This window comes from Acipenser ruthenus, chromosome 4 (genome assembly GCF_902713425.1).
Source record: "Acipenser ruthenus chromosome 4, fAciRut3.2 maternal haplotype, whole genome shotgun sequence".
NCBI lineage: Eukaryota > Metazoa > Chordata > Actinopteri > Acipenseriformes > Acipenseridae > Acipenser > Acipenser ruthenus.
Genome location: NC_081192.1, coordinates 45,577,850 through 45,649,938, shown reverse-complemented (window position 1 = coordinate 45,649,938; position 72,089 = coordinate 45,577,850). Strand labels below are relative to the sequence as shown.

At 37.5% G+C, this 72,089-nt stretch overlaps 1 protein-coding gene across 1 annotated transcript; it reads left to right on the top strand.

The window, feature by feature from the left end:
- Positions 1 to 18,461: 18,461 nt before the first annotated feature.
- Positions 18,462 to 64,148, top strand: LOC117399351 (syndecan-2-like). The gene is made up of 5 exons (XM_033998448.3): positions 18,462 to 18,907; positions 59,303 to 59,417; positions 59,539 to 59,693; positions 61,869 to 62,019; positions 62,861 to 64,148. Exons 1-5 carry the CDS (start codon positions 18,848 to 18,850, stop codon positions 63,022 to 63,024), a joined length of 645 nt encoding a protein of 214 aa, XP_033854339.1. The 5' UTR covers positions 18,462 to 18,847; the 3' UTR covers positions 63,025 to 64,148.
- The last annotated feature ends 7,941 nt before the right edge of the window (positions 64,149 to 72,089 follow it).

Below are 72,089 nucleotides of genomic sequence, written 5' to 3'. Positions count from 1 at the left end.
GCTGTATTCACTAACCAGTGGCAGGCAACCTAGCACGTGGAAAAAAGCCAGTGGAAAAAGTACCATGTTCAAGTCATTTCAATATAATGATTAATGTTAATGGGTGGAAATGTATGCAAATTACGTCACAAAATACTGTGAGGGAGGTAGTTGATATGCAAACCATATTCACTTAATGGTGCTAACTTTATTAGGTGCCTCTGAGTGTGTTAAAAGTATCACTTATTGAAACAGGCGGTGTCACAGAACAGAACCAGGGGAATAAGCGCACAAGAAGAGTCAGGGAGAGAGTACTTCGGACCAAACAGATGTTACTAGGGGTAATCAAGATCAAGGGGTGATGCAAGTATAGACACAGTGCAAATAATTTTGGATGCAAAATTCAAATTACATTGCGGCCAGGAGTACAGAGAGCAGTAGTCGCGTATGGCATGCGGTGCATGAAAATACAACGCAAAAAGAATGTCGGCGGAAGAGCAGCAAAGTCTTCTGAGGTCACTCAGCATGAAGCTGAGTCGTTTGGAAAAGCCTCAGCCAACATCAGCTATGCTAATAACCTTAAGAATTGATATCGTCCTGACCTTTCAGCATTGGCCTGACCTTTCAGCATTGTTGTGTTGTGAGAACGGAGGAAATGTGATTTAATCAACAGGTTTTATTCAGCAACACAGCAGCAAGCAGCATGAGGTCAGTAACACTTTTCTTTCTGTCTTTTACTTCCTGTGTAGTATCTATATACACAGTGACATCTACTGTCCTTTTGAGATACAACACCACTTACTCCTTTTTTTTTTTTTTTTTAAAACAAATTGCATTACTCATTTACAGTAAAACTATGAAGCAAATGAAAATATATTACATTAGCATTCTAACATTACGCAATTACATAAATAAACAAGTTATTATTAATCAGGTATTATTAACTCACGAGTAAATGTTACACCATGATGGTGTGGTGATAATGAATAAAGACACTAGAGAGGTCAATACTCAAATCCAAATTAACTTTATTCCTGAAACATAGCAATAGACAATAGAACAGATCAGTGTGGATACCGTCAGCAGCAATCGGTCAGTCTCTTGGTGCGCTGAGTATCTAAATCCACATTACTGTTATTCATATCCATACACCATAACATTCACCAGCTTCTAGATTCAGTCATTGCACAAGATTGTCGATTAATCTATTGCCACTAATTCACAAGTTCCCTTCATAACACGACCATTGGATTAATTTTGTATGTTCTAGTCATCTGTATAGCAGTTGTCGTATGCCCAAAATGGCCGCCTCCGCAGGTATGGCAAACTGGCCACCGCCATGTTTCGTCTGTCTGCCAGCCGTGCAGCTTGGCTGTGGCTGCACTGAATGTCGTGCAATGGCAGCTGCCCTGTTTATATTTGCAGAAATGCCATTTCTTGTTTTCTACGCTCTCTCCAACTGTAACTCAGAACTCAAACACATTTATCTTACTCCCGATCTCGATTCCAACCACAATATCCTCTCTGTATTAACTATAAGTTTATTTAAACACAGCACTCGCCACGTGGATCGGGTCACATTCCCTTAGCTTGTTCCCCTGGCTAAGGAATCATTTTACTGTGGCGAACAACTACAACATTATTTACAGCTGCAACTTGTGGGGAAAACTTCTACTACTGTTTTAACAGAGAGCCTTACCTGAAACATAGCAATAGACAATGGAATAGGTCAGTGTGGATACCGTCAGTACGTCAGCAGCAATCAGTCTTTTGGTGCACTGAGTATATATATCGTTACCTACCTGGTTCCCTGAAAGAGAAGACGTCCAACATTACTTATGGAATATGCCTGCCTATTGGGTAGGTATTACTGAGTTCTTTATTTCAGAGCTGCCGATAGACCCCTTCCTTGGGATGACACACTCGGTCCCGCCCACTGAGGGATTAAACCAGGAAGCCATTTCTCTTTTTACATCGAACCTGTGAGGGCGACCGGTGGCCTTTGTGACAGCCTCCAATACAATACTCCCTTTGGGGAAGATGTAATTGCCGCGCGCCTTTAAGAAACTGGGTAGTCAAAAAATGCGCAACAGGAGATACCAAATCTATGGGGGCATGGCATGCAAAAATAGCCACTAAATACACCTTCAATTTGGAAGGTGACCTACCAGCATCAAGCAGTTCTTGTAGAAACTGTAAGATAACTGGTATGGGGCAAGAGACTGGGTCATGACTCTTAGTCAGACACTAATTCTGGAAATACTTCCACTTGTAGGCGTACAACAACCTAGTGGAATCTGCCCTAGCGTTCTGCAATGTACCCACAACCCACAAAGCGCGCCAGTAATGCAGCTGGTGTGCCGAAAAGGGGGTCTGCAGCCGCAAGCCTTCAGGAGCCCTGCTGGGGCTGCTGAGGTTGTGGCGGGTCAGTTTGGGGTGGTTGCCTAGGGCGGTGGCTCTGGAACCGCCTCCTGGGACACTGGAGTGTGGACTGGCCACGTCCTGTGTTCCCTCTGTCCAATCCAACAAGGCCCAATCCAGCTGCCAGACGGCAGCTGGTGGAATCACTCGACAGCGGAGATGCAGCAAGGCCTAGTCCCGTGGAGGAACTGTCCCAAAACTCTCCCAAGAATGTAGTTTTTAGAGAGAAAAAACATGCACACTTCTTATAATACTGCACAGTCAGTCGCTCACATATGACAGACAGTAACAAAAAAGGCATCCTGCAATGTAAGCGAGCAGGCTGCTGGAAATGCGGAGACAGAAAAAGAAACTTCAGTTAGGAGTCACTGATTCCGGGAAAGCGGCAAGCCAGCGTTCAGCACAAATGCAGGGGAACTGCAGTCGACTCAGGAAGCTCTTTTTACAGACGGCGCTTAGTTTAACACAGAGGTCTTACCGTACCATCTTGAGAAGCAAAAATAGAGTGACCCTGGGATTAAATATGCAGGTCTTCTTCGTCTTGCCCTTCTCCTCTGAACGTGTTATTGCCTCTCCTCAACAAGAGACAAGTGTCGCTGCATCAGGAAGTGGACCACAGCAGCCATCCTGAAGCCAATGACAGGTCTCTGCAGGTGTGTGCTTTTATATAGCTCTTAGTTACTCGCTTCTACAATGGTTTGCACCTTGTATAAGAGGTGTAAAGTTTTTGGAGGGTCAGCAATTGCTTAAGTGCAGGGCAAAATCCTTATATCACATTATAACGTTTGCACCCACTTAGTATCCAGATCCCGCCCAATTCCATGCTCTTTTCTTCATTTGAATGCATTTTAATATAATTTTAGTGGATTAATGATGGCAAAGTGCAAATCTGATAGCGGGTGCAGGACGCCAGGTGTACACCGTTCGTTACATACACCACATTTTTAGCAACCGCTAAAATCAGATTTTACGGCTGCCTAACACGATTTACAGCAGCATTATGGGGGTTTTGCAAATGCAAATCACTTTTCACGTATCTTTACATCACCCCCTAAATCTGATCTAGAGCCACTTACAGATAGGAGTCATGCAGTGCCAGGTCTAGTGAAATTGCTGTGCACATTACATTATTTCTCCATCCTTGCTCCTCAGTGGTGGAACAACCTACACATGGATATCAGGACTGCTCAGTCCCTGACCACCTTCCAGCACCTCCTCAAGACACACCTGTACAGACAGCATCTGTAAACCTCACAACTCTCAACCATACTGAACTATATGGCACCCAATTGTACCAGTACTTGTATCAGCTTGTATTGCACAGAACATTCAACTACTGCTCCTAACTATAACTACTTACAGTATCTTGTATTTGATTGTACTCACATTTTTGTAACTGCTCTTATTTCAAATCATTCTCATCCATTTATCATACTTACTATGTGTTCTTACTGGACTTTACTCCATATAAGCAAATATTTACTATAAGTTTTAACTGCTCTTAGTCAGACTTGCTCTTACTTATACCTTACTGTATTCTTTATTTTGCTCTTACTTGAATTTGAACTTATTGTACTTTCATAACTGCTCTTATCTGTATTGTGATATTCTGTAATGTGATAACTTGTAATGTGATATTTTATAATGATATACTTTGTACTGTGATATTTTATAACAATTTTAAGTCACCCTAGATAAGGGTGTCTGCTAATAAATAAATAAATAAATAATAATAATAATAATAATAATAATAATATAGCATCTGGGTCATTTCAGACAACTGTCAGCAATTAGTGGGATATCGCAGCCCATGTTTTAACAGTGTTGACAGTAGGTACTGAATGCTCTGTTGAAATGCACAAGGAAGTATATCTGTTATCCCAGAGAGACAGATGCTCTGCATGATCTAAAAGTGCCTTTTATAAAGTGTCTGACTTTCCAAATGTATTGGGGATATTGATTGCTCCCACGTAGCACTTTCACCCTGGAGATAACAATAGCCTTCCCAAGTCTTCATTTAATTCTCCACTATTAGCTGAGTCTGCAGTACATATTTAAGATGAATCAGTCAAAATAATGAGTGGCAAGGTTGGATAGTAAATATGACTTTATATACTGTAAAGCCATAAATATTTGCCAGCCTTTTATTATGTGTTTTTCACGTATGTAAAAAAAAAAAAAAAAAAAGTAAACATTTTTTGTCATGAATCTTAGTGCTGTACATATAATGAAGTAATATACTACTACCAGTGCAACAGGTCACCAACTTTTCTGGAGCAAAATAGGATTTATGAGTGTGATTCGCCAAGTATTTTGGTTGCAAATATATAAGTCTTCTTGACAGCCCTTCACCAAGATTAATAACTTCCGCTATGTCAAGTACAACACGAAGGCGTAATTTATTTTTAGACGAGTATCGCGGTTTATATGAATAATTAAATTATACACAACGCCACCTACTGTGGAGAAAAAAAGACGGTGGTACAATATTTTGCTTAAATATAGCTGATACAGCATAAGTAAATAACTAAACAACATAAATACATAACAGAAAATGTTTTTGAAGTTCATACTGCAAGTTGTTTTCTTTCTTTTGTAGTATGATTTGTAATTCATTTTCTGCTAAGTCACAGAATCGTGTTTCAGCAGTTTTTTTCATAGAGCCATTTTATCTTGTTTGGTGGAGGGCGTGCCTTTGAAAAGGGGCGTGTGAACAGGATGTGAGGTAGTGTATTGACTTCAGTTTCCAAACAGAATGTTCCCAAAATGTCTGTGTTTATTTATAACAAAAAAGAAACCACCCCTTTACCAACTATGGTATCGGGGGGGGGACATGGCGGTTTTGCAGACCCAAAAATAATAACATATAATGATAATCTCATGTCTCCAGTGCACAAAACTGTGCTCTTCCAAAGTCGGGGATCATGGTGCGTGATAGTGCTGTGTAGTGAAGGGAGTGTTCAGGGGTTTGGGCTGGCTCTGTGGTAGCAGCTCCTGCTTCCTTACTCCCCTTCTGAAACACAAAATAACACACAACACGTAAAAAAACAAACAAAACTCTGGCTGTATCTCACTCTCAGCACAAGGGGCCGTACTTATGTAGCTGCACCGCCTTTATACTACCCAACTCCTCCCTGCAATCAACTCGGTGCCATGGTTTCTCCAATCGCTGCCTGCCCCATAGTTGATCACAAGGGATTTGTTTCGCGTACGTGCAGCTACGCGCTTCCTTCAAGATGGCCGACTTCCGGTTTCTGCCTACCGTTGATTCGTCCAATCTATGGGGAAGCATACCACCAATCTTACACAGTGCCCTTTCTGGTTAAGATGGAGATTTACAGCTTGGATTCTTTCATTCTCTGTCACAGGAAGGGACTGACAGTGATGTGAACATGTGAACCAATCACATGACAGACTGAGACTATTGCCCAGTGGTGTAAGGATGTGAAGGCAATAGTTTAAATAGATTTCCAAGCACTGATATATATATATATATATATATATATATATATATATATATATATATATATATATATATATATATATATATATATACACACACAAAGTATTGTCACCTTTACATTAAAACTCTGTAAAAATTGAACAGAGCGAATAAAAAAAATATTGATTGAAAACCATTACACAATAATTAAACTGCATTATAAAGTCAATAGCCAGAAAATAGGTAATTATTTCTAACATCTGTTGAAGAAGAATGTTTTGGCAACAAAGCAGATGGTGGTCAAGACAAGGGAGTTAGATTAATGTTAAGAAAATCACTTGTCGCAAACTACAACAAAGGACATGGTCACAGAATAGTATCAAAGAAATCTGGAATACCAAAAGCCACAATCAGCCTGCTCAGTTACACTTGCTGACAGTTCTGCATGTTTTAGACCTGTAGGTGGCAGTAATGACCTTTCTCCATTTTTAGTTGTGCCAGGATATATTTTTAAACAAGACCAGTGGATTCATTAAAATAAATTATAAAATGATACATGGTAAAATGAATTTGGATGTGTGTGCATTACATTAGTATACCCATTATTATCTCAGACTACACGTATGTCACACTTTAGAGTTTTGTTTAACTCTACCACGTATTCAATTGCCATGCAACTTGGTATATGCCCTTCTTTAGTACAGGTTATAAAATAAATTATATTCTTGGGGTATATTTATGCTGTTTGTTGGTCCATCCAACTGTGGCGCTGTGGAAATCTAGCTTTGGTGTGCTAGGAAAGTTGGCATACAGTATATATACATTTTAAAAAAATAATAATAACTTAACTGACTGAATAACTTACTTCAACATTCATTAGTACACATTGAATTCAAGTTACAATAGTAGGTAATGTTTTGCAATTACATTCAATTCAATAACAACACATTTATACAACAAGCATTAAAAGTAGGCAGCAAGAAAACATTTCAAAATGTAATCGTTATGTTATATTTGGTGTTGAACACTTTTAATGATGTTTTTTCTTTTAGTTGGGTAGAACAAAGCTTTTTTTAAACAGAAGATTCTTTTACTGAATTGAAATATTTAGTTTTAAGAAGCAGTTGCATTTTCAGTACAGTTAAGCAACAACACTTCTTTCTAATCAGACAGAGACCTCCACATATTCCCAGAATCTGAAATTCTCAATGATTCTCAATAAAACAGCTGAGAATAATAATCAAACACGCCATTCCCTTGTTCTTTCATAACCATGAATTTGAGACGAGCACAGTGAACATTTTGGAAATCAAGGTACAAAATGAACTTGATTTAACTTTATTTCCTTAAACAATTTTATTTAGTAAGCAGTATATATAAAACACTGGGGGGTTGATGGTAATATGCTCAACATCCATAAGTAGAGATAAAAGACTATGCAGAAAGACCTCTTCTTAACCCACTCTCTCAATGGGTTTAATCATGTGAAAACCTTAAAAACAAAAGTTAACCAATGCAATTTCCTTCTTGCAAGGGGGGTAAGCAAAGTGTGCTCCATATATCTGTTACAGAAACTGTGTTTTACCAGTCTGATTTTTTGTGGTTTTAAAATGTTTTTTTTTTTTTTTTAATACAATCTGAAATGATAAATCTTTCTCTTTGAGAAAGCATCCCAACGAAATGGATTGATGGATCTGTAGGTGGTATCTGGTGGTAAAAATATTAAATACACCAGTGGAACAGTGATGCTTTTGGTCTATTACAAATCAGGCCCTTGTTCCAGCCAGGTCTTTAGTTGTTTCATTAAAAACATTGGGCCCTATTTTTTTTTTTTTTTTTTTTTTTTTTAATTTAGTCGTTGCCAATTAGTTTTTTTGTTTTTTTTATTTTCTCCCCAATTTGAAATGCCCAATTATTTTTAGGCTCAGCTCACCACTACCACCCCTGCACTGACTCGTGAGGGGTGAAGATGAACACACGCTGTCCTCCGAAGTGTGTGCTGTCAGCCGCCTGCTTCTTTACACTCTACAGACTCACTGTGCAGCCACCTCAGAGCTATAGCGTCGGAGGACAACGCAGTTCTGGGCAGCTTACAGGCAAGCCCGCAGGCGCCCGGCCAGACTACAGGGGTCGCTGGTGCACGGTGAGCCGAGGACACCCTGGCCGACCTAACCCACCCTCCCCCCGGACGACACTCGGCCAATTGAGCGCCGCCCCCTGGGAGTTCCCGTCCACAGTCGGCTGTCGAATAGCCTGGACTCGAACCGGCGACGTCCAGGCTATAGAGCGCATCCTGCACTCTAGCGAGTGCTCTTACTGGATGCACCACTCGGGAGCCCATTTTGAGGCAAGTTCAAATACAAATTGTTAGCCTGGATTAAATTAAAATTTTAACAGAACAAAACTAGTGTAACAATAACTTAACTGCCCCCTCTTTCAACTAGATATATCTCTTTCTAGTTTTACACCATTACATGGTTTCATAAGACATGGTTGAAATAATACCCCTTTCACATTGCATATAAAATTTGCAATCATCACATTCTGAAAAAGCTGTGAATATGTTTTATGGTGATTATTAACTGTTAATAGAGTATGAGGTTCTTGGCTGGAAGAACCATTATTAAAGTTTAACCATAATTTTGCATGTTATTTTTGCTGTTTTACCATGCTTTTCCCATACTTTAGTTTACCATGTTTATTAATATACTTTTCCATACCTTGCTATTCTTTACTAAACTTTTATAAGGGAAAGTCCTGGACTGGAAGTTAGAACCTTTTTTTTTTTTTTTTTTTGCAGTCCATAGTATGTGACCTACAGTCAATAGTTTGTAAGTAGCCTTCAGGTGTGTTAGCTGGATTTATGGTAATCAACCAGCTGCTTCCTTCTTCCCACCCATCCAGGTAGCAGAGCCTTGGGCAAAAACCTGTCAGAAGCTGTAAAAGCTGTCATATGATAGCATGATAGCATAATTGTGTCTGCAGAGAATAAACTCAGTGCAGTTTCATGCACCCAAGAATTCCAGGAGTGTCTGGTTATTCTGGAATACATATTCAAATATAATTTAAATGCAAAGAAAATGTTGTTTTCAGGAAATTAATATATTGATTTAGTATTCTGAAAAAAAGCCCCTTTCAGATTGCTTAACTCATGCACACTCTTTTTTCAGATTGCTTAACTCTTTGATTGATCGATTGATTGATTGATTGATTTGAAAAGGAAAAAGGTTGAAATGTGGAAACATTTAGTGAAATTTAAATTGGAAAGAAAATCATAATTAATGATATTATTTGATGTTATGGTTGTTAAATATCTGTCTCCCCAGATGCATGCATAAAGTATTGCTTTACGTGTTTCCTATTATTATTATTATTATTATTTATTATTATTATTATTATTATTGTTCATGTAAGCTCAGCAACCCTTATCCATTTAGGCCTTATTTGTTATAGTTTTAATACATTTTATTGAATGTGTCATAACAGTTGAATCACAGATATGCTCAAAACAGAGATTGAACAGCGGGCTCTATTCATAAAACTAATCTGCACATACAGACGTGCTCAAATTTGTCGGTACCCTTACAGCTCATTGAAATAATGCTTCATTCCTCCTGAAAAGTGATGAAATTAAAAGCTATTTTATCATGTATACTTGCATGCCTTTGGTATGTCATAGAATAAAGCAAAGAAGCTGTGAAAAGAGATGAATTATTGCTTATTCTACAAAGATATTCTAAAATGGCCTGGACACATTTGTTGGTACCCCTTAGAAAAGATAATAAATAATTGGATTATAGTGATATTTCAAATTAATTAGTTTCTTTAATTAGTATCACACATGTCTCCAATCTTGTAATCAGTCATTCAGCCTATTTAAATGGAGAAAAGTAGTCACTGTGCTGTTTGGTATCATTGTGTGCACCACACTGAACATGGACCAGAGAAAGCAAAGGAGAGAGTTGTCTGAGGAGATCAGAAAGAAAATAATAGACAAGCATGGTAAAGGTAAAGGCTACAAGACCATCTCCAAGCAGCTTGATGTTCCTGTGACAACAGTTGCAAATATTATTAAGAAGTTTAAGGTCCATGGAACTGTAGGCAACCTCCCTGGGCACGGCCGCAAGAGGAAAATCGACCCCAGATTGAACAGAAGGATAGTGCGAATGGTAGAAAAAGAACCAAGGATAACTGCCAAAGAGATACAAGCTGAACTCCAAGGTGAAGGTACGTCAGTTTCTGATCGCACCATCCGTCGCTTTTTGAGCGAAAGTGGGCTCCATGGAAGAAGACCCAGGAGGACTTTTGACAGAAAAACATAAAAAAAACAGACTGGAATTTGCTAAAATGCATATTGACAAGCCACAATCCTTCTGGGAGAATGTCCTTTGGACAGATGAGTTAAAACTGGAGCTTTTTGGCAAGTCACATCAGCTCTATGTTCACAGACGAAAAAATGAAGCTTTCAAAGAAAAGAACACCATACCTACAGTGAAACATGGAGGAGGCTCGGTTATGTTTTGGGGCTGCTTTGCTGCGCCTGGCACAGGGTGCCTTGAATCTGTGCAGGGCACAATGAAATCTCAAGACTATCAAGGCATTCTGGAGCGAAACGTACTGCCCCAGTGTCAGAAAGCTCTGTCTCAGTCGCAGGTCATGGGTCCTCCAACAGGATAATGACCCAAAACACACAGCTAAAAGCACCCAAGAATGGATAAGAACAAAACATTGGACTATTCTGAAGTGGCCTTCTATGAGTCCTGATCTGAATCCTATTGAACATCTACAGAAAGAGCTGAAACTTGCAGTCTGGAGAAGGCACCCATCAAACCTGAGACAGCTGGAGCAGTTTGCTCAGGAAGAGTGGGCCAAACTACCTGTTAACAGGTGCAGAAGTCTCATTGAGAGCTACAGAAAACGTTTGATTGCAGTGATTGCCTCTAAAGGTTGTGCAACAAAATATTAGGTTAGCGGTCCCATCATTTTTGTCCATGCCATTTTCATTTGTTTTATTATTTACAATATTATGTTGAATAAAAAATCAAAAGCAAAGTTTGCTTTCTATTAAATATGGAATAAACAATGGTGGATGCCAATTACTTTTGTCAGTTTCAAGTTATTTCAGAGAAAATTGTGCATTCTTCGTTTTTTGTGGAGGGGTACCAACAAATTTGAGCACGTCTGTATAAAGACGATGGTAAAAGCATACAAAAATATCCTAAAGGATTATAAAAGCTTAGTGTAATAGCATGGTAAGCCACAGGTAGGCAATCTAAATCACAGAAGTATTGAAAATCACAGGTCACCATGATAAAATCAATTAAATGCACAGTACTTGGGAAGTTTTGAAAAAAAATAATGGGAAAATGCAAATTTAACATGGTAAACTTTTTAAAACTGTTTTGAATATAACAAGGGTGTACAAATTCCTTACATTTTCTGTGCTGTTTTTTTTTTTTAAATGCTTGTGAGTGATGTATGAGAAGTTTATTCATATCTCATATCACTTCTCCTTATTCACTTTTACAGAGCATGCATTTCTTGCTCATATGAGTAAAATCGGAAGCTGTGGATATGAGCAGGAGCTTATGTCGACACCATTACAATATCATTAGAGTAGTGTCTACATGAAACCCTTGCAGAACCATTAGCAGAACACATGCAGCAGCAATGACAACACATTGGAATTAGAATAAACAATGCACAGGGATTCTGATGTGCCAGGAAATGGGTACTGTATTGGATTCCCAATGTGTTATTTAATACCATTATTATGTGTGAAATGATTACTGTCTGTGCTACAGTTGTAGCACAGCAGCATTACATTTGAATTGCAGTGGCACAGCACAAAAATATGAAAGACAGACTGATGCACCAGAGCAAAAAGAGCCTGGCTACCTGTAGAGATGTCGCCTGACTTCTCAGAGAGCTGCCCACCATTGGGACCAAGCCCTCGGCAGGACGAGGTCCGAATCATGGTGAGGTCACCGCTATAGATTATGAGAGGGCTGCATTGTGATGCGGCTAATTCCAAGGGCTGGGTGCTCGGTACCTTCAGGGGCATATAGTTAGTAAAGATTGAAAACATATAAGAGAGGGGCTGCTGTTTGCTGAGGCTTGACATATAGAAGGGGGGTCCTCACCGCTTGGGAGACCAGACACACAGGGGAGAGCCCCTGCACATAAAATGTAAAGAAGGGGTCCCTGCCGTTTTGGGGACCAGACACACAGGGGAGATCCCCTGCACATAAATAGTGGCTTGAGAACCTGAAAGGAAGAAAGAAAGTGGACTCTAGCTCATTGAGAGCTGCCCTCGATGAGGTGAATTATAGACTTCTGAAGCTGAGGTGGAGATGAGCCTGAAATGAGAAGATTGCCTCGAGTTACGAAGGGAGAGCTCCTTCTGCGAGGTTGACTAGAATAATCTTAGCTCCTCAGCTTGTGAGGGGAGCAATAGTGCATGAGATGCTAAAGGTTGGGTTTGGCTGGGGGTCCCCTCTGACTCACGGAGAACCTCCCTCGGTAGGTAAAGGAAGCATAGCTTGCACGAAGATCGGGGAAGTACGACTCACTAACCCCCCAAAGGATGGACCCCCGGCTCCCCGTGAAAGATAAATAAAAGAACCGCTAATGCATATAAAAAAAAATAACACAACTAAGGAGGTTAGTATCTGGCTCCCTACTAACTATGTGAAGACCCTCCGCTCCGTGGATAGGAAAAAAAACACTTTCTTTTTAGGGGGAAAACCTTTGGTGGTCCCGGAGGAAGGGTCGTCCCCACTCCGGACATACTAGTAATAGACTGTTGTGCAGAAGATATGTCAGATGGGGAAGAACTTATGTATGATTCAACTGCTGATGAGGTCCAGCACCCCATATTTTTAATTATATGCTGGTTAATCTTGCTCTTGCTGCTGATGTGGCTGCCCCAATTCTGAATGAATGAGGAATATGGAATTGAGGGGGAACTCCTGCTCTGGAAACCAGTGTGGACAGATGAGATATAACCAATGTCTGGATATAACAGTGTGGCTTGAATTGATGAAGAGGGGTCAGAATTTGAAATAGGTTTGCGTTCTGTGATATATTTCTGCATGGAAGCATATGGGCATAGAGGAGAGTACATTTTTGATCGCTGAATGAATTGACCTTGCCGGAGCTGATCCATTTTGGAAATGCGCAGGAAGAGGATAAAGTGGGAATCTGAGATGAGTGTGAGATCACTGCAGTGAATATCCAGCATGGGAAAGCTGGCAATAGAAGGACCCGCATATTCTAAGCATCTTAAAAAAACAAAATATGTGGTTAGACATATAGTTTCCATTGTTAGGTTATCAAATGTAGAGAAGAAGCCTTGATGGAGGACTGAAATCAAATTGGCAAGAATATCTATAGAGATAGGCAGGCGAGAAGGAGAAGCAGTCGGAGAGCTCTTAGAGATTCCACGCAAGATGAGACGGACAGCTGGTATTGATAGTTGGGGAGGTAATGGACATCAAACTAAATTGGTATTGTATTCCTGACTAATAGGATTTGATTGTAACTGGTGCAAGGTGTAAAGAGTCCTTTGCATGTACTATAAAAGCCATAATCCAGTCCTGGTTGAATGGGGTCGGATTAACCCTTTGCGGTCCATTTATTCAGTGCGTCTCTGGTGCGTCAGGTCCAATTTATTTTCACATGCGCAGTTTATTTTAGACGCGCTGTTTAAAAGTTTTTTTTCACAGTAAAACAGGTTTAAAAGGCACTTCATATCAACAGGACACTCAGTACTGCATCTCCAGCCCCCCCCCCCCACCCCTCGTCCTCTGTATTTTTTCACATACCTCTTGATAGTAGTGCATACCAATAAATCATCTCCTGATCACTCGCTTTATCACCAAACTCCTCAATAATGCGATCCAAGTCATTATTTTATTACTATAACATCTCAAAAAAGCTCTGCAAATGCCTGTGATATTCTTTGAGCACTGGATGCAGAAGCAGCTATCTTGTTTGTTTATGTCTGTGTTATCTCTGTGGTGCCGGGGCTATCTGTATTTCTCAGATATGCCCCCTTTTTTCGGCTTCTTTCAGTCTCACTCGGCCATTGAATAGTTTTCTCGCCTTTTTCCAGAGAAAAAAACGACTAGAGACCTGTTTTTTACGTCTTTTTGATGATGTCGAACAGGGTCCGACATTGGACCGGAAAGGGAAAATAATAATGTCAGACCAGGTCCGACATGGTGGATCTGAGGGAGGAGATATCAAGAGAAAATCATTGAGTAGGTGGAGCAAAAATGGAACATGATATGAATTGAGAAGTATCCAGCATAAAGCATTTGAGAGAGTATCAAATATTTTGGGGTTGCTGCAGCAGCCAAAAGTTAACTGAGTAGAAAAATAAAAATGTTCTTCCAGCATATCTTGAACAGGTGATGAAGAGAAGGATGGATTGGCATTACTTTAAATGCATCTGATATATCTGTTTCCTGATAATTTAATTGAATAAATTGTGCCTGAGATGGTAATGTATTGTAGAGAAAATTGATCGTGAGGAATGAGCGAGTTGAGGCTACTGGTGCTTGATCCCCGTAGTGCTGATAAGTCTATGACGAGACGCTTTTTTCATGACATTTTCCGAGTGGTGATTGCTCAGGTGAGGCTGAAGAATGGATGGGCTGCTGAACAGCTGAGCGTTGCTGGGGAGTTTTCTTGGGTGGAAATATAGGTTCTGCTGAGATGGATTCACAGCAAAAAATGAAAAGGGATTCTTTATTGCTCCCTGCTGGGATTTCACCGCTGTTTTTGAGGAGGATCTTTATGAGCTTGTTGAACGTGCAGTCCTTAAAGTACAGTCGCTCTGGAGGTGTCTCTTGGGCCCGGAGCCGTTTTGATCGATGGGGATTGACTCCTTGGACAGTGGGTAGTGGTATGCTGTCCTGCTCGGGAGGCACCTGTTCGGATGACTGAGACGTCTGATAGAGAGAAGGGTGGTGGGATGACCAGATCCTGGGTTGAAGCTGTCGGAGAATGTTCTGTTACAGACAAGAAGTGATCTTCAGAGTCCTCCAAATCTAAGGAAGAGTTGTGCGGTTTTTAAATTCTTTACACAGAAAGAAATTGCGGAGGGTCTTGCAATCCGCTTAGGTTCACAACCAAAACAAAAAACACAAGACAGAGATATACCGTGTGACTAATGGTTTAAATAGGAAGTAGATTTAATTGATGATAGGAGATCACAGGATAGGGAGGAGCCTAACTCCCACTCCCCAAACCACACTAATAGGTTAACATATAAATGAAGGTAATTATTAATACATTTTTACATGTTATATTAGGGTGCATATAACAAATCTGTCCTCTTGATGTTAAGGCCTAATCTTGATGACTAAACCCTAACCCTAACTCTATATCAATAGTGTTATGGCAAGTGTGTCTATGTTTTGTAGAACCCCTATATTATATTATAACACTGTCAAAAACTCAAAAACTGTAATATGATTTTGTTACAAGGGGGATATCTGGGCCCTAACTATTACTTACGCTTAATTTAAAGTCTAATACATTATGTTTTTGTTTATAAAGACACAAACCCAAACGTAATTTAAAAACAAACCAAAAAACAGATTATGTTTTATGAATTGGGCTATTTGTATTTTTGTCAGTGCCTTTATAAGGATATGATTCCACTTTTTAAAATTTGTGCTCTTCCTGGTATGTTAGGTTGCTATGGATATTCTACTGTAGGAACGTAGTTAGGCACCAAAAACAGAGAGCTTACGGAAAACCAAGGGAAGCCTCTTACTTGTCAGGCTGCCGGGTAGACAGATGGAAGGAGGTAGGTGATATACAGAACAGACTGGAGTGAAAAGAATAACAAGCCAATCTGTGAGGCATTAGAAAAAGGGAAAACATCTAAGCACGTGAAATCTGTGCAGTGTTTGACAGCCAGTTTAACAACACCATGGGGAAGTTAAAGCAGGAAAAAGTAAAATAAGGATGGATCAAAGGTCTCATGTGAATTTGGAAGAAGATTTAGTGAATGGGCTACATAAGTCAGACCACAAACAAAAAAAAAGCATACTACTTAAAAAGAAAATACAAACAAAATACTTCAAAAGAGTGTTTTTTAATATTTTGTCAATGTAATTATGTCATTCTCCTTCCTGTTTATTAACCGCCTATATTGACTTTTCTATGACACAATTTAATGTGTGTCATATAATTTGCATTGCAAACAAAATCTAGTACGAGATGCTTTCTAGATAATGCAGTACCCTCCTAAGTACAGACTCAGAGTGTCACTGTACTGTACTTGTTAGTTTATAGTAACTGATCTAGCAGTTCAGTCCTGTATCTGTAACGTCAAAATACATGTCGGACTCAAGTCAAATCAGACACCCCCAGGCATGGCCATAACTAGCTATAAGGACACTGTGTCTTGTCCTTGGTTGTTTATTTGCATCATCAATACTGATGCTCATGTAAAAATTCTGGTAAAGTACAAAAGACTCCTTAATTTGCCGTGTAACATAGATTTGGAGGTTAAATAGTAAATACCAAGCAGTCATATAAATTCTGCCAGCTGTAGCTTGAAACCTAAATTTGACCTCGGTAGAATGTCAGCCCTGGTTATGATGCTACCTCCAGGGCATGTCTGAAAGTCTCGAATCCTAAACACTGAGGTGATAGTGGTGCATGTAAACTAGCTTTTAAGTAATGAAGTATTTCACTAGGTGGAGACAAACTGACATTGAACTGAACAGACATCTGGCAACATATAACTATGGAAAAATATGATACAAGCCCCTCCAGCTCCACAACGCTAACAACGGATAAGATGATTGGATATAAAAACCTGAATGACCAAAACCATTGTTACAGTAGTGCCTGTGCCTCCTAAGATAAATCTGATGCAACTGTTTACAAAAAAGCTGCAGGACTTTCTATGTGTAAGAAATTAACTATGCAGAAAACTTCCAACTCATGGGTTACATTTATTTTTTTTCAAATATTAATTATTGGCTTATTTAACTAAACTCTAGAGAAGTTTTATTGAAAGGCATGTGATTATTATTATTATTATTATTATTATTATTATTATTATTATTATTATTATTAGTAAGAACATAAGAACATAAGAACATAAGAAAGTTTACAAACGAGAGGAGGCCATTCAGCCTATCTTGCTCGTTTTGTTGTTAGTAGCTTATTGATCCCAGAATCTCATCAAGCAGCTTCTTGAAGGATCCCAGGGTGTCAGCTTCAACAACATTACTGGGGAGTTGGTTCCAGACCCTCACAATTCTCTGTGTAAAAAAGTGCCTCCTATTTTCTGTTCTGAATGCCCCTTTATGTAATCTCCATTTATGACCCCTGGTCCTTTTATCTTTTTTCAAGTCAAAGAAGTCCCCCGGGTTGACATTGTCTATACCTTTTAGGATTTTGAATGTTTGAATCAGATGGCTGTCTCCCAGGATATTGTTACCATATAGGTAATTTTCCATTTTGGATCTTTATTATAGTTTCCATAAGTTTACATATAATAGAAGTCCGGCTTACTGGTCTGTAGTTACCTGGTTCGGTTTTGTCTCCCTTTTTGTGGATCGGTATTATGTTTGCTATTTTCCAGTCTGTCGGTACAACCCGTGTCAAGAGACTGCCTTTTTTCTGCCCCACGTCTGCTATTTTAGCTTTTTGTATACTTTGAAACATTTGTTTTCTTTTGTATATTAATAAACTGATTTACGTTTTCTATTGGGAGGATCTCATCTGGCCCAGGGGATTTGTTTATTTTAAGAGCTCCTAGTCCCTTTAACACTTCTGCCTCTGTTATGCTAAAGTTATTTAAAATTGGATAGGAACAGGTCGACATGTGGGGCATGTTGTCCGTGTCCTCCTTTGTAAAAACCTGTGAAAAGTAATCATTTAATATATTTGCTATTTTTTCTTTTCTTCATCTATGATTTTGCCATTTGTGTCTCTTAGACATTTAACCTTCTCTTTGAATGTTCTCTTGCTGTTATAATATTGGAAAAACATTTTGGAATTGGTTTTAGCCCCCTTAGCAATATTGATTTCAATCTCTCTCTTGGCCTTTCTAACTTCCTTTTTGACTTGTGTTTGCAGTTCCAAGTACTCTTTCTGTGTGTCAGTAGTAGTAGTAGTCGTAGTAGTAGTAGTAGTATTGTTGTTATGTATTGTGGACAAGAAACTGGTGTGTAATTTATGTGTTTTGTTTGTAACTATTCATCATGTCTTACTTCAATAAAACTCGTAAATTAAAGTCTCAATTCAAAAGCATTAGTACAGTTGCGACCAATCCAGTAAAAACTTCTTGTTAATAAATTTTCATCAGGCTTCAAGTTACATTGTACTTCACAGTGCCATGGCTTTATGGAGTTAAAGTAATCTAGCTCCACTGCATGGGATGAAATTTCAAAATAGTTCTGCAGTATCATTTAAGCCAAACAATCTGGTTATTACTTCACAAGAAAAAAAAGTAACAGTACTAGATGTTAGGGTAGGAATGATATATTATTTATATGGATATTGTTTCCATCTGGCAAGGCAGTCTGTCAATCACAAATACCCTCCCTCCCTCTCTCTCTCCCTCTCTCTCTCCCTCTCTCATATCCACTTATAACAAGGCGTGTATTTGGAGTTCTGCAGTACACTGCGTCATGTGGCTTCGAGCATGTTAGCTTAATTGACTTTATTCTTGTTGCAAACACCATCAAAACAAAACGCTCACGCTGAAAGAAAACTTACGGGCCACTTTTTTTAAAGACGAAAGCCTCCTTGCTAAACAGATACTTATGCACTGCTTACCATTTTAACAGAAAAAAGTGCGCGGAGGAATAAAAAAAAAGCAACACGTATCCGGTGGGATTCCATAGAGAGAGTGTGAGTGAGCGAGAGGTATAAACAAGTGTGGAGAGGAGAAACGGGAGTTACAGCGCGTGGAGGAATTGTTAATAAGATTTGATATTTAAAATCAACACGAATTTCTGCACAGGAATAATGAGGAACGTTTGGATAATCTTTACGCTCGGTGTGGTGACATTTCTATCGGGTGAAATGGTAAGTTTTCGTTGGGGGGCAAAACCTGGATATCATCATTATTAATACGAAGGCAAGTTTTTAACAGTTGTTAGATGGATGTGTAGCGTTGCAATGCAATGCTTATGTTGCAGTAGTTAGCGCTGGAGTGGTTTTCGTGGTGCTGCAAGCAGTTTTGCCATAAATAAATCATTTGAAGTTTTCTTTCTGTGAACCTGAACTTGTTGAAATCATTCGTAGCTTCAATTACAAATATACTTGTGGATATAATAAGGGAAAAGTATGAAAAGCCGTGGAAGATCTTTGTCAAAAGGAGTATTTTGTGTGTGTGTGTGTGTGATTTGGTTGAATAGTTGTCCTGTAATTTATTTGGAAAAATAGTTATAATTAGAGGTGTTTGTTTAATAATAATAATAATAATAATAATTATTATTATTATTATTATTATTATTATTATTATTATTATTATTATTAATAACAATAATTAGGTACTCTCTCTCTCTCTCTCTCTCTCTCTCTCTCTCTCTCTCTCTCTCTCTCTCTCTCTCTCTCTCTCTCTCTCTCTCTCTCTCTCTCTCTCTCTCTCTCTCTCTCTCTCTCTCTCTCTCTCTCTCTCTCTCTCTCTCTCTCTCTCTCTATATCTATATATATATATATATATATATATATATATATATATATATATATATATCATTTGGGAGTCCGGTATATTTGCGAAGAAAACAAGAAGCATTGTTTTGTCGCTTTTGTTTGCAGCATGTACAGTATTTACTTTTTAAATGTAGCTTCTAATTGCGAGCTGAAATGGGGATGTTCAGGTCTGCTATGGACCGGTTACCCATGCAAGGTCTTTGTCGCAGTGAATACAGATCAGATCAAAGAGTTGTAGTTAATCTAGCACCGTGCACTCAAGAAACAATCGTTTATGTTTTGTAGTTAATGAATTCCATTGGGGTAATTTTCCATTGTGCCAAACATTTAAGTGATGTTTAAAAATAAATAAGTAAATAAATAAAATAGGATGACGTTTTCTTAAGATTTGTTTATAATTATATATACTTTTAGATACTTTTTTTATTTGTAAATGTTCCGTGTTCTGGTGTAGATAAGTATTTAGCATCCAAGAATATATTCCTATTACAATACAGTAATTACTCCTACAGTATGACAATTCTGTACTTGTGACACGTTTTGTAATTAATAACCAGGTTCAAACTTGAACTAACACTCAAGTTCAGTGAAGTGCATTAATAATAATAATAAAAATAATTCCTCTCATAAGCATATATAAAACAGTATTTATTGCAAGCTAGTAAATTACAAATCCGATGTCTATGAATTTTTTTTTTTTGGGGATAAAATATTTAACTATAACCCGTTCATAGATCCACATTTCTAATGTACACCCCATCTAATTATTAAATCCCAGTCCTTACAAATAAACCTTTGCATCAAAAGTCTGTTTGAGTTTATGAACAGGAAGGGTACAACCTCCTCAAATGCACATGGTTTAAACTCTGTGTATTTAATAAATAGAACACAGCTTTGTTGTTGAAATAAAAGGAACTGGGCTGAACATTAACCAGAGCTAGCGGGAGATGGACAACTGAAACATGCCTGAGCTTATCGCAGAAGGGAAAATATTGATGTGATCTCAGTACATCAGTGTAGATAAGTCTTATTATCCTTTTTGTAATCTGTTTTATTTGTTTTAAGGCAAATCTGATGCATTAAATGTTTGATCAGTGATGTAAGTGTACATCACAATACCATTTCAACCAAGCAGATCAAATTTGTAAACCACAGGTTTTATGAAAGCCCTGTGAATTAAAATGCCCAATGGGAACCGTTTTGCAATCCCATTTCATCAGCCAACTTTCTTGGAAAGCCAGAGTTCTGAAATGTATTAGATCGTGTTTGGCTGAAATGACAGCAGTAATAAATAGTGACCTTCTTTTTGCATTGAATTCTGTTGTATAAACATCCAAAGCATGTCAGGTTTAACAAGGAGGTTACATTTACTTTCTCCATATGTAACCATGTTAACATATGGAAAATGCAATGCTGGTCAATGATGGTATTCTGTATATGGTATAGTATTGTCACATATCCTTCAGTTTCACGCTCTTAATTTGTGGATTATTTTACAGTAGAGATTTGGTTGTGTCAGTCATTTACTATAACTATACAAACTTAAGTTGGGAGCCAGTTTTAGAAAACATTTTCCAATTACAGCAGTTAATGCATGCAGTGGTGGTCTAATGATTTTGTATTGGTCATGTCAGAAATGGATCGTTATGCAGAACGAGGATTTTTTGAGGACTCAAAATTATGCCTTTTATTATAGAGGCCCTGTTGAGCAGGGAACCTTCTCCAGTGTGTTGGGACTCTATTAAAACTACTTTAGAGTGATGTCCTTGTAAAAGTAAATGGAAACATTCTTGAGCAGAATGTTCATTGACATTTGGTTTCTTACTGCATTTATAGGCTTCACTGTTGCAACGCTTGATTTATGATACTACCATCCTCATTTTGCAATAGTGGTGGGATAAAAAAATAAATAAAACGGACAATAGGTCTATACTGTTAACACGTTTATTCCAAATAATATAGTTTTAGAAACTACAGTAAATTTTAAATGGAGAACGCAGGATGCTATCCTGTGGGCTGCTGGCACAGTTTTAGTCCGCTGTTCTCATTTTTCCACATTCAAAACCTAAAGTGGGTGGGAGTTAACTAAGATCCTACATTCAATTTCGAAGTAGTGCATGGTTATTAAATCTTTGCTAAAATGATGCATCAGACCCTGTGGTCCTCCTGTTTTTTAGCAGTCCATTTGAGTTTAGCCACAATTGACAAAAAATAAACAGCTATTCCATTGACTAACTCTATAAATTTGCCAACTGAACATGTGCACCCAATTTAATCCATGACAGTTGCTTGACAAAGTGATAATGTATTCTCAGAACACTTTGGCTTAAAGTTTTAAACATTAGCTAATATAAAGTCCCATTCACACTAGCATGCTCTACCCGGGTCAGGTCCGGGTGTTATGCGTGTCGGGTACACAATTTCACACTGCTTTTGATAAAGCAGGTTTGACCTGGGTGACAGACACAAGTACACAATGTGTGTATCAATGCCCCGGAAGTAGCTTGTTACTGACGCTTCCATCCAAGCTTCTCTGGATTGAACCGTCAGCCCAAATGTTGATTAGAGCAAATGTTTCTTCATCCCTGCATCGATCTGGCTCATGGTGTCTGTGTCTCAATGAAAAAAAATATGTCTAAACAGAATAAACTGAAATGTTCCTTGCAGAAGTGAAGCCTTCACGCAGACGTGGCTGTTTGTTATTGTGTCGGTTCACGAACGGCAGTCCTGCATTTTGTCTCGCTCAACCCGGGTCAGAGCATGTCAACCCACATCCTGAGGTCACTGGGACCTGGGTTAACCCGGGTACGACCCAGGTACATGGTTTCGTACTATGCGGGATTGTGACCCAGGTTGCCAGGACCCGGATACGGGTGCCAGTGTGAAAGTGACTTAAGTGAGGGAATATTTGTCCCTGTGTTATGCAACTGGCATCTTTCCTTATAATGCAGTAAGATTCAGAATCCAGCTCGCACTGTGCCTGTCTGGAAAGTTGGTAGCAAAATGGCCTGATTTGGTAGCGATTTATTTGACTTAATTTATATATATATATATATATAAAAAAATAATAGAATATCCCAAACTATCACATAGTAGGCCTATATTTAAATCAGAAATTATTTATTGAAACCACCTTGTGCTCAACTAAATAATGGAACTAATGCAATATCTACATTGGGTGGTACAAATCTCAGTCATCTACAAATCGGGACGCTCTGTTATCAGTGGTTTCCCGCTTTATGAAATAATGTACGTGTTTAAAAAAACTAATACCGGTAATTATGTACATGTTCACTCAGGGTCAGTCATATAAACTGCAGCGTAAGGTATCAGAAAAATGTTATTGGATAAAAAAAAAAACTAGTAGAATTAAGAGTTCTAGGTAGCAAAATGCTACCAAATATACGTTAACTTCAAGCCCTGGTTATCACAAGTACTGATTCACATATAGCTAAATCCTGTCCAGGGCTTGAAGTGTGTGAGAACAAAAATATTGTTTCCTGCAATACAATAATTTCCCCAGGGGAACTGTTGCCAATCTATCCTGGTATACATGCATATATATTTTGTTAAATTTTGATTGCACAATATAGCAAAATTATTTTATGTTCTGTATAAATATATGTGAGTTTTGTTGTTGATGTCTGAATACATGTCATAGGCTTTTTAGTTATTTGCATAGTTCTCTTAAACAAGAATGCTAAATGATGAGATCAAAACAGAAGAACGGGCAAAGGTTTTTTCAGCTGAATCTTTGCTGAGAGAGTGTTGCATATCAGTGCCAGCATGTTCTGTGCACTTATTTAAATGCATTCCCTGCTGCCACTTCCTTCTTTCCGAGTAAATACCTGCAAGGTCCTGTTTTTACATTTTCTAATATGACTTTAAGTGCTTAGAAATTATTGAAGCTATAGGCCATGTAATGAACCTGAACACGATAAGCTGTAAATCACTGTACAAAACAGCAACTGTCATTATAGCTTGAGACAAATTTTATGTTCATTTGGTCTAAATAATGGGAGGCAAATGCTGATTATGAGCTGTAAAAAACAGTGGCCCTTCCATGCTTTTTCTTCTTTTATAATTAGTTTGACAAATGAAAACAAAAAAATTCAGGTTTGAAACATTAGCAAAAAATAGATCCATGTTTGGCTGCCTGCTTTTTTACATAACTCTGCGTTTTAGATTGTTCCTTAATAGGAAATGTATTTCATATCAGAAAAATATGCTGTCAGGTCAGAAGGCTTAAGACATAAAAAGAATAATAAGATTAGATCAATTCTGTCACTTTGTGCGTACTCTGTTAATTATCCATAACCTTGTATAAAAAGTGATACAGTACATTGTTCTAGGATATTCACTTTTTAAGATGGTCTGAAATTATTTTGGTGTATTCATTACAGCTCTACATTGTGTTAAGTTGTTTTTTTTTTTTTTTTTGAGGTACAGAGCAGATACTGTAATGTGTAATGGAATCCCATATTGTGACAGACAATGGCCTTTGTACAATAATCTTCATAAGACATTGACTAGTGAAACATATCCAGATTGCCTTCAAATTGACAGGCAGAGAGATGGTCACAACGAGTGAACTTTCTGTATAGAAATGTGTAATAGATCGGAAAAAAAAAAAACATTGGAAATGTGAAAAAACGGCAAGTTATTAAAAGTGCCTAGCCATTTAAAGTGGAGATATCAAAAACACAAGCTAAGTTAGAAGAAACAATTGGGGCAACCTTGGCCAGCACCAAGCAAATAGGCACAACTGTAAAAGCGATGGGGGTCCAGCTTGCCTCAATTGTTTCTACTAACTTGGCTTGTGTTTTTGATGCAAGTTTGATCCGCTTTTATTGTGCCTTTTATTGTGTTTTTGTATCAGATCTCGCTTCTTTTGTCACTTAATGGATCATAAAACACACACACATTATGGGAATAGCAAAATTGTTCAATCTATATTGAGGCAATGCATTGCCGTTTGGATAGGGTAAATTTTAAATATTAGTCTGTTGAAAGGGTTAAGATGTGAATCTGTGTAACGTAGCGTAATGTAGTTGGAGTAAACATATGACTAGTTAAGGTTCAAATCCTGCTATATATATATATATATATATATATAATATAAACCAAGGTACTCACCAACAGACTTCAAGGTAAGTTTGACTTGGCACAATCAAATGAGCAAGGAGGATTCAGGAGTGGATTTAGCACAATGGATCATCTTCAAGTTGTACGGCAAGTGATTCAAACCAGCAATGAGTACGAACTACCACTTTGCTTGGGATTCATAGACTATGAAAAAGCCTCTGACTCTGTTTACACTGTATTAAGCTCTCTGAAAAAACAAGGAATTGAGAAAATGTACAGAGACTTGATCAGTACCAGATACAAGAATGCAACATCCACAGTAAGACTCCATAAAAACAGCGACAAAATCAAGATTGAAAAAGGAGTTAGTCAAGGAGATACAATTTCTCCAAAGCTCTTCACAGCCACCCTAGAAGACATTTTCAAAACACTGGATTGGGAAAATAACTCAAGTCATGTTCAATAAATATACCACTCCACAGGCAATTGAAGTCAATGGGATCAAACTTGAAGAAATCAATAACTACGTATGCAGTTAGTTTCGGCAACAGAACCAAATGTGGGTGGAATGCCTTTGGAAGATTAAGCATGGTTCTGAAAGGGAAACTACCCTTATGCCTCAAGAGTAAAGGCTTCCAATGCGTGTTGCCAGTGCTAACTTATGGATGCGAGACCTGGACCCTCAATGCAAAAATGATTCAAAAATTACAAACAACTCAACAAAGTACGGGAAAAATGCATGCTGGGAATAACAAGAGACAGGAAAAGGAAGGAATGGATAAGAGCGCAAAAAAAGTATGCAATGTTATTGTAAAAGCAAAAATGGCAGTAGGCCAGACATGGAGCAAAAAGAAAAGACCATCCCTGGACCAAGGAGATACTAGACTGGATCCCAAGAGATAAACAGCCACCAAGAAGACCTCCAGGAAGATGGCAAGATGAAATTAGGAAACAGGCTGGAACAACGTGGATGAGGGACGCAGCAGACAGAATCTTGGGGAGGCCTTCATCCAGCAGTGGATTGAAAAGGCTGAAAGTGATGATGATAGTTTATAATATATATATATATATATATATAATATATATATATATAATATATATATATATAATATATATATATATATATATATATATATATATATATATATATATATATATATATATATATATATATATATATATAATATATATATATATATAATATATATAATATATAATTAGAACACTTAAGCATTTGCATTAACACCACTGCATTTCCAGTAGCCTGCGAATTATAAAAGACGACTTCTTGTGTTCTATTCATCACCATACACAAGGCGATTTTTGGGGTTTTAATGATGTTATGTGCTTCCGCAGCTGTTTAATTTAATAAATACAAGGAGAAATAGAAGGAGGAACCACAAGATGTGGGTAAGGGAGTGGATTAGGAAGAGGGATGAGATGGGAGCTTATAACAATTTACTTTTGGAATTGTGTAATCAGGACGTGTCCGGTTACACAGATTTTGTAAGAATGTATGAGAGCTAAAATCACACATGAAGATCTGAACGTGAGGAGAGCCATTCCCGCTGGTGAAAGACTCTTCGTTTTTTAGCGACTGGTAAGTATAAAAAGTGCTTGACCTATGGGCCTATTCTTTTCGTCATTTATTAAACCGTTATTCACAGTCACGATGCTCTTTACGTTTATTTTCAGGCGAGTCATACCAGAGTTTGGAGTATTTGTACAGGGTGTCATCACAAACTATTGGACAAATTGTACATGAAACTTGCTTGTGTTTATATATATATATATATATATATATATATATATATATATATATATATATATATATATATATATATATATATCTATCAGCACAAAGAGCCAGCTGCCCAACGTTTCGATATGTTGTACATATCTTTCTCAAGGGAGCCTGTCATATAAAATATGAAAATGTTTTTAAAAATTTACACAAAGGGTTTAAAAGATTTAAATATTTTATTTTCAGGATGTTTCAGGAAAAAGCCCTTCTTTAGCTGTTTAAAAAGAAAGGTAAACACAGTGCAGTGAACTTGTTATTATTCTTGATTTGTAATTATACAAAAAATTCTGTGGATGGTATCATAATTATTAGAAAAGAATGTTCATTCCCAGAGGTTCCAAAGTTCCTAGTTTGAAGATAATCTTGCGTTCCTTTTGTTTCCGAGCAACATATGTTCCATAGCACTGAATGATCACACAGACTGAAGCCCACCATACATGGGGTGATTTTGTTGCCGGCAATTTCACGCCGACAAAAATCGCTGAGTGTATGGTGAAAAATCGTCAGTTGCCGACGACAAGTGAGAAGTCCTCTACATATAGAGCTACCCTCTAATCCTGGTGACAAATCGGCAAGAATTGGCCAATAGGAAGAAGCTTGTTTTGTTACGTGATAAAACTGAAGGTTTTAAGTTGAAGTTGCAACAACATCAACACAATAATTACATCCCCATACACAGAAGTATATTACCTTCAACCTTGACTTGACTAGCAATTTTTGTAGAAATAGATTAACCATTAGCCTATATAAAAGTGTTCTTTTCGCTCAAATAAAATAAACTTAAGTCTATAAAATATTCCTCAATGGTACAAAACCTACTTATTGTAATAATGTTAACACGTCAGGTGTGTGAATGCAATATGATAATACAATAGCTCTGTGAGTCTTCACTACGGGCTTCCTCCAGCATTTTGAAAATTATTTTTTAATCAAACAGTAGCTGCTCATGCAGACAAAACGGCTACTTTTGGCATTCTATTTATTTATTTATTTTTTTAAATCTTTGTTTGTACAGACTGTGAAAATGGCTTGGCAACGGGAGCGTATTGAAAAACTAATTGACCTCTGAGAATTATCCTTGCTATAGAATACGAAAATCAAAAAAAATACCATGATAGAAATGTACAGAGCAAGGCAATTGAGCAAACTGCTGCTGAGATTGATAGGACAGGTGAGTTTTGACATGAGAAAAGCACACACAGACTGTTCAAATAGCAAATGCTGGTCAATCCTAAATTAGAATGTCTACGAGTATTTCGAAAACAACATTTTAAAACAGAAAAGAAAGTTAAGCGTGTTATTTTTCTAGACTACAGACATAGATAAGTTTCCTTAGAAGTAGCCTACTTTAATAAAATAATGTAATGTTATATTCCAAATAAAATTGTTATTGTTTAGTTTTGTAGCACCATTGTACGTGGTGTTAAATATCTAAATACAAAGTATAAAATTATAAATAGTAACAATTAGTGCATTTGCTACTATACAGACACCAAACATGTCATGGTTCAAATATGTGTAGCTGTGTTAAGCGATCATGCATTAAAAGCAAATATGAAAAAGTATGTGATGCACATAAAGCTGATAAATTATATTATACAGGTTCAGAGTATCTAATTTTCAAGTTGTTTAAAAATGTAAGAACCCAATATGTTGAGAAAATAAAGCAGATTTCAGAAAAAGTGGCAGTGGTGCAGAAAAACAATTAAAGTGGTACTACCTGGTTCGGCTAAGGTTCCTTGATGACTTTGTCACACCAAAAACAGGAGTATCAAACTTAGAAGTGAGTATGCATAGCTGATCATCGTTGATAAAGCATGTGATCCGTAAGGCTTCATTATATTTTCTTTTAAGGGAAAAGCATAATCAGCCACAGAGACATGGGGCACAGTTTCCATTTCACTATATAATGGAGTTGGTTGAGGGATTCCTAGGGTTCTGGTATCAAGTGCTTGTCCTAGAGTGGAATTATTAAATACACCCCATCCGATACACGCCCACTGCATCCAGCATCAACATAAATAAATTTGTAATCCGAATCAGCTACAGCAAACAACACTAAACAACAACACTTGTTACAGTTAAAGTAGTAGGGACCACTCGCAGGTGGTGGCTTGATGTGGACGTGTTTCCCGTCCATGGTACCAATGCAGTGCAGAACGCCCTAGCTTTCACGCCACAAAGTCTATCCATTTAACAACATTTGCAAGTAGTGTAGCAGTAAAGTTACAATTTTTAACAATGGCTTTAATTAAATATTATAATCTATGCAACCAGAACATCAATAACACCCTTCGACTCAGACCCAATGTTGTGTACATTCAGATTTCTCTGTAAATAACAGATATAAAGCACTAAACTGAAGAGCATAAACCATTTTAATTTAATGGGAGAGATTGTTTTCAATAGCATTCAAGTGAAGCACTGGTTGACAGGATTATTCAAGTTCTACCTTTAATGATCTTATAGTGGATGTCAAGCATTTGACAAAACATACATGCAATGCTGTAAACGTCCAAATATGTTTAAGTTTTGCTGTGTTTTTAGAAATCTAGCAGTATTGTAGATTATCATCTCCAAGTACAGAACCAGCAGTCTAGGTTATGAACAGGTCAGGTGGTGTTTTTTTTTTTTTTTTCCATGAGGATGTGCTCTAGACCTGGTTTTAAATAAAATGTTCCCCTTGCAGGCTTTTATGTTTTTATATTATTATTATTATTATTTATTTCTTAGCAGGCGCCCTTACCCAGGGCGATTTACAGTCGTAAGCAAATGCATTTCAAGTGTTACAATACAAGTAATACAATAAGAGCAAGAAATACAATAACTTTTGTTCAAGCAAAGTACAAGTGTGACAAACCACAATTCAATAATACAGCAGATAATAGTGATAGTTACATCAGGATATGATTAAATACAAAGTACTGCAGGTTAAACACTTGGCAGATTACAGTATTCTGAAGTACAGGATTAAATGCAGTAAAATAGGGGGCAGATAAGAGCAAAATAAAGCACATTTACATGAAGGGTGATAGTGTCCCAGGATACAAACAGAGGAGTTCTACAGGTGCTGTTTGAAGAGGTGAGTCTTAAGGAGGCGTCAGAATGTGGTCAGGGACTGGGCAGACCTGACATCTGTAGGAAGGTCATTCCACCACTGCAGAGCAAGGGTGGAGAAGGAGCGGGCTCTGGAGGCAGGGGAGCGTAGCGGAGGTAGAGCTAGTCTTCTAGTGCAGGCGGAGCGGAGAGGTCGAGTGGGGGTGTAGGGAGAGATGAGGGTCTGGAGGTAGCTGGGTGCAGTCTAGTCAAGGCATCTGTAGGCTAGTACAAGAGTCTTGAACTGGATGCGAGCGGTGATCGGGAGCCAGTGGAGCGAGCGGAGTAGTGGAGTAGCGTGGGCGAAGCGAGGCAGAGAGAACACCAGGCGGGCAGCAGAGTTCTGGATGAGCTGGAGCGGACGGGTGGCGGACGCAGGGAGGCCAGCCAGGAGGGAGTTGCAGTAGTCTAGGCGGGAGAGTACCAGGGCCTGGACCAGGAGCTGGGTAGCATAGTTGGTGAGGAAGGGTCGGATTCTTCGGATGTTGCTCAGGAAGAATCGGCAAGTGCGTGCCAGAGTGGAGATGTGCTGGGAATAAGAGAGGCAGGGGTCCAGGGTGACTCCAAGGTTCTTAGCTGAGGAAGAGGGAGAGAGTGTGGTAGATTCCAGAGGAACACAGATGGAGAGATCAGAGGAGGGGGAGGAGGAGGGAAAGAAAAGGAGGTCAGATTTAGAGAGGTTGAGTTTGAGGTGATGCGAGTGCATCCAGGAGGAAATAGCAGACAGACAGGTAGAGATACGGGAGGAGATGGTGGAGTCAGAGGTGGGGAAGGAGAGGAAAATCTGAGCATCATCAGCATAGAAATGGTATGAGAAACCATAGGATGCGATGAGGGGGCCCAGGGAGCGGGTGTAGAGAGAACTTAACTGCTGGATGGCCTGATCAACTGGTACCAGACCTGCCAATAGCTTTGGTTTTATGGAATATAATGTAATGTTATTGATAGATAGATTTATAGACATATTAACAATTTCACACCACCCAAGCAGTGTGTGCTTCCTGTATATACAGTAGGTAGTAGTCCACCCCATAACATTTCCCTTATCTTCAAATCATATTTGAATGAATAACAGTTTTTCCTGTTTTAATCTTCAAAATATTTAAGGAATCATGTTCTTAAAAATCATTTTGCCAGTGTTTTTTTTCTGTTTTATATTTTTTTCCTATTAATCTGAACAAAATATGAAGTAGATTCCACGTCAACAGCTATATGGAGAGAAACCTTGTGAACCCTTGGTTTGCAACATGCTGTGAATGACAAAACAGTTTGACAACAACCAAAGGGAAAAGATGCCGGATGATAAATCACAGCTCTGAACACGTTCCGGAAATTCAAATAAAAGGCCAGATGCAGAAAATTATATGACTTGCAGTTTTGTCAGGCTTTGGCACAGACTGCAGAAACTGAATACGCTGACCTTTTTGTGCTGTGGTCCTATGTTCGGTTTGATTGGTATTAATTTGAGTTTAGAAGAGATTGGGGTCCACACATAATAGCCTGTTCATTTTTTTTTTGTTGCTCCCATTCCATAAAGCCATGTTTCAAGACTTACTGGCTTGATGTATGATTAGGGGTCTACCTAAATCGCGACTTAGCAGAAATCTGGAAATTGAGGGGTCACCGCGAAATTCAGCTTTTTTAGGGGCCAATGAATACCGGACAAGTACAGAGAGAAAAAAGAGAAACCTGGTTTAAATGAACTACTGCACAATGCAAGCGACACAAACTACATACAGTGCCTATAGGAAGTATTCACCCCCCTTGGTTGTTTTCACAGTTGTGTTACAACCTGAAATCTTGATGCATTAAATGGGATTTTTTTTCCTTTTGATTTACACAACCTCTCAACACTTTCAATGTGTTAGAAAATGGGGGGGTGGGGGGGATGAAAAAAACAAATCAATTAAAAATAAAAACCTAAAAAGTCTTCATTAGATAAGTATTCACCCCCTTTGCTATGACACTCCTAAATAAGCCCAGGTGCAACCAATTGCTTTCAGAATTCACACAATAAGTTAAATGGAGTCCATCTGTGTGCAATAAGTGGTTCATATGATTTCACATTAAATACACCTGTCTCTGTAAGGTCCCACAGTAGTGCATTCAAAGCAAAGATACTACCATGAAGATCAAGGAGCTTTCAAAACAACTCCGGGATAAAGTTGTGGAAAGGCACAGATCAGATGAGGGGTATAAAAAGATTTCAAAGGCATTGAATATCCCTTGGAGCACAGTCAAGTTGATCATTAAGAAGTGGAAGGTATACGGCACCACCCAGAATCTGCTTAGAGCAGGCCGTCCTCCCAAACTGAGCAGCTGGGTAAGAAGGTCATTGGTCAGAGAAGCCAGCAAGAGGCCAATGACAACCCTGAAAGACCTACAGCGTTCCATGGCTGAGATGGAAGAAACTGTCCATGTGTCAACAATAGCTCAGGTACTCCACATATCTGGCCTGTATAGAAGAGTGGCAAGAAGGAAGCCATTTCTGAAAAAAAAGCCCATGTAAAATTCTGCTTGGAATTTGCAAAAAGGCATGTGGGAGACTGAAAAGATGTGGCAAAATATTCTGTGGTCCGATGAAACACAAATTGAACTATTTGGCCTAAATGCAAAGCGTTTCAGCAGGATAATGACCCCAAGCACACAGCCAAAGTGACACTGGAGTGGCTTAAAAACAAGAAAGTGAATGTCCTAGAGTGGTCCAGTCAAAGCCCGGACTTGAATCCGATTGAGAGTCTGTGGCAAGACTTGAAGATTGCTGTCCACCAGCGATCTCCATCCAACGTGACAGAGCTTGAACAATTTTGCCAAGAAGAATGGGCGAATATTGCACGATCCAGATGTGCAAATCTGGTAGAGACTTACCCCAAAAGACTCACAACTTTAATTGCTGCCAAAGGTGGTTCTACCAAGTGAATACTTGTCTAACCAAGACATTTCAGTTTCTTTATATTTCATTAACTGTTTCACAATAAAAATGTTCTTGCCTCTTCAAAGTGTTGAGTAGGCTGTGTAAATCAAAGGAAAAAAAATCCCATTTAAGTGCATCAAGATTTCAGGTTGTAACACAACAAACTCTGAAATCGTCCAAGGGGGGTGAATACTTACTATAGGCACTGTATCGTCCTTCTGTAGATAGCCTTTTTTATTTTTTCGCCTTCCTGTGTGCATTGTACTTGGGGGAAAAAAAATAAATACGTCCTTAGACAAATCATTTCCAAAAAAATACTCCTGTTCAAATGACAACAATGTTTTAATCAGCCTATCAGTGCGTCTGTACTGGCTTTTCTGTGACCTGTACTGTACAGTAGGGGGTGGGACAAAGCCAGTGCTGCATTGTTTTGATTTAGGTTGATAAAATCTAGTTTTCATCATTGGAGCCAGACTATGGCTATGTACGGTACAAGGACAGTATGGCCCAGGGGTTCTCTCTCGTTGTGTCCCAATGGGACCAGGTAAGGCTTAGCTCTTCCTTTATGATGAAAACAAAGTTTACCACCAGGGAATTCTTCTTTTTGATTTGTATACATCTTTAAATAGGGTCTGTAATGACTAAAGTACTGTATGTATTTTATGTATTGGTTTGTCTGAATGAATGTACAGTACTGTACATGTTTTCCTATCCAGTAAAATAAATAATGAAAAAATAAAATGTACTATTCTGCAGTTTAACAACATTGTGAAATCATTTCATTCATTTTAAGCACAGAAACTGTCCAGCCAAATGTTTTGCTCATTGTTGTTACGCAGGGATGTCTTCTAAATGAAGTAAAACCTTGTTTGAGTGGTTAAACTAAGTCTGTTCCGTGCTTTCTGTTTTAAACCCAGAGCTGTAAAGGTTTGTTACCGTGTGCTAGCAGAGTAATGTTTCTAGACCCCATGGATGTATTTGTGGCTTGCGGTAGGAGGCCAATTACTCATTCTTCTTAACAATGCGGTTATGCTTTTGACTTGAGGCTTTTATATGTTTTAGTAAACATGAAGAATGCAGGTCTTGGCTACAGCTTAGAGATTGGTTGACTTGTTACCTTTCTTAAAGTCCATATCTCACATAGAAAATCATTATTTTGGCTTTGGGGTCTTACTTTCACAGTGAACAAGAAATTAAATCTCCATGATCGATTTTAGAGCACTGGGAGACGTAAAACTATCAATAATTCCAGAAAATACTGATAACGCACCGGAGATGCACGAATTTGGCGTGACGTCACTAGGGGAACACATACCAGGAACAGCTGAGAGATATACAACGCTTCAGACTGTGAAAGCGATCAATACAAATTTCTCTGTTTTGTGTAGTCTGTATTACAATAAGGACAGCAGGAGTGTGGTGTGTAATGAAAGAAATTGTGGGGAGGAAGAATAAGTGGTTTGAGACCCGATTCTGATCTGTTTTGAATCTCCAGCAGAAGTAACCACGCTGGCATAGGAATGCGAGCGACACGCCCCCTTGTCTGCAGGTCGGTAATTCTGAATGTTGTTCTTGTATACAGTTAACCCCGGCTAGCTGTTCATTTATGGCAATAAATAAAAACTGAAAAAGTGGTTTTCTATATTTGATTTGTTTTACCATTTATATCTTGGAAATAGTGTTTACCGTTTAACATCCACTTAAAAAAATAAAGCATTGAATATTATAGGGTAGGGATGTGCACGACAAATATTTTGACTATCGATAATTCCACAGCTGTTGAGGTCGACTAATCGAATAGTCGCCCCCCCCCCCCCCCCCATTCAAAATGAGACGTACATTAAATGCGAAATAATGCAAAATGACAATTATTGCAACTGCAATAAATTCTGAACTTTATTTTAAAATACTTAGCTAACTTTGTTAAATAAACATTAGGCTATGTAAAAAATACCTTCCTATTAGGAAACATACAGAAATGCCATAACTTATGCATACCGTCAACTCTCGTGTGAGACTCTCGTATTTTGCAAGCAAGTGTTATTTTTTTTACCGATATTGTCACAAGCTTTTCCGTTAATTACAATTTCAAATGAACTATAAAGGTTGTGACAATTTAAAAAAAAAAAAAAAAAAAAGTATAATTTTTATTCAATTATTAATTTAATTTTCATTCAATAATAGTTTAGCAATGTGAGCTGCGAGGCAAATGCCTTAACATTAGCATCCTTGTGGCAATAATGTTTTCCGGTCATAACAGCGAAATACAAAATGCATTAGACTATCTAGCTAGCTAATTTATACAATCCACTTAACTAAACGATTTACTTTTCCTACGTTTTCAAACCACACACAACATATAGACTACCGGTCTACGTTAAATCAAATCGGAAACATACCTGTGCGTTCGAGTTCAGTGAATAAAAAATAAATAGCCTGTATAGGCAACAGCTTGCTATGTATGTAGCTAGCTTAATAATATTAATAAATAAATGAATGAACAAAAAGGCCTGAGTGGCATTAACGCACTAGCCTGCCATGGAAGCAAAAAAAAAATCCTAACTAAAACTTTAGGTTTGGCTAGCAATGTCCATTATTATCATCATGTTCACTTATTCTTGTTTAATCAGCATGTCCATCAGGTCCGGCAATACTGCAGCAGACGGTGCTCAGGCAGAGTTTGTTTGTTTTCGTTTCAACTTCAGAGCCTCAGTAGCTATTGCACTGTGATGAAAATGCGACACAAGACGGCTGGCCGCACCGACTACATTATGTATAGCACCAAGTTTAAAGCCATCGTTGAAGGCGAGCTGCAGAGTGTGTGCAAAGCACAAATTCGAGTCCCATTCAACAAACTCCGAAGATGATGTTGCTGGCATTGTCGTGAACACAGGCAGTGATTTCCCCCCCTAGTTAAACCCGAATGGTCTACAGCGGTGTTTAACACATTTGCGAGATTCTCTGCTGTATGCCTCTCTGGCGTGGCGCGAGTGTAGAACTACGTTTTTCATTTCCCAATCCTCAATGAAATGACAGGTTATTATGACGTACGACTCGGTATTCGGTGCAGTCCACGCATCTGTAGTAATCACCACCTTCTCATCCTTTGACAAGTTTCTGCGGACAGACGCTGCTGAATCGGCATGCATTTTTTTCGAGTCGAGTGGTAATTGTTTTAGTGCAGGGTTTTTCGTGCATGGATTGTGTATTCAGGTTCCACAAATTTCATCAACTCCCGAAATCCCTCACCTTCAACAAAACTTATGGGAAGCATGTCCTTTGCCACCATATTAGCAATAAGGGCTGATGTTTTTCAGCACGTACGACGTTGTCACACTGACGAGGCCTCACCGCAAAGGATGCAATGGCGGTTTGTTGCGGTCCTCTTTTCTTTTCTGTCGTTGCTAGCGTCACAGAACGGTGTTTGTCTTTTAGGTGGGTTAACATACCAGTTGTAGATTTGTGGTAGTTTAATTGCACTGCACATATTTTACACTTAACAGTGTTTTCATTTACTTTGTCAGAGTATTTCTATGCAGAACTTTTCTGTGAGTAAGCCATCGTTAGCCGAGGTACGTTCTAGTTTAGCCAATCACAGACAGGAAATAACAAATCCCACCCTCCAGTCAATCTTCATTACCGCTACATAGAGAGCCAATCAGCAGTACAGCCTTTAAAATAAAAATCAATATATACATTTTTTTTTTTTAGCTTTCGAATGTTGGATTCACTTGTCGATAGGTGCCATCGTTATCGAATAGTCGAATGTTCGACTATTCGGTCTCACCCCTATTATAGGGCCGAGATGACTTGCATGGTCATGTATAGCTCTTCAACTTCATTCATGAAATAAACACTTATGCTTTCCCCGATTTAGTGAAATTAAACCTAACCTCCTTGTGAACTGCACATAGTTATTATTTCTTGGCAGACGCCCTTACCCAGTAATGTGCATATGAACATTACCTTAAAGATAAAATTGAAAATCGAAGGCTCATCTAAAAAAGCTGGATGAGTGGATTCATTCTTTTGATTTCTGCATCAGAAATCTTGAGCACGCAATGTGTTTGTACTGGTTTATAGTACTCTGACATTATTTTTATTAAGTCAGCGATATGAAAGCCGTGCTCATGTTTATTTTCTCTGGGTAGTTTTGGGCCACTGAGTTTATTTGATAACGATATATTGTATTATTATAATAATAATAATAATAATAATAATAATAATAATAATAATAATAATATCTGATGTCTGAAAAAACAAATGCAACATTTGCAGACAACTGATTATGCACAGTGGACAGCCCAGTAGTATTGAGCACTAGTGAACAGGGTAATAGATGCAGCTATTTAAAAATGTATTTTTTATATAAAAGCAAACGGTACAAAATTGTTTAAGGCTGGTAAAAAAATAAATAAATAAATAAGTATTTTGGTTTCTAAATGGTTCCGATGTTGTCAGGGGAAAATGAATCAATGGTCCCTTGATTGTCTTTGTGAACAGCTGTCTTTATAAAGGTCTGCATGTGTTTGTGAACTTGTGTACCAGTGTCTTACAAAAGAGAAAAAAAATAAAATTTGTACCTGCCAGAAAGCAACAAGCAAAAGCTTTAGTCTCCGTGTTCCGAAGTGATCATTGCATTGTGCACTGACAAACTCGTTGATTTTACTTTCACGGAATACAGTACTTTACTTTCTTTTATTTTTTTTCATGCAATGCATTCCGTTGCGCCTATCCTGAGGTGAAATGTGTTTTTGACAACGTTTAACCATCGCGAAATAGGCCTGTATGTATGATCGTTTTGTTTATGCCGTAGACATATGCATGCATGTTTATGGTTCGTGTTTTCCCTTAGTGACGTCACAGATGTCAAGATTCAAAATCAGGGCTTTTTGGTGGAAGCACTCAAAACAAACTTTAGATTGTAAATTTCTTAGTTATAGCGCATTAGTATAAATGATATATATATTTTTAGAACACTATTATAGTGTAGTTTAATCAAATATATCCAGATTGTAATGTGAAATAGGTGACGTGGACTTTAAAGCCTTGTAATTAATTTCATCCATTGTGAGATTGGTCTGCTCGAGAATTGTTTCTTCAATTGATTAAAAATGACTCTTGCATCTGCAGCTTTGTGGTTGCCATTACTGGTGATTTTGTTCAGTGCTGCCTGTCGTTTGTTGGTCTGTTATACATACTTTTAATTGCAAATAAAATATTTGAATTATATAATATAGAAATCATACCTCAAGCTGTGTTATTTTTATTTTGGAGTGCAGTAGACCCTCTGATCCATTCCAGTACTACTACTAAAGTAAACAAGAGTGAAAACTGAAAAACATGCCTGCCTCTGTGCTGAATTAGTTTTGTGTAATGGGATAAGAGTTTCCCACCTGCTGCTCATGCCTGGGGTTGGAATTTCTTCTTTACACTAGCCGTCACTTTGAGTTTAGATGGAGATGTGGATATCCCAGTTCCCTCTCTCTCTTATAGCATCTTGGCACCAAAGCTCCCCAAGCACAAATCCTCTTAAGGGGGATGTGAATTCAATTGCTTTACAGCGACAATTGAAATGGATCAGCCACTGAACCGATGAAATTAGTTTCTCCTGGTCTGATTCTATGAATAAACCCCATTTTTATTGCAGAGACAAGACAAGTTCAGGGTTTCAGCATTTCTTGACTATTTATGTAATCCAACATTGACATTTTTGTTGAGCTGTAAATCTTCCTACTGAAACTAATGATATTCACTTCTTGTGTTTGAATAATCTAGTGATGATAGTTAATGAATTGGAATTGAAAGCAAATGCTTCCTTCCTTTTAACTGGATTACAAGTCGGTAAAATTGTAATTGTAGTCAGAGATTGGAGGTAAAAGTGAATAATACATATTTCTAGAATAGAGGCAGACAAATTCATTTTTATTCAATCAACCCAACTACCTCTTTTCAAACACCTTACATTTATCCTGGTATAATGTGTTGGCACGCAATTTTTGCCAAATCATTTTTTGTTCCCAATTCTTTTTTAAATGAACATTAAAGTCCTGCTTGATTTCCTTGGAGTGGACTAAAATGTAACCATGCATGGATTCTGAACTGGGTGATAGTAAGAAGGGATGCCACATACAGTAATACAATTTCCATAGGCCTGCTCTAAAGAAACCAAAATAAAATAAATAAATAATATTGCATTGTAATTGGCTATTATTGGGGGACATGCATTGGGTTCTGGCATATCTTAATGTATGGCATAATGATGTCAGTGTTCGTGAGGTCAAATAATTTAACACGCTAGTTAGTTGTTGACAAATATTTAGATGAAAAGTATTCATCAGTGTCATCTTTTCATTTTTTGGTAATGCATAAGATCTTTAGAGTGCTATTAATTCTGCATAATTAGGACTTAATAAATCTGATGTTTAGTAGTTTAAATTGTATACTTTATTTGATGTTAGCAGTCATGTGAACTGATTTAATATGCACTAGCTGACCAGAAATAAATTAAACCATTAGGTTTTCATTAGAGGAGAAAATGGAGTTCATTATCCTTTCACAGTATTAAGTAGCACTGATCCTAGTAGAGTTCACGTCTCCAAAGCTAAGAAGACAGGAGTGGTGGATTAAGTGTAGTCAAGAGATCTTTATCAGTCTGTGGTTCCTGCTTGCAGATTACAACCTTGTGTCCTAAAGAAACTGCACACGCTATTGGTATACAACGTGAGTAAGCAGCAGTCCTCTTTGCTCTGTGTCCCACCTCACAATACACTAATTGCTTTATAAATAAAAACAGATAATAATCATGCCATCAGATGGTATATATACCCAGTGTAAACCCGTGGATTAGGTAGTGTGGGACTGTTGTGTGGAATGTAGTGAGAGGTTATCTCTGGTCAGTCTAGGTGCTTTGACGAATGTATAGAACTGTATTAATGTGTGTTTAATTAGGGCAACGTATTTTTACAATGACACATTTGCATTTGTAGTTTTGTTTTTGTAATATGTAAATGAAATGTGTAGTGAATAATGGTAAAGTAATGCTGTTGTGACATTTTCTGCTGCCACCTTTGACACGCATTCATACTACGAGCATTTTATTTTGTTTAACAAAGACATGTTGGAGGATGTGATGGATATTGTGGCTGACATTTTTTAATTCTTATAATACATTGAAAAAGCATTCTAGTTGTTTATACATTATGTGTCACATTACCTTATCACTAATTTTTACTTTTAAAAGCTGTCCAATAAAGTGCTGTTAAATGATTTTACATTTGTAGAGTGATAGTACAGGAGCTTGCCAAAAAGCAGTTAAACAGTGCTGAACATTATTTCATTCATTATCAGACTCTCAGTATTACCACCCTCTCTTTCTAAAGACCATTTAGCAGACATGGCCATTGTCACAGTAAGTGCATATGTGATTGGAAAGGATACAGGACTGTTCAGGAAAGGATTTTGTTGCACAAACATTTATAAGCTGCTGTTTTAAAAAAAATGTTTCTAACAACTGACAGGATTCCTCTCAGTTGCCATTATAAGTACAGACAGCTTGTTGTTTAAAACCACAATAAAATGTTGATGTACTTTTAAACTAGCAGATTCCCCCTTTCCTGCACATCACCTGTGTTTATCAAGGGATTGCTTGAATACCATAAGTTCCACCTCTGTGAAAGGGCTGCATTCATTGTCTGACTGTTTTCCCCATCATATGAGGCAAGGGTACTGTTCTGTACGGCACACCATATTCTTGATTTTCCATATGTGACGATGCAATTTAAAAAGGACATTACATTAAAAAAGTGAAAAAAATGGCTGCCACAAATTGAAGTCATTTGGTGAAAAATATCTCAAAGGTATTTGTATCGGTCTGTAATGCTTTAATCGCTGCTTGTGTTAATTTTTTTTTATATAAAGAGTGATAAAAATTTGGTTTGACTTCACAATATTTTTTCTACTTGCTGTAAGAATAGGCTCTGTGATTCAGTTTCAATTATTTCTGAAACTTTTTGTGGTTGGATTGAGTTTTACAGAATACATTACAAATGATTTGTACACGCTACATTTCAAGACAGCTTGTAGGCTGAATTAAAGTACAATTGGACAGTCGCGACGAGAATATAAAACGGTGTCCTCATTTAAATTGTAGCTTGGTATAGGAGGAATTTAGTCAACCTACATGTACTTTTAGAAATATCTTAATTTTTTAATCTGGCCGTGCACCGGTGTAAAATGCACTCCGATGCATTCTGCACAGTTTCTTTTTATTCCTGTAATGAGTTTGTTGTATTACACACTCCTATGGATTGGTTTCTAACACTACATTCCTCTGCATACAGTACTTTGCATAGCAACAAGCAGTATACAGCAACCTACTTACTGTGCCCCAGGGCAAGAAAAAGCAGATCAAGTTCAAAGTCTGCAACACACTGGATAACTTTGAAATGTTTGAAAAATATTTAGCTTAAAAAATATTCCTGTTTGAAATGAATAAATAGTAAGGCTTTAAAGAAATTAAATGAACTTTGACATAATGTGAAATATAGGCCTTGTTGCATTTTATGTTAACTTTAATAAATGTGCGTCCCACCAATTGTTGTTAATAACATTCACTATGTAGCTTCTAACTAGTGCTGGGACGAACACAGGATTTACATGTTCGGATACTCGCTCATAATTTAAATATTTGTTTGGATATTCATTCATTTTAAAAAAGTAATAAAGTCATTATATTGCTCTGAACGCAGGCAGAGACAGCACAGCAGCAGGGACCAGGGGGTGTGGCCCTTGTTTGTGTGCCTTTATTTTACAGCAAGATGTTACAATGTATAACACGTTAAAGTAGAAAAATATCCCAGAAGTAAAGAATATGTTGTGTAGGCCCAGTCAATTAACTACAAAACAACAGATGCCAACTAGCAGTTCAAGTTATACATTTTTTCATTCCTTGCCATTGCAGTAAACGGTGGCCATAGACACGTTTTCATAAACTAATAACATGAGGTTACTTGTGCCTTTTTGTAGCTGAACAAACAAACGAAGAATGTAACATAACTATAAACACTTCAAATAAAACAAACGTGGAAATGGCGTTGTAAAATGGAGAAAAACACCGCATTTTGTTTCTCATTTATTAAATTCCACATAACAGAAAGTTGCAACAAAAAAAATATATAATATATACAATCTATATAAAAATCACAAGACATCAATTCCAGCAAGTTGGGTGAGGCATTTCAGAATGTTTTCTAGATGCCCTTGCACCCCCCCCCCCCCCCCCCCCCCCCCAACGAGAGTGGCCTGCTCTCTTCTCTGTGTGTGAAGGGACTGGTAGAGCCGGAGCATGTGTGTGTGTGGAATACAGTGAGTGCGTTTTTAGGATAGAGACAGGAGGAAGGATTTATTGTTTTTATGGTGTGTTCCTGACCCGAACACAGACTCTGTTTAATTAATAATGTAGTTTTGTTAGCGCCTGAATCCCGTCTCCTTTCAGTTGGTCCGTGGAAAGGTTACATAATTACGGAAAGGAAGCGGCAACATAGTTTGTAGATCCCATTGCAAACCCAACATTTGAGACCTTAACTCAGCTACAGAAGCAGGAAAAAATGCATACATGAAGAATATTTCCAAATTTAAAAAAGTCTAAACTCTGTCATATATAGTTGGATAACACGAGCTGGAGGGGTGGACTGTGCTCAGTTTAGCATATATTTTGTAGGTTTCAAACATATTCTACCATAGCATTTATCTTACACTGTCTTGTACACTAGATATTACATATTTTACTGAAGCACTACAACTTTTTAGAACTAACTTTGAATTCCTGGCTAGTGAACAAACCTTTTGAACATAGCCCTAATAAAAACAAGAGTCCAAGATTGAGGACCCTCCCATTTGTGTGTGCAATGGATTTCTGTAAATAGGTGTCCTGTCTATACTAGTGGCAACTTCCGTGGTTCACATCATAACAATTATATTCCCATTTTAGTTATGGTTGCACTAATGCTTTGATCAGTTTGTATCCTGTCTCTCAGATGCCCACGCTTATCTTCCAAAGGAGTAACTATGGAAACAAAGTAATTTTTAATGCTGTGAACACCTAATGATGGGAATCCTTCACAGTATGGTTCAGTTGTAATTTTACTGTTAAGCACTTCAATTTCCTCAAGCAACAGGACAAAAAATGCCTTGGAGAAAACCCCCCTTGGAAGTAAAAAAAAAAAAAACAACAAAAAAAAAAAAGCAGCAGCAATGGCCTTACACCTAGGATACAGGATGTAAAAAGGCTTACTGCATTTAAAGAGAAAAATGGACAGAAAGTAACACTCCCATGACTAGTTCATAATGTAAATGTCCAGGAGACACGTGACTTAATTTGTGTTGAAAGAATACAAGTTGAGTAGGCCTTGAGGTTGCAATAACCCTGTACTGCCCTTGGTATGTTTCCATACATATCTAACGTCTGTTTTCTCAATGTCAAATATGTTGGACACTGGGCAGCAAAGGGGTAATAATGAACATGGTAAATGAAAGTGGAAGGACTGACCCCTGGGAAACATGACTAAATTGGTCAGTCTGAGGAGACTGCGGGAACAATGCTAGGTCACGTTTATTTTTCATTAAATTAATTTAGTGCACTGCAAGTAGCTGTGTAGTGCTGTTAGTTACTGCTGATGGGGTGATGCTTTTTACTGATGGCACAGTTACTGCTAGTGCAGCGCTTTTCAGATTCTACTTCTGTGGCTACAAAAAACTAACTGAATATGAACATGTAATTCAAAAACCAAAATAATAATGATTTGATCAAATGCACATTTTCTTTAAACCAACTGTATAACTCTAGTTGCAAAAATACTGTATATCTCACTGCTGAAGGTTATAATTTTATGTTCAGAAATACAGTTTAACCTGTTGGGCATTATTTTGTTGGTACCCAATTTGTGGATCAGCAGTTATGGTTCAAAATAACCGCCCATTATTTTGCACAGCTTAATTTCTGCTGACCATAAACAGCATAATGTCGGAAAAACTTACTTTGTTTTGCACACTTCTTTGGAATGTCAGGCGTGCCTGGAAAGCCATGCATACCTAAGTGATTGTAAGAAATCTTTGGGTTATGATGAATGGTTACTTTGCCAGATGGCAGCTTCACACACCCTAAACCAAGACATTCGGATGTGGTTTTGAAGCATGCTCCTAATTAGCTACTTTTTTTTATATAAATACTTATGGGGCAAATGCATGGGTCATGCAGTTTAACTTTTACCAGAGTGCTTTCTACTAAATGCTGTATACTAGTATACATTTTTTTTTTTATGTAGATCAGCCCCCCCCCCCCCCCCCCCCAAAAAAAAAAAAAAAAATCCCAGTATATAATGTTTCACATAGTGTTTAGAGTTTCGACCGTATCAAAAGAATCACAGATGTCCAGTGCTGTGGCAACCCCTATCTCATTAAGATGAAACTGGGGTGGATATATTTGTACAAGCATGAAATAGAGGGGTTGTATGAATGCACCCAAACTAATATTCTGTTTATAGATTCCTATTGTTTAAAAGGATGGTATACTGAGAGAGAATTACAGTACCTAGATATGCATGGCAAAGGATATTCTATTGTGCTGTGCTTCATTTACTTTAATTGCCAACCAACATGTACAGTAATTGCATCAGTCAGCAACCTGTCACGTGTTATACAGTAGTTCTTATTGTTGAGGTCTTGTTTTTAAAGGTAAAGGTATGACTGATCCATGTATGCTTGATGTTAGTATTGGAATCCAGAAATGTGACATTTTTTCCTTTGGACTCCTTTTCAGGAAGTCCTTTTTAAAAGCGATAGTTAGAGAAGGGCTAGGCCTGTCGTAATGGAAATTCTTTGAATTGAAAGTCTTCTTGGCACATACTGAATAACTCCTAAGAGCAAAAGAAACGAGATCTACATATTGTGGTCACTGAAGATACATGCTGATCATTCTATTATCACCAAAGTAAATGTCAGGTTTCTGAGAAACCATTAGGGGAGTCGGTGTTTAGTTTACTAACTGCTGGATGAGTTGGGAGACCCACATTTTATTATTTAACATATTTTTGAAATATAACATATACATCAACCTTTGGCTGAAAACGCCAGTAAAATGATGTGATATAGCTATGTTTGGTTAACAAGAACTGTAAAAGTACAGTTTTTATTTATTTATTTTTTCCCCCTCCCATTACTTTCAACTGGCTGCTATAAAACTGTTTACAGAGATCCAATTGGTCCGTTGTAGTAGAAATAATTTATATAAAAGAAGACCATCGTTGTTACAGTGTGTTTTGAAATATTATGCAGGAAGAAATCAAAGTGATATTTCCTGTCCGAATGTAATCCTGGCAACCACTGAAAGGCCTGGTCTGAAACTGGAGTACAATGGGCCTGTTGTTAAGCAGCGGTGCTTAGGAATGTAGCAGCCGCCTTAACAAATTTGAGACTGCACAGTTTGTTTTGGAGTTCTAGATGTTATTTATCATACACTGCGAGCATAAATGCTTATGCCCTGCGGGTCCAGACTGTGCCATAATATTTTGCATGAAAAGAAAGGGGTGGGGCTCATAACAAGGGGTGAGTTCGAGCACTGGAAACAAAACTTGCTCATGCACTTCATTTATTATCCGAGTACTCGAAAAAAATGTCACTTATATGAAAATAAGTTAAATACATTTCAAAACCATGCATGCGTACCGCCTTCACGTGAGCTCAGTTATAAAAAGGAAGGGGTTTGGCAGTTGCCTCCAAGTAGTTCTAATTGGTGCAGCAGAAAGATTGACACTGGGCTATTTTTTTTATTGACTATTTCTTTGTTTTCACATTGACTTGGAATTGTTTTTTTTGTTTGGATTTTGTACCGAGCAGATTTCTTGTCAGTGGATTTCGCATTCCCTAATCTTCCCAATACTAGGCGGATGGCTTTTTTCACTTGAAATTGTTCTGTATGATTTTGGACTGAACGGCCGTTGGTTTAGTTTTGTTTTTATACTGGAACTACTACACTAAAATAAAGGACCTCCGAGACATACTTAAAACAGGTAGGCGAGGCATCGCTTTTTAACAATTTAAAGTACTGCGTGTGCGAGCGTGTGAATATGTTACGTTATTTAGTAATGCTTGACCATACAATTAACAGCACAAGAAGGCAAACATTATATTCATTACTTATTATATTACTTGATTGTGTGTTAGATTGGCATTTAAAAATAGGACTTGGCAATGTTTGGGAGGTTTATGCACACTTCTATGTAGAGGAGAGTATTGTCTGCCTTTAGATTCGAATACTCGGATATTGTAATGCTCGTACTCAAGCAATATATTTCTCGAAAATCCCATTCCTCCATTCTCATAATGCCATTGTGTTTGTCTTTTAATCTTCAATCAATCAATCAATCAATCAATCAATCAATCAATCAATCACTCTATTTTATATAGCACCTTTCATAGTGGACCACCATCACAAAGCATTTTACAAGATACAGTATGCATACAATGCATACTACATTAAGTACAGTGAAAAACAAAACATAATACATTAAGGCTAGGATGTGAAAACTCATTGTGGATGTCATCTAGAAACATAAGAAGATACAGTGAAAGTTCAGAAGTAGCAGAGACATAACAGTATGTGTGTCATACAGCAGGGGTGGCCAAACGTCCTGACCCTACAAGCCGCACACCAACAATTCCATATGGTCAAGAGCTGCAAGACACGTACTGAAAAACATGAAATGTTTGCAAAAGCAAGAAATTTTAATACTAGCATTGTTGTGCAGTACAGTAGTTGTTAGGCTATATCTTGATAGCAGCAAAATACACAAAAACAAGGGATAGAACATTGCCTACACAGTTTCTATGTAGGTTGTATTGTACTGTAGAGCTACAGTGTATTAAACTTTAAATGTAACACTGGTGTTTTTCCATTATTTCTGTTTATACTGTATGTATTACGCACTTTAAATAAAATATATTCAGTTATTGGTCTTGTAATCTATGATGTCACAGAATCCCTAGATGAAATTATTTTCCTGTAACTCACTGAAGCCAATCTATTTATATATATATATATATATATATATATATATATATATATATATATATATATATATATATATATAATATATAATGTGTGTGTGTGTCTGTGTCTGTGAACATAATTTTGATATTTTTATCATGTATTCAAAAAATCTACAAAATGATCACAAAAGTCTACCAGAAACCATAATAGTAGTACAGTATTTCATGTTAGATTTCAAAATGTCACATTTTTTGTTAACTATATGGAAAACTACAAAACAGTATGTAATTCATTATGCTAACGTAACATTATTCAGCAGGTTTCATTCGACTTTATGAAGCAAACTTAATTAATTATATAGGGTGATACAAAATCATAGCCATAGCTGTACACTGATAGGTTATTATACTCTTTTCTTCAATATAATTAATTATAATATTACATTTTTTATTCTCCATTCTGTGCTTTCAGATAAAATGTATTGCAATTTTCAGGTCTACTGAAGAGTGAAAAGCAAACCTAAAGTTATGTGTTAACCTGTACAGATAACATCAACTCTTAAATTGAAGGGAAAGGTTAAGATGTGATAGCAGGTTCTAGTTTAGAATAAGTCAGTGATTGATAACTTTCTATTTTATTGAAGTTTTAATTCACTTTCCTTTTTTTATGACACCTCAGTGTGGCATACTGTAATGATTTGGATCAGATTTTTTAGGAAAAGAAAGTTGATTTTATATAATATATATATATATATATATATATATATATATATATATATATATATATATATATATATATATATATATATATAATATACTACCGGTCAAAAGTTTTAGAACACCCCCATTTTTCCAGTTTTTATTAAATTTAAGCAGTTCAAGTCCAGTGAATACAAAGGTACAAAGGTAAGCGGTAAACTGCCAGAGGTTAAAAAAAAAAGTTTAGGTTACCAAAAACTGAAAAATAATGTACATTTCAGAGTTATACAAAAAGGCCTTTTTCAGGGAACAAGTAATGGGTTAACAACTTACAGCTGTTCTGCAGCAATGGAAGTAAATTAAGCCTTGAAAGTTGATGCTAACAATTCCTACAGGTGTCCCAACTTTTGTTGATTACTTACAAACCCTCTGTCTGTATAAAAGCAGTGTTGGAACAGACTGTGTTACTACACCCTCTTAAGCATTATTTGGACAGTATTGTACTGCAGGAAGTAGTATATTGCTCTCATAATGGCGAGAAAAAGGCAATTAACAAAGGAAGACAGACAGACCATTATAACCCTTAAAAGTGTAGGTCTTTCCTTTAGAGAAATTGCAAAGAAAGCCAAGGTGTCAGTGAGTACAGTTTCCTACACCATCAAAAGGCACATGGAAACTGGAGGAAACTCTGACAGGAAGAGGTCTGGCAGACCCAAAGCCACAACAGAATCAGAAGACAAGTTTCTGAGAGTCAACAGCTTGCGTGATAGGCGGCTCACAGGACAACAGCTTCAAGCACAGCTTAACACTGGTCGAAGTAAGCAAGTCTCAGTTTCAACTGTGAAGAGAAGACTTCGAGCTGCTGGTTTGACAGGTCGAGTGGCAGTAAGAAAGCCATTGCTAAGATGGCAAAATAAGAAAAAGAGGCTTGCCTGGGCCATGAAGCACCGCCAGTGGACTACTGAACACTGGAAGAAGGTCTTATGGACCGATGAATCAAAATTTGAAATCTTCGGTTCATCACGCAGGGTTTTTGTATGCCGTTGAGTAGGCGAAAGGATGGTTCCTCGGTGTGTGACACCAACTGTCAAACATGGAGGAGGAAGCGTGATGGTCTGGGGCTCTTTTGCTGGATCCAGAGTCGGCGACTTGCACAGAGTGAGTGGCACCCTGAACCAAAACTGCTACCACAGCATTTTGCAGCGCCATGCAATACCCTCTGGTATATGCCTAGTTGGTCAGGGGTTCATCCTACAGCAAGATAATGACCCAAAACATACCTCCAGGCGATGTCAGAACTACCTTAGAAGAAAAGAACAAGACGGTAGGCTTCAAATCATGGAATGACCAGCACAGTCTCCAGACTTAAACCCCATCGAGCTGGTTTGGGATGAACTGGACAGAAGGGTGAAAGCAAAGCAACCTACAAGTGCAACACATTTGTGGGAACTTCTGCAACAGTGTTGGGAAGAACTTTCCGAACAATATTTGATTTCCATTGTAGAAAGAATGCCACGAGTGTGTTCGGCTGTTATATCTGCAAAAGGTGGCTACTTTGAGTCAAAAATTTAGATTAAATTTTGTTAAACAAAACGATTCCATGATTTATTTTTATCTCCAATTGTTTATTTGTTCTATGCTTTAATTTCAGAGTACATTGAGACATTAAACTGCGTAAATTTCAATAAAAACTGGAAAAATGGAGGTGTTCTAAAACTTTTGACCGGTAGTGTATATCTATATATCTATATATCAAGGCAGATCACTGGTTGTCTGCAAACAAAACTGATTGTCCAAAACACACACACACACAAATATATATATATACAGTCCCTTGCATAAGTATTCACCCCCCTTGCACTTTTCCTCATTTTGTAGTGTTAAAACCTGGAATTAAAATGGATTTTGAAGGTGCAAAATATTTTTTATTGTGACACAAAAGTTAATTAAAGACATTTGTTGGTTGCATAAGTATTCATCTCCCTTCGTCAATACTTGGTAGAAGCACATTTGGCAGCAATTACAGCTGTGAGTCTTTTTGGGTAGATCTCTACCAGCTTTGCACATCTGGACCATGCAATTTTTGCCCATTCTTCTTGGAAAAATTGCTCAAGCTCTGTCAAGTTGGATGGGGACCGTTGAACAGCAATATTCAAGTCTTGCCACAGATTCTCAATCGGATTGAGGTCTGGGCTTTGACTGGGCCATTCTAAGACATTCAGGTTCTTGTTTTTAAACCACTCCAGTGTAGCTTTGGCTGTGTGTTTAGGGTAATTGTCCTGCTGGAAGGTGAACCTCCGCCCCAGTCCCAGGTCTCTTGCAGACTGAAACAGGTTTTCCTCTAGAATTTCCCTGCATTTGGCTCCATCCATCTTGCCCTCAATCCTGACCAGTTTCCCGGTCCCTGCCGATTGAAAAGCATCCCCATAACATGATGCTGCCACCACCATGCTTCACCGTGGGGATGGTGTTCTCAGGGTGATGAGCAGTGTTGGCTTTGCGCCACACACAGCGTTTTGCGCTAAGGCCAAAATGTTTAATTTTAGTCTCATCAGACCAGAGAACCTTTTTCCACATGTTTGCTGTGTCTCCCACATGCCTTTTGGCAAAATCCAAACGGGATTTGATATGGGTTATTTTCAGCAATGGCTTTCTTCTCGCCACTCTTCCATAAAGCCCAGCTTTGTGGAGCGTCCGGGTTATAGTTGTCCCATGGACGGTTTCTCCCATCCCAGCTGTGGATCTCTCCAGCTCCTTCATTACCATACTCTCCAGTTACAATTGGCCTCTTGGTTGCTTCTCTGACTAATGCTCTCCTTACCTGGTCACTGAGTTTTGGTGGACGGCCTTCTCTATAGTCGCGGTTGTGCCATATTCTTTCCATTTTTTAATAATGGATTTAACGGTGCTCCGGGGGATGTTCAAAGTTTGGGATATTTTTTTATAACCCAACCCTGATTGGTGCTTCTCCAGAACTTTATCCCGGACTTGTTTTGATAGCTCCTTGGTCTTCATGATGCTGTTTGTTTAGATATGCTCACTAACAAACTCTGGGGCCTTCCAGAAACAGGTGTATATAATCTGAGATCATGTGACACTTTAATTGCACACAGATGGACTCCATTCAACTAATTATGTGACTTCTGAAGGCAATTGGTTGCACCAAAGCTTATTTAGGGGTGTCATAGCAAAGGGGGTGAATACTTATGCAATCAACACTTTTCAGTTTTTTATTTGTAAATAATTTTATTATTTGTTTATTTAGCAGACGCCTTTATCCAAAAAAAACAGCGGACGAGGGGTGGAGCGGGGCTGGAGATGCAGTACTGAGTGTCCTGTTGATATGCAGTGCCTTCTAAACATGTTTTACAGTGAAAAAAATACTTTTAAACAGCGCGTCTAAAATAAATTGCGTGTGTGAAAATAAATTGGACCTGACGTGCCTGAGACGCGCTGAATAAATGGACCGCTAAGTGTCACATGATCTAAGATTAAATACACCTGTTTCTGGAGTTTGTCCCAGAGTTTGTTAGAGAGCATATCTAAACAAATAGCATCATGAAGACCAAGGAGCTATCAAAAAACAAAAAACAAAAAATTCAAAAAATAAATTAAATGAATCACTACTAGTTGTAGCCTATGTGTGTTGCTGAATAAACACAATGGCTTAGTTCCACAAATACCACTCGTTCGAGCCCCTCTTTGTTGTTGTAAAAAACAATGAGTGATTCCAAATGTATAGAAAAAAAACAAGAAATGCAATGGACTATTTTTTTTATTATTTTTTTTTAAAGATTAAATTTGATTGATCAATGCTAATGGTTCAAACTGTTATGTTATCTCCAGGATATATATATATATATATATATATATATATATAGTAAAACTATTTAATTTAATGTTTATAACGTGTCAGAACGTAGGTCAAGTGAGTGCTGGGTTTTTTTCAGCTTTGACAGCTCTTAATGTCATTTAAGATTTCATAAATATATAATTGAGTTGTTTGTTGATCAGCTGGAATGAACTGCTGCTCTATTGATTAAAGAAAGATTGAACAATAACCCTTGTCATCAACTGTTATCATTGCATTGGTACTGTATGTATTGTACTAGCATCAAAATGTTTGATTCTTTTACAATTCATACAGCTTGAATAAATAATTGTTAGATGGTATTTAAACTAGTCACAATTTTAGCATTTACGTTTGGTATACTTGATGTGATGTCTTGATGTGGTCTTACATTTTCTAAAGATTGGTCTTAAAGTCTTAAATTTGTTCAGCTGAGAGCTGCAGGAACCATGTGTATCTAAAAGCCAAACCATTACTAATAACATCTATTGGATCTGAAAATATTATTAATGTGGGGGTTCAAGGTTGCTTTTTTATTTTTTTTAAACACAATTGATAAAATCCACCTATTCCCCAAGCTTCATTTAATGGGTTGGTTGTAGGTATGGCTTTCTATATTAAGCATCAAAAGAGAAAAAAAAATAATTGGAAAGTCATTGTTTATTTTAGTCTGTGATTTCTAACATGAATTCACCTTGTGATGAAGTACAAAGGCCTCTGATGCTGTCTTTCATGGAGGATTGATGACTTCCTTATTAACCACCCCCGAGAGACGGATATTAACAGGCCCTTTAGCACTGGTGGCTAGTGCAGAGATTAAAACAAACCACTTTGGCAGTGTTCAAACAATATGTAGCTGGCTTGCTTAGCTGAAATATAAACCGAGCTGTGGTAAACAGCCATCTGTGTATTTCTTTTTTAATTAGACATTCAGACCTTTCCTCCAGTACCGTTTGCACTGTAGCAGCAGCTTCTTTCTTCAGAAGATTGTACGATGAATCAAACTATTAACTGGTTATGGGTCTTAAACAATCATTTGCTTCCTGAAGTGTATTTATTATAAATATCTATGTAATGTAGGAAGACATCTGAGATTCATTGGGGTATAGACAAGAAGAAAATGTAGAATTTAAATTATGCTAAAGTTACCTACTGCAGACTAGAAGGGTGCTTGCCTAACAGCAAATTACACCAATATTTGCTAAACCGTTTTTATAGTACTATTAAATTAATGCAATCAGCGATGACAGCTGAAGGGATGCCTTCAACGGTACAGTCTGCTTTAATCATATCTTCAAATTTAATTTTTATATTGGAGGTTTGTACTGTATATCACATTTTTTTAATGTCATGTTGATATGAACATGAAACTCCCTTAGCTGCAAAACCTACAATTTTTCAGGACTGTATTGTTCATGTTTTTTGAGCAGCAACTTTAGTTATACCAGCAAGGCATAAGAGAAAGCACACTTTCCGTAGGTTATCTGTCAATCTGCATATATTAACCCTTTGCGGTCCATTTATTAATCGCGCGTCAGGCACGTCAGGTCTAATTAATTTTCACACACTCAGTTAATTTTAGACGCGCTGTTTAAAAGTATTTTTTTCCACAGTCAAACGGGTTTAAATGGCCCTGCATATCAACAAAGCACTCACTAGTCATCTCCAGCCCCGCCCCACCCTTTCGTTTGCTATAGCGTTCACCTATGTAAGAAATAAATAATAATAATAATAATAATAATAGTCGTACATACCGATCGATCATCTCCGGATCACTCGTTTTATCACCAAACTCCTCAATAATGCGATCCAAGTCATTATTTTATTACTATACCATCTCAAAAAAGCTCTGCAAATGTCTGTGTTCTGTGCGCTGATTCAGTCAGCCAACTTGTTTACTTACGACCCGCCCCGTTATCTGATACCAGATACCATGTATGACTATTCATGAGATACGCCTTTTTTTTTTTTTCGACTTGTCTCGGCTCCTGTCGCTCCCACTCGGCAATTGAATGGTTTTCTCGGCTTTTTCCGGAGAAAAAACGACTAGAAACCCGTTTTTTGCATTGCTATAATGATGTCGGACCCAGTCCGACAAAGGACCTGTGAGGAATAATTGCAATGTCGGACCCAGTCCGACAGTGGACCGGAAAGGGTTAGGTAAGGTTAACAGATACTATTTTGACTATTTTCAGTTTATATAAATGCATTCCTGTTAGTTAGGGGCTGGCTGTTTGTTTAGATATTTTTTTTTATATTTGACTGCTGAACTTTTTCCTAGATAAACTGAGATTTTTCCCAGTGCACTTGCCAGTGATACCTCCATAACGTCAAATATTTCTATTTTTACATGTCCTGTTGGTGACATTTGCAAATCTCCTCTGCACAATAAACAACAAGCCCCCCCCCCCCCCCCCCCAACTAACTGACATAAGTTTCACTTAGCTATAGTCCCTCTCTGCTTCTTCAGTTCTGTGTATGATGTATATGCAGCAACATTGGCAAAATTCAACTATCCCAGGGACCGATAATGTTTGCTCACAACTGCACATTTCACTTTACACATACAATTCTTAGCATATGTGTGTCTCACAGTAAGTATTCCTGTGTCATTCACAGTACAGTAAGTATGTGTGTGGAGGCGATCTGTACAGCAGACCAACTAAACAGTTTCAGGGATGAGGGAAATCTAGTTATACCAGATCTTTAGTATACAGAGATTTTACACACTCTCAGGTTTTTTTACATACAAAATCAAATCTCAATTGAAAAAAAAAAAGGATTATCAAAATCATTATCAAAAAATGATTATCAATACAGATAGATGCTGATTGTCTGCCCATATTGGATACCAATAATAATAGATAGTGCAGGTAAGCTATTGTAAACTACTAGAACAAGACACAGGGCCTATATTTAAACTGCTTTATAATTATAAATGTTAAATGAACAGCTACAATTTACTTGTTGTATTTACTTCAGAAAATGAATACAAAGAATAACGTAGTATAATATTGTGGTTGAAAGCAATTTATATATTTGTTTTACAACTGTGGTAAGGTGCCTTTGTGAAAATGACGCTGAGATCTGTGAGTGCAGTCCTCTTGTACCCTTGGGGGTGGGGCATAACTGTGTCACAGGCTTGCTGAGCAGCTTTGGTATACCTTATTCAGGTTTTGGGTCTTTAGGAGGTAAATACCCATAATGGTTGCATATTATACTTCTGTACTAAGCTTTCTAGAGAATGCTTTGTGCAATGACTAGGTACAGGGGTGTGCAGTTTGTATTGCCCAACGCCAGGGACAACAAGTTTTGCCGTTATACTTTGCTCGTCGGACAAGTTCTGGTTAACAGATTTGGACACAACATATTATGTTTGCTAAAACTTTCAAAACCACCTTAGTCAGGAAAATAAATGTCACTAAAACAATGCAAGTAGATAGACGGTGGAGACATTTAAAACAGCGATTTTTAGTATGTCACATCTCCCCCTTTAAAAAAACCCTTTAAAAAACAGTGCTTTTTTATATTGAGGCAAGATGTTTATTCATATTTTCTTTATTTAAACATATACCCCTTATTGATTTACAATTCTAACCACAGTCCTATTTTTTTTAAAATTTTAGTACACAAGTTTAAAGTCAAAGCTGCATACTGTATCTTCAGAAACCATTTGAGGTGGTGACTTCATGTTTGCAGAGCTAGATCAACCCTGCATGTTCACTGTTCTTGCTAGGCCGCGCCATTGCGCCAATGCCCCCTGAAATAATAAATGTCCAGCTGAATTTCTTTTAACGCGCCTGTGTGTCCCCCTTCCCAGACCAGACATAATACTAATACGCAGTAAATTAATCCATTTTGTATTAACATGACATGTCTGATGACAGGCAAATCTTTTTTACTTGTTTGTTTACACTTGCGTTTTCATAATTAAACTCCTGTACTTTTATTCTCCAGTCCAGTAGAATGCGCTCACGCCCTCCCTGGTTACAGTCAGTTTCACAGTAAAGCCTGGACGACAACATCAGGCTTGGTAACAACATGGCCCGGCGCAAATATAACCTTGTATCCCTGTTACACCCGACCATTACTTCTGGAAGAATAAGTAATCAGCGTTGGCAGTGGCTATTGAAATGTAGGCTATTATATTTGTGCTTAAAAATACCGTGAAATTCATCGGCGGTAAACTTATCTATTTGCTAGACAAAATATCTGTCTGTTGTTTGGAGATACGAAGTGACCTACCAAGTGAATGGGAGAAATATGTACTTCAGCGTACTGCAGTACAGTTTATGGACAAAGTGCAGTAGATTTGTGAAACGAAAACCGCATCATTTATTAAAAAAAAAAAAAAGTAGCCTACGGTAACGTTAGAAAATATGTGAAATTTGTCTTTTCTATGACAAAAAATGCTAAAATTCGTGTCAAAATAATTCAGTATGTGTTAAGCACCAACTGTCTCTTGGCCATTTCGCCAGTAGGCCTATGATGGCATGATAAAATATAAATATATATATATATATATATATATATACACAGTGTATGTGATTTAATACAGCACTTATAATACATCTTGCATTGAGAAAACACCACTGGAATCTGAATAAAGGAAATTATTATGTAATACAGTTCACGTGCAGTCACGGTTTTGGTAAGTAGCATTTTCAAAACCATATCATGTGCAGTATTAAAATGTAGCAAATCCACAAAACCAACGAAAAACATATTGTATATTTTACTTTTTATTTGTAGTGTTCTGTGTAACACGGGCCATCGTTTAACCTTGAAAAAAATTAAATACAGTACCTGAAGCAGATGTATGTGTTTATCATATCAACAACATCAATGTGTGTTGTAAACATAAAGCAAAAATTGTTTTGAAAACTGTCCAAAATATTTACTTTGGGGCAAAGAATGAAATGTCAAGAAAAAAAGTGCAGTTTTTTTATATGGAAATTGTCAAAATAAAGTGGCAGCTGGAAGGTAAGAATTTACCAGTCAGGTCAATGGCATTTAAATAGTACTGGTATTTAATAGTAGTATAGTACTGTATCGGTTGGTAATGTGTTTTCTTGTAATGCAGCGGTTTTCAAACTGGTGTATGTAATCAACGTTTAAACACTAACACCAGACTGTTTTGCTATGACAGAGCGTTCACTGCACACGTGACGTTTTAGTCACCAAGAATTCAAAAATGCCAATAATATGTTTTCGTAATGAGGTCAGCTGTAGAGATGTGTGCATAGTGAACTTTTCTTTGCCTTCTGATCTGTAATTTTATTATCAATAAAAATACATTTGCGCCATTTGCTATCACAGAGTAGTCCTATGTGATTTGAGGCTAGCACGGAGGCTTTGTTGATTTTAATTAATTAATATTTACAATAAAATGATGTTGATGTTTCCAACAACTAGAAACCTGTTTGAGGGACTATTTTTTATCCAAAAGTAAATATAATATGTATTTTGTCTGTTATAATAATGTGGCTTTTATAATTGTATCCATTACACACTCCAAGGTTTGTGCGTTTTGTTGCATCATGTCATCTGCATCATGTTATCAGACCTTTTTTTTTTGTTTTCATTTTATTATGACTATCTCAGATGGGGGTACGCGGTGAACTACATTTTTTGGAAAGGGGTACGCAGCTTAAAAAGATTGAAAACCCCTATTCTAATATGATTTGTTACAATGAATATCCTCTACTCAGTGATACACCAGCATATTGACCCTCAGTCTGTAAGTCCTGGAGCAAACACTGATGTTAGATGTGTTGGCAGGCATGACCTTGATCCTTATTTGGCTGCCATATCAAGGTTATGTAACTTTGTAAGTTTCTTGTGTATAGAGACTGTACACTGATTGTACAGCTGGTTGCACAGACCCTGGTTTATTACTAATCTTGGACTACCTAATGTTACCTTGTGTAAGATAGTCCAAGATTAGTGTAAAATGTTTTCTATGAAATTGGAGTTATTGTCTTGATGTTTGGAACCCATCTGTATTCTTTGATTTTCTTAGTTCCATTACCCGTTTACAGACAGATTTTTTTAAATATCTAGCCATAGCAATGATACATACCACATGTTTTGATATACAGTAATGTCATAGCTGGTACAAAGTTGTAGTGTATAATTCTCTCAATAAAGCTCAATTAAGGTGGTATCAAGTGAACATTAACTTTTTCCAGTGCCGCATTATTTTAGCTTCTGACTATATAACTGACAACTTGCTTTCAGACAATGTCTTCCATTGCAGACCACATTGTTTTTAACCTGGATTTATCAATCCAACTTTTTGGGATTCGAATACCAAATCTCATCTCAAAAGATTCGGCTGAATACCGAATCTACGAAAACTGAAGGAAACTGTTGGATGGCAGCTGGCAGCTGCTAACAAAGGACGCACACAATCTATTGTTTTGAGGCTTTTAATTCATAGTATTTTTATTAGCGAATGGAAATATATTCCTGAGTAAGATTTCAGTTTGAAACTTGCACAATTTACCACTAGCCCCTGCCCCCCACAACAAAAATGTCAAAATACAGAACCGTTTACTTTACCTTTGCCATAACCCACTATTTTCTTTAATGACGTTTCAACCTGTATCACCTGATCTGAGAGCTATGAGGAAAAAATTACCATGATGATTGACCTGAATGTCCCAGCGAAATAAAACCCACGTTGATTTAAATGCACCGTGTGTTACAAAAAATATATATTTCTGTGCACCGATTATTATTTTTTTTTCTCTCGGTATGATCTCTAGAACACGTCTCAGACAAAGCAACAACATACAAAAGTCTACAACAGTTTGCTGTTACTATATATTACAGGTTTACTGCATAACTTTACTCCACGAAAAGTGTGATGTGAATGTGCTGTTGCACACGGGGGTATGTTTGCATTCAGCAGCTGTGTGACGTGTTTAGTGCGGGAACCACCAGTAATTTAGAGAGTTGAGAGCTGCGACAGAGTTCATAAAACGTGTTCTTGTTATTAAATACAACAGTTAGATTCAATACCGGTTTCGTGTCTTATTTAAAGAAGAACCGCACACATTGGAGGGATATATTAAAATGGATGTGCATCTGGGCAGATATAAGATTCGGATTCAGTTCAAAAAGTACGTATTCGGGCTGAACCCGAAACCGAATCCTGGATTCAGTGCATCCCTGTCAATTATACAAAATTTTCACCTTTCCATTTTACTTGATATTGTTAAGTCAGCTCTGACATATCCCTTTTGATTATGCTACAAAAGATGCTTCGCTTTGTTTTTGTTCACAAAAATTGTGTGAATTTGAAGATTTATTATCGAATAACTTCAATGGCTTCAACACATTTGTTCTTTGACCAGAGAGCTGTAACACTACTGCCTTTATTTAGGAGTCTGCTGTTCCTCTCAGCTATCTGAAGTATCTTTTTTTAATCTATCTCATCCTTTAGTGCTCTGTGGACCACATACCTCGATTTGTGTTTTTGTGTTGTTTTTTTTTTCTTCCTGCTCTGAATGCTTTGAAGAAAGTGTGTCTTTCTTTTCCTTGAATCCTTTTATGTTTTGTAGGCATAGAGTGGAAAATTGAATCTGGGTTCTTAGCAGCAGGGTTATCTGCAAAACACCCAAACTGGAAAAGAATCGACACAGGCTGTTGACTGTGGCAGGTTTTTAAGAGCCCCCTGTCCGATTTGATTACCGCAGCTTTTGTAAAGATTTGAAAAGCACAATCTGTATTAAAAACATCCTCAGCTAGGATGAGCTCGGACAGCTCAGAATAGGGTTTCCATGGATGCTGCCCTGCAATTTGAACACTTGAAATCAAGGTATTCAACACACAGAGAGCTAGGGGCAGTGAGCTAGTGGAACAAGCTATTGGGTTATGAGCCATTTACATGCATGCCTCTGAGTTTAATCAAATAGCTTTACTCACTCAGCCAGAATCTGCAGAACACAGCAGAGTAGCTGCCTTTTACATTCTTCATCCCTCACAACTAACAAATGTTTCAGCATTTCATCTAGTTTTCAAGGTAACTGCAGCAGGCAGTATGAAGACTGGTGTGTTTGTCCTTTTACTAAATGTGATTTTAAATTTAAAAAAAAAATAAACGACATTGCTGGTGCTTAATTCAGGTAACTTGAAAAGTGCTGTTGATTTTATATCTTTCTATTTTAGGCCTTTTCAAGTTGTTTTGTTATGTATGTATGTATTTATTTATGTATGTATTTATTTATTTATTTATTTATTTATTTATTTATTTATTTTTTTAAGACACTGGCAGCTTCACAGGGTCAGAATTCTCCTGATGAAAAGGATTTGTATCTTGAGGATGGGTCTGGGGATTATCCAGTAGATGATGATGATTTTAATTCTGGGTCAGGCTCAGGTAAGATTTTCTTTATATTTATTTATGCAATGAAGTACATATTGTGAAACGGTTTATATGAATAACATACTGTTGTGTTGACTGTTAAAAAGCAATCACAAGTTTTCGGTGTGGTTTTTAGGTCTTGAAGTGGAACTCGAGGAGCCCATCACTGTGAAAACGCATATGTTTCCAAAAGCACAACCAACCAGGGACTCGACTAAAGTATTGACACAGAAAGTTGAGACATCTACAGCCAAAGCCCGAATGCTGCCTAAGAATCCTGCCAGAACCGAGGTACTATATGCCTACTTGTTACTGTATACCTACCGTAAAAATTGTTTTATAAGTCTCACTCGCTTAAAAGTCGCTCCCCCCTTTTTGAGACTTCAGTTTTGCATTGACACGTAGAAAAAGTTACAGTATGTATTAAAGTCATGAAAAGTACTCCATTCAAACAAAATGTTTTCTGCATCGGGCCATAAACACTTTCCTCCTCTATCAGTTTCTTTGTTTCATCTCCAGTCATATACTGTTTTTCCAGCATTGTGATTGACATGTATTTTGGCAAATTCAACAACACGCAATTTAAAAACTGTTGAGTAGCATTTTCTTTATTTATTTTTTCTGACTGTCCTACTTTATCCAGTCTCGAAGTCACCTGCATTACTATAGCATTGCAGTTACAACGAACAAGACTTGAAAAGTGTACTGCTCGGCTTTCTAACCAATAGCTGTTTGCTATGGATCCCAGGGGTGGGTTCAGTCTGAATGTTGACAAATTAATGGCTCGGGAGGGTGGGAATAAGGAAATTCATGGAGACTGACAGCTATTGTGTTAACAGTGAAGCAGTATAGCTGTGGTGTTTGAGAGGTCAGTCAAGAGTCTGAAAGCTTGTGTTTAACGTTCAAAATGACTAAGGGTATTGAGAGCAACAAATTAAAACTTTTTATTAGTGTTAGGGCGACCCAGGGTCTGATGGTAAAGTTGCAGGAACTCACAGAGACAAACGACTGGATTGAACAGTTAATAACTTGTGCAAAAAGAAATAAAATACAATAAACAAAACCTTTTCCTATACAGGCTTGACGTAAATAACCTGGCTTCAGCAACCAGTGGTTCACTTTCAACAGCAAGCACAGCTGAGACACAACCTTCTCAGTTAACTTCTCCCCTTTTACTGAGCCAAGCTCTGTCTTATATACCTGAGCCTAGGTAAACCCCGCCCAGGACTAATCCATTATAGTCAAATATACTTTAAATTCTTAACATTCTGAAATCCCACACATGAATAATAAATAACATCAGTATAAATAACAATGGCTAAAAATCACATTACCCATCCAAAACTTATTACAATTATATAATTATTCATTTTAAAACCAACAAGGCTTCCCTCCCCATTGGTAAAGTCCCAGATAATATCTATTACCTGGAATATGGTATCTGAAAATTAGCTGCGCCTTGTTTAGCCGTAATACTGTAAAACCAAGGCTTTAACGGTGCCTCCAACTAACATGGCGGCCTCTAAGCAATGCTGCCCCTCACAAACATGGCGCCACTCAAACATGACGCACTTCTGCAATGCAAACTAAAAACTTTTAACCAAGTTTGCCAAAGTTAAGGTAAGTCCACTTTAATTCAATTCAACTTAAAAAATAATTACAAACGCTAATTTTTACACCCAGTTTTAAATATATTAATTATAAACCGAGAAGTTAGATACTAGTTTTAACACAGTACTTTGTTTATTTGCTACTTTCATGCAGTCCACGTATTTCTCTGCACATGTGCACCTCTTCAGGGCAATATCGACGTCCAGCCTTCAGTAGCTTCTTTTTAACCACGTCTAGTATTTATTAAATCAGTTATGTATTTATTCTCCCGCTCACAATTAGAACAGTGGTTTTGTGTTTCTACCTAGCAACATGACCTGAATGCCATAGATCCTGAAGAAATAAATCGGGTTGTTGACAGTTAAGTTTGTGTGAGACATAACCGCGGCTGTAGTAATTGCGTTGTGGTGCTGGTACAGTAGTTTAATATTATACACACCGGCACATACCACTGGTGTATTAGTCACTCACCCTTTTTAAGGGCCCTGCAAAAATGCCAAAAAAATCGACTTATACAGAGTTTTTTACGGTACTGGTTACAGTATACCTGCTTGTGGTGTTTAAAACAAAATGATATATTGCAGAAACCCATTGCCAACATGGATATAGTAATCTAAATTGCTGAAACTGATCATTTTATGTACTGTAGAGCTTTTTTTCTGTTTGTTTCCATGTTAGCTGTGCATACATAGATCTTAAATGACAGTATTGTATCTGATCTGTAGTGTAAACTGCACACCAATTTGAGTTGAAATGTGTGACCCATGATTTATATGATTTGATTTATATCATGATTTATTATATTTTGGGGGAATTTGGAGTTTACAAATATATATTTTTTGTCTCTTCATATAGCCACCAGTTCTGGTCACGGATACAGATGTGAACATAGAGGATTTAACAAGCACAACTAGTAAGCCAAAGGTGTCTGGCAGTGGTGTGGACACAGATGTGTCTGCAGAGATCCAGTCAGAAAGCCTCTTCCAGAGAACAGAAGTATTGGCAGGTATGTGAACAGCTGTATTAGGTATGATTATTTAAGACTACTAAAAACTCCTTCTTGGATTTCTAACTGATAACAGGCTCCTACTGGTTTCTGATAAGTGCACTCATTATTTAACTCTGTCACACACACACTGATGGTCTGTACACTAGAAAAGGGAATTTGATTTCTATTAAAGTTTATACTTGCTTTTTGTATTGTGTGTGTATATATATATATATATATATATATATATATATATATATATATATATATATATATATATGTATATATATATATTTCACAGGGAAAGGGGTCAATGTGAATTGAGTAACCATTTCTGGTGTTTTTTGGATATACACTGATTTCTTTTTTTTTGTATCAGGGGTGTTTTATCGTTTTTTATTGGTTAAACCAGAAAATCAGAAGCCCTAAGTAGAATTAAACTTCAGTGTTACATTTGTAGGAGTTAAATTCTTGTTGAAGAGCAGTGTTATCTCCAACAGACTTCAGTCTTGGTATTATGCTTGATTAGTCATAGTGTATTGAAGGGGAATCCAACCCTGGTCCTGGAGAGCTACTGGGTCTTCTGGGTTTCATTTCAACCGAGCTCTCACTTACTTAATTGCACCAATTATTGGCTTAATTAGCCAAGATTAACAGGTGTTCCAGCTCTTTAGCCATTGATGACATAGATACCTATAAAATCTGAGGATTTGGTGCTCTCCAGGACCAGGGTTTGAGACCCCTGGTGTATAGGTAACAAGCTCAAGTGTGTCTTTATTAAAGTCATAGTAAAACCAGGATTTGATCAAACTGCTATTTCCATCCCTGTTGTACCTTAATCCTTGTGTTTGTCCTACAGCTGTAATTGCTGGTGGAGTGATTGGGTTCCTGTTTGCAATCTTCCTGATCTTGCTGCTGGTGTACCGCATGAGGAAGAAGGATGAAGGCAGCTATGACCTTGGGGAACGCAAACCATCCAGCGCTGCCTATCAGAAGGCACCTACCAAGGAATTTTACGCATAAACATTATGGCGAGTCTCTGATTTGAGGTCAATGAACTTTTTTAAAAAACAGAAATTAATTTAAAAAAAAAGCTTTTGTTTAGAGCAAGGAAGACCATTTTATTCCCATAAGAGAAGCCAACAAGGCAATTTTAATGGCAAATCCCAGTGTATTTAAATATTTCATGTATTCTTTAAAAGGCTGAAAAACAAAACAAACAACAACAAAAAACACTTAATTTGTAACTGTGAGAAGCAGTGGAGGTGTCTAATGAAGCCATTGTTTTTAACAGACTAGTTTTTAATAAAGCAGTATATGTAAAAAGATGATGGAAATAACTGAATATAATTGTTCTGTATCTAGCCTATATTTTAATTACAAGTCATAGCATGTGAAGTTGATCTACAAGATGTACTTCATTAATTTATCTGTTTTTAAAATGTTTAAAATTGCCTTTCTGTAGTTTTCATGGTGCAATTTTGTCTTGAAAATAATAAGATAGCAGTAAGTGTAAATGTATTTTTTCTTCTCTCTAGGGTACTTTGTAAACTGGCTTTTGCTTTATATTAAATAGTCAGGATTGGGAATTTCTCATACTACTTTGTTTCTTAATGTAGTTTCAGAAAGATTTTCAACAGCAGCATCTTTGTACTAAACAAATTTATCTTAACTCTGCAACTGTGTAGTTTCTTTATTTTGACAATCTTCAGGATAGAATATTTGATCTAAGCTACTGACAGAAAAGCCTAAGCAAACCCAAAGACTTTAACAGTATTCTGAAAGTTGCTGCAGATTCCTTTGGCCACTTTTTTTTTTTTTTTTTTTTAACTATCCCTCCTTTCCATTAAAAGGTTTGTGATTTACAGACTGATCATTTGGAATCCAACTCCTTAAAAAAACATATATAAAATAAATATTTACAAATGTTTTAAGCCTCCTGAAGTGCCTACCATTCTGAATTGTGCTTGTTCCGGACTGGATAGAAAGATTTATGTATTGCAGCGTGTGAGATTTTTGCTTGCAATTTAGAAGCACAGGCAATTGTTATGGTAACTTTTGTAGTCTTACAGAAGCAGACAGTATTGTATCTATAATTTGAAACGCACTACTGAATAAACATTGTGGCCTAATACTGAAATAACTTATTTTGTGTGTGTGTGCATATTTAGTCTCACTTAATACTCTTCCTATAAAAGGTACTAAGTACAGAAATAGAGATGGAGAATGTGGATTAACTTTGCATGAAATGTGAAATAAGGACGTATGCTTATAAAATGTATACAAAGATACATATTTTTTGTATTGTTCCATGCAATAGGCACGCTACATTTCACTCCTTGCAGTTTCTCTTACTATATAATAAAAACTGCTTACAATACCCAAAACCATCAGTTATCTCTCAGGAGCTTTTTGTTGAGTTTTCTTTTAGTTTGTGCTGCTTCCGGGCCAAAATAAAGCCTAGATTTTGATTTATGTAGCTAAATGACACCAATGCAGTTTTATGAATCTGCTTAAAAAAACAAAATTTCTATATGAAAAAGAAAAATTAATAAGCTTTAATGTTTTGGGTTTTTTTGCCTACCAGACTAGTAGTTCTATTTATTAATTGGAATTTAAATACTGTCCTGTTAATGATAATTGTACACTTGTAGAACAGTACAGTACTTAATTTAAATTGGCCTAAATTGCATGCTGATTTCCAGAACATTATGCAGGTCATGCTGTGTATATTGATCTTCATTGTCAAAAAACGACAATTAAAAAAAAAAAAAAAAGAAAAATATATAATTTTTTTTTCTGTTTACTATTGCTGTAGTAGATTATGTTTTATTGTTTATGTGGTTGCTTGGTTTTTCCAAAGGGAATCATGGGGACAGTTACACAAGTAGTTCAGCTAAAAATTGTATTCAACTTGTTTTATTAAACCTGTTTTAAAAGCTATCAGTAGTTTAAAGCGCTGTCTTCCATTTGACTAGTAAAATAATACTGTTGCTTGCCAAATATACTTTAAAAAATGTAACATGTCTGGTATACACAATACGTTACCTCAAAGTCCAGACAAGCAATGTAAATTCACTATAATTCTGGGCCTTTTAAAAATCTGGATCAGGCATCGCCATGTAATTGTATTGTGCCCAGTGGGCCAAAGGCATTTTGGGGAAATGTTATTTAGCACTGTGTATGGGCAGTAATTACATTTAAATTATTGACTAGGTGACCTGCCAGTCTCAGCTCTAACTGATTTTCAAGAACACAAAGGTTTGGCTGGAATTGACACTGATGGAATCGCGTGACAAGTGTGTAAGGGAGGTAGCACCCGTAGTGAGAACTGGGAGAAAGTGGGCCGCAAAGGACCTCCTTCATATCAGTGATATCATGGGGCAAGTACAACAGGGAAGAGGAGGCCTTGGTCTCAGTTCAGCTCCCCCAAGAGGCACAAAGCAGCTCCAGCTGAAAGGAGGAAGTTGGTAGTCACTGAAGTGCAAAAGCAGGAGGAGAGAATGGGGTGTGTCAAGGCAGTCTCCCAGGCTAAGCAGAGAAAATGGATGAGATGGGAGAATGTGTAACAGTGTAAAGTTGGCTGGTGAGCCCTGTGGACAATGAAACAGGAGAATCAGCTTCCTAATCAGGTCCACATATGATGTTCTTCCATCAGCGCAGAGCCTGAATGTGTGGGTGGAAGAGAACCCTGCATATCCTTTGTGTTCATCACCGGCTACATTGAAGAACATTCTTAGAGGATGTTGGTGGCTCTGAGTCAGGGTCGCTTCACTTGGTGTCATGACCAGGTGCTGCAATGCTTAGAATTAGCACTGGAAGAATGACGTAATATCCCTGAAGCCAGCATCACTGCCATTCTGTGTGCTGATGCGCCAGGGGAGACCTCCAATAGGCTGATCCCTAGAGCCACCATTACACTTCAGCCATCAACACCGGGCCAATAGGAAATCCACGTTACCTGGCGGAGGAAAAGCAATGAAGGCTCATATATTATTCAAAGTAAATAACAGCTACTCTCATTTAATGGAAATCAAATCAACTTTGAATTTAAACTTGTCTACTGTTATGTGCAGTTATCTTGCCTTATTTTTAATCATAACATCAGACTGCCGCAGATTGAAGGAAATTGACTGCCAGGTAAAGGACCTGTTACAACAGAGGTATCACTTAATTTTTGTGGACATGGTGATCTAGGAATACAGCTATAAAAGTAAATAACCTTTATTCCAAGATGCTGGGGTATCACCGCACACATGATTGAATGTAATTGACTACTGTTTTATATATATTTAACAATCGTTAGCCAATAACCATCACATTCAGATTTCCTATTTTTCTCTAGACTGATAAGTTTGTTTTGTTAGAGGTTTTTTCTTTTTTGCTCCCTTTATTTTGCTTATTATATTACCTCCTTTTTTGCAGTTTGACTATCATTAATGATGTCTATATGTCATGCATGTTGCTCTTTCATATACTTACATCAATGACACTGTATCTAAAATTAAACACCTGATCTTATTGTTATTTATGAATTGCAAAAATAATTTAGTCTAACCAAGTTTGGGATCACCTGGTCTCCAACTTTAGTACAGACCACAGGGTTCAACCGATAATTTCTACTTTGTGTATGGGAAAAGGCAGTTAGTGGGGTGAGGACTAGAGGAGTGCTGCATTCTTCAACTGCATATTTCAACTATATTTTTAAAGGTGTTTTTAAAAAAGATTCTTAATTCTGTGTTTGTGTATACTTATTTAATACACTTCATGTGAAAATAATTTTATTAAGTTATCCTTTCAGTACTGAAGAGAGTTAGATATACAGAAGGGGTCAATTACATTTATATAACAGTCAATGCAAAGATATTCAGTACCTGAAGTTGAAAAGAACAGTTATCAGAAATTAGAGAATCAGTCCTAATTATTGTCCAAAAAAGTTGTCTAATTAGTACTTTATTTATTTTCTTGCAAAAATAAGTTATATAATTATAAGTGTAAAGAGTAATACTTTTTTAAAGTATCAGCATTTACAATAGACAGAATTTAAATTAATCTCAATGTACTTGATAGACACGTTCAGAATTGTGTTTAACTCAGTGCTTTATTCATTTATGAAAATAACTGCTTTAATATGTTGACAATAAACATAGATAGGCTCTATTCATATGAGCAACACATTAGTACAGCTGTTTGTCTAAAGAATCACTGGACTAACTATATACATTGCTTCATAAACCTTTGGGGACAGCCGACTCATACGCTGTTTTTTGGCAATTGAGAACATCCTAAAACCCACCTGCAGTCTGTGGAAGCACTTGGTTAGTTGAAATTGAAACTATCCTGCAGACTATCATTAGTACTGTCTTCCATACTGACCACAAGATCATCCCTAGTTAGTATGCTACTTTTACTACATTACATTCGACCACTTGTGGACAAGAAAAAAAAAAAAATTAAGATCGAATTTTCAGCTGCTACATTAAGATTCCCTGAACGTGAACCTTAATGTAACACGTTAGGGGCCCCAAATAGCTTAAGCCATGAGTCATGCTCTGTGAACAAATTGCTATCTTGGCAATAAAAATGCTTAACAAAGTCTTTTGCAAATTATATAGAACATTAACCTCCATGCATCAATGGGGTTTTCTTTTTGTTTTGAAAGGTTTTGCTCCCAAGCTATGTCTATCCATCACACAGGGAGCCATTTATGCCTATAGCTTTTTTTTTTGGCAGTTTTTGAATATATAAAACAGAGCTGTTTCATATTTAATCTAATGAATACAAAACACATATCAACTTTGTAGGTATTTTTTTCTGGAACCAACTACAAGTTGAACAAATTGTGTAGTATGCTTCTCTGAGGTTGTGTTTTTTTTTTTTTTAGTTTTTTTTTTGATTCATAAGCTTTTCAAATGTTGTATGAAGAAAGAACAAAAGTTTTCTTCTTTGAGTTAGAACTAATTCAATAAACCATCCAACCATCCCTCCTAGTCACTGTTTCACTGTTAAATCATGCAGAAATTTACAGGAAATGGCTTCGAAAGTAAACATTAACAGGCCTAAATGTAGGTACTGTACTGCCTCAAGCTCGCACATGTTCTGGGTGACTCACATTCTGAGCATACTGTAGATGTGATTTCAGAATCACTTACTTGGAATAGTAGTACAATGTGGAATAATACAAGTTATTCTTGCCCTGGTGACATTTTCATGTCATTAACTCACTTATACTAATATGACAGAAAAATGTATGGTTTAAAAAGAATCTACTTGTTAAACTAAATTAGTATGGATGAAAATGTCAAGTTGCACATAAATTAATAGTTCTGTTTCACCTTATACATGGATTTGTAACATGTTTCTATTTAATTGTTATGTTTAATAAGGACAGCTGGCACGTAGTGATGGAGTAGGAATCCATAGAAATATTAACAATGGTAAGTACTGTTGTACTTGATCTTGACTTCCACCGAGTATGTCTACTACATCAACTCAAATTTGAATTAATGTACAGTAGAGAGTGACATGAAGATGGGACTCCCACGGGATTCCTGCGGTACAGGAAAAAAAAATTGTTAAATTTTGCGGGATGGGATGGTACAGGAGTGAAGCTCACAGGAACGGGCGGGACCAGGGAATTAAAAAAATAAACCTCTCAGGAAGGGCAAGAACGGGATTTAAGCTTCTGGAAATGGGAAGGAACGGGACTACTCTGCCACCAGCGGACAGGAAGAGTGTTTTTTTTTGCTCTTTAAAGTCGTAAAAGAGCCTATGACATGACTGTTACCATAAACATACAAAATAATATTAACAGGTCTCACTTGAACATATAATCACATTCATTTTACCAAATTATGTTTAATCGCGCTACTATTAATCAAATAATAGCTGGAAATGCACAGAGTGCGATCTCCATTTCCTGGTTTGGTGCCAGGAGCCTGTGACCTTACAGAGGGAGATACCTGCAGGCTACTTGCATCTGCCAGTATGGCTGACAGCTACAGTGAAAGTTTAATTTTATCAGTTTCAGACAGCTCTTATGAATGTGAATTATGTAGTGATGGATCTGATGTAGAGAGAGAAAACGGATTGTCTCCTGTATCAATTCGAGCCGTATGCCTCCGAATCAGAAGGGTCAAACTCGGAGAGAGACTCTGACAACACCAAAGCGGACGGACCAGTGGGACAGCAGATGTCCGCGGAGAATCAGCGTCTTGGCAACACAGAATGGTTAATAAAAAACATTTTTGAGGAAAACGAGTTTGACCTCCACCATCTTGTTGCGTCTAGAAACTCTGTTTGTTTCCTATACTAGTTCTACTGGGAATTACACTTCCTAATCAACTTACAGCAAATGCCCTTTTGCCAAGTCTATTAAAAAATAAATGTTTGGCTTTGTCACTTACTCGTTCGATACCTTTTTTTCTACATCATGTACTCATATAATGATTAAGTGATAAATGGATACAACATTGCTGTGCAACAACAGATGCACATTTCATTTGCACTTTGAATTACTGTTTTTTTTTTTTAATAATTTAGTCGTTGCCAATTATTTTTTATTATTTTCTCCCCAATTTGAAATGGCCAATTATTTTTAGGCTCAGCTCACCGCTACCACCCCTGCACTGACTCGAGAGGGCGAAGACGAACACACGCTGTCCTCCAAAGCGTGTGCCATCAGCCGACCGCTTTTTTTCACACTGCAGACTCACCATGCAGCCACCCAAGAGCTACAGCGTCGGCAAATTATATTCACCATCAGAATTACTGAGCTTGGAACTTCACAATGAGTTTAATGTGTCCTAACATTAAACATTTTTCCTCGTGTAGCCTTTTTCCTCAAGAGCTCTTTTTAATTTTTAACACACTCTCAGGTCTCCAAATTAAAGGTCTGGGCTGAAGCACTATACTGCAATGTATCTATTTGTTCCACCTCCTTGTTGTCTGTTTATAATGACTAGTTCTGGGTTCTGATGCTTCAAGTCTTTGTTTTTTCTCAATATCTGCCTTAACCTGGATTTAAGCTTGCTTTGAAGTTTTCTGGAGAATTCTGACTGCAAAGCACTTAACAGAATAAGAAAGTCTTTTCAGTCCCCGGCAGTCATTTCCCAGTTCACTGACAGGTAAAGGCAAATAAAGGGGAGACATTCTAATAACTGAATATTGTATTAACAGTAGGCTTCTGCAAAATAGCTGCACACGACAGAACAGTGACATGTCTGGAAATGTCACTTTTCCTCAAAGCAAAGTCTGTCTAAAACAACACAGAGTTTGTCTATGAGGCATTACATATTCACTTATTCTGCTTTGAGCAAACCTGTAGGCTTGTGTGGCAAAGTGCCCCGCCCCTGTGTGCATTTGTGTGTTCTGTGTTGTATGTATGGTGCGTATGTTAATGTTGGTGTATAGATTGGTACACGGGATATAAACGGGTCTGTGTTTCACGTGTGTTTAAATTGTATATTTGTATTTAGGCACGGGATTGCACATCACGCACGTGCATTTAAAATATAATATGTGAACACGGGGTTTCACGTAATGAATTCACGTGCTGGGATTCAAGTGAGTAATTAATTAGTAATTGAATCCCAGCACAACAGTATATATAGATGCACGTTTCTGTCACTCGGGGTTGGGTGTTCGGAAGAGGAGAACGGGAGAGAGAGAAGGAGAAGGAGAAAGAAAAGCAAAGCAAAGCAAAGTAAAATCGTAAACGTAAAGTGTTTGTTCTCACCGTGTTTGTTTGTCTCTCCGTGCACCGTTTGTTTAGTGTTAGTCCGTTTTGTCTGTCTGTTTATTTTGGCTACAAGTGCCATGTCCTGTGTTTTTGTTACAACCTTTTTATTTTCTGTTCTGTTTATTAAATGCTGAGCGCGATCACGCGCTCAGCTATACCAAAACCCCAAGTCTCTATGTATTCCTTCCTGCTTCTGGTCTGACGCCACCCACTCTGGCCGTCTTTGTGACAGCTTGTGAAATGAAGCAAGAACTAACAGGGTTTCTAAGAAGAAATTTAAGGATTCATTCTTAGAAGAGTTTTAGATTTTAGAGTTTAGGTCTGATAGGTTGTCAGATGGTAAATGCTGTCCCTAACAATTCAGTAGACACAATCCCGAACTCGAGAATAAATACATTAATGATATATCTCTTAATTATATAAACATGTAGTATATAGTGTACAAAACACAAACTGTGGACTCCTGCATGCTACATATCATATACCATAAGGTAATTAAAGACAACAAGAAACACAAACCAATCTATTCTCTGAATTTGAGGGATTAAAATAGATTATTTAGACTTGTAAATATATTTAAAAATAAGACAATAATCAATTCAGGCATTCCAAGATTATTTAATAGACAAGGAGTGGTGTACGGAGTCCAAATACACCTTACGGGATGTCACCTGGTCCAGCACCGGGATGGTTTCGCCACCAACCGGGGAGAACAGGTACCTAGCATACCCCAGGAAGCTGGCCAACCAGGGCAGGAACCTCGGCATGCTCCATCGTGGGCCCACAGAGAGAGACCCTATTGTTCCACAACAGCAGCCCCTGTGGCAGCAATCCACCGGCAGCCGCGAGCCTCTACTTCCCTGAGGGTATCCCCATCCCTCCAACCCGGCCAGCTCGCCTCTGACCCAAACCGAAGACCCGGCCGCTAGGTTGGGCCACCCCTCCACTTCTGGAACAGAAATAAAGCTTTCCGAGGGTGATAAGCAGCAAGAGAGGGGCAATGTAGCGGTGGGGTGGACTGGGTGCAGGGCAAGGGAGGAGGGGGATGCAAAGGATAAACACATAGTTAGATGCCTTGTATTGTGTAGTGTATTGGTGCGGGGGCTAGCATGCTAATTATGGGAAACCTTAGTTGGCCAATGACCGAGCTGCTGCTCGGGTTTAGTTTTTCAGGGTTCATAAAAGAGCAATAAATGGTGCTTTTCAACCTCAAGCTTTGTCTGCCTCATCATTATTCACTCATTATTTGACTGTAAAATGCATTTTGACAACACTGACAGATGCTTAATGTTTACTTCGCTGAACCACGTAGTTTGAACTTCAAAGTGGACTGAGGGAAACACAGATA

Coding starts and splice junctions, on each gene's coding strand:
- LOC117399351 (XM_033998448.3), top strand. CDS start 18,848: ATGAGGAACGTTTGGATAATCTTTACGCTCGGTGTGGTGACATTTCTA. Junction 18,908..59,302: donor CATTTCTATCGGGTGAAATG/GTAAGTTTTCGT, acceptor TATTTTTTTAAG/ACACTGGCAGCTTCACAGGG. Junction 59,694..61,868: donor AGAATCCTGCCAGAACCGAG/GTACTATATGCC, acceptor CTCTTCATATAG/CCACCAGTTCTGGTCACGGA.